Here is a 60,985-nt window from a genome sequence, read left to right on the forward strand (position 1 = left end):
AATGTGTATATTGGTTTCATATCCAGAAATATACCTGAACTCTTTTGTTGGTCCTAAAAAGTGTCTGTTGGTTTTCTTAGATTTTCTATGCAATCATATAGTCTATAATAATACTCTTTAATTTCTTTTAAAATTCTTTTACATATTCTTTCTTATCTTACTGCTAAGGCTAGAATTTCCAGCATACTGGTTGAATAAAAATAGTGATAGAGTGCATACTTCAAATAAATATTTTATTATTAAGTATAGTGCTGTTTACTCTGTGCTTTTGTAAATACACTTCATTAAGTTGAAGAAGCTTCTTTCTCTACCTAAATTATTACGTATTTTTTGCTATTGTTTTGCGAAGCAATATTATTTTATATCATTGATTTTTCTGTATCTGATCAAATGGATCAAATAGTTTCCCTTATTTGTTCTACCATCATGAATTACATTGAAAGACCTTTTTACGGTAAAATTATGCTTGCATTCCTGAGATAAATCCAATTAAAAAATAGGGGGGGATGGGGGAGAGGGGAAAATGGGTGATGAGCATTGAGGAGGGCACTTGTTGGGATGAGCACTGGGTGTTGTATGTAAGCGATGAACCACGGGAATCTACCCCCAAAGCCAAGAGCAGACTTTACACACTGTAGGTTAGCCAATTTGACAATAAATTATATTTTTAAAAATGTATACATATATGCATGTACATGTGCATGTATAACTGGCTTCCTAAATTTTGGTTTTAATATTTTTATTTTTGTAAACTTAAGTGAGGCTGAGCTTTCATTTGCTGTTTTGTTTGGTTTTGATATTAAGGTTATCTTAGCTTCAGAGAAGGAGCTGTGTGTCCCATTTGTTTCTCTTTCTGGAATAATTTGCATATTATATATGCATAATAATTACATATGGGATTATCTGTTTCTTAATTCTTTTGATAGAAACCTGTAAAATCATCTGGGCCTGATTGTTTATTGGTATGGTGGATTCAATTTCATTAATTGTCATAAGTCTACTCATAGTTGAATCAGTTTTGGTAAATCATATCTTTCCAGGAAACTGCCATTTATCTATTCCTAATTCATTGGCATAAAATTGCTCATAATATTCTTTTATTTAAATTTTTTTATTTTAATTTTATTTTTTTATATTTGTTTTTTTATAATGTTTTATTTATTTTCAAGAGAGAGAGAGAGAGACAGTGCAAATGGGGGACAGGCAGAGTGAGAGGAAGACAGAATTGGAAGCAGACTCCAGGCTCTAAGCTGTCAGCACAGAGCCCGATGCAGGGCTCGAACCCATGAACCATGAGATCATGACTTGAGCCAAATTCGGATGCTTAACAAACTGAGCCAACCAGGCTCCAGAATTTTTTTTTAATGTTTACTCATTTTTGATAGAGAGAGCGTGAGTGGGGGAGGGACAGAGAGAGGGAGACACAGAAACCGAGGCAGGCTCCAGGCTCTAAGCTGTCAGCACAGAGCCCGATGCAGAGCTGGAACTCACAAACCGTAACTTGAGCTGGAGTCGGACGCTTAACCCACTGAGCTCCCCTACATTTCCCCCTTCAAATTTCCCTAGGTTTAGGGATGTTGAGTTACTCATTTTCTAATCTTCTCTAATGTAAACATTTAAGGTTACATTTTTTTCCTTAAGGTACTGTGAAAGATGCATCCCACAAATTTTGATATATATTTCCAAGATCATTCCATTTTAAATATTTTCCACTTTCTATTTGTGCCTATCGACTTCCTTTTGCCCCTCCAGACCCACTTCCTCCTTTCTCTACCCTGCTCTCTGGCACACAGACTGTCTGTATAGACATCAGTGGGCTGCTGTGCCCTCTTGTTTTCTTGTTGGGTTCTGCCAGTCGGGATTCCTGGCAGGAGATGAGAAAGGAGGAGAGCAAGGTCAGGGTATTTATTCCCTTGGTCTCTTCCATGAGATTGCCTCAAGCTGGTTACAACCCTTGACAGGTCACTGCTTCATAAAAGGTGACCTACTTTACAAATATGATTGTCTGTCCTTTGGGATTCCAGGAAGGTCTCTCTCATCCCTTTGGACCCAGAGGTTGTGACTATCCTGCTGTTGCAAGTTGCAGATCCTCCACTGTGCCTTGATTCTAGCATATCCCACCCACACCTTCATAATTTGTTCCTTTAATCTGTTATCTGTTGGTACTCTGGATGATACACCATTTTTATTTTGTCTTTGGTTCACAAATTATTTAGAAGTTTCTTTTTAACTTTCCAAGTATATGAGCTTAAGTTATTCTTTCAAAACTAATTTTTTAAGTTTATTTATTTAAGTAATCTCTACACCCAATGTGGGGCTCGAACTCACAACCCTGAGATCAGGAGCCACATGCTGTACTGACTGAGCTGGCCAGGTGCCCTTTTTAAAACTAATTTCTAATTTAACTGATATTTATTTATTTATTTATTTATTTATTTATTTATTATTTTTTAATTGATATGTATTTAAAGAGCATGTTCTATATTATAATGGTTCTTTGACATTTGTTGAGACTTTGCGGTCAATTTTTATTTTGTGCCACATATGCTTGACTAGAAAAAGTATTTTCTGTATCTTTACTACTTTTGCCTGAGAGAAAGGGGTTGTATAATTGCATATTTGTCAAATTTCTTCTTTAAACATTAACTTTATTTGTACGCCCTTGAGATCATGTCATTAGGTGCATACAGGTTTAGAATTATTTTATCTTTCTGGTTGTTCTTTTTGTCATTATGTAGTGATCCTCTTTATCTCTAATGATACATTTTGCTTTAAAATCTACTCTGGCTTTCATTTCCTTAATACTACTTCTGAATGTCTTTTTTACATTTCCCTTCAACATTTATCCTTATGTTTTAGCTATGCCTTGTGTCAACAGTTGAATTTTTAAAAGCTATCTAATATAGTTATCTGGTTTAAAAAAATATATTTTTGTAATGTTCAGTGAGAGAGAGAGAGAGAGAGCATGCGGTGGCGGGGGGTGGGGGGTGGCGGGCAGGGTGCAGAGAGAGAGGGAGACAGAATCCAAAGTAGGATCCAGGCTCTGAGCTGTCAGCACAGAGCCCAATGCAGGGCTCGAACCCATGAACTGTGAGATCATGACCTGAGCTGAAGTTGGATGCTGAACTGACTAAGCCACCCAGATGCCCCTATAATTCTATGCTTTTTAAACAAAAGAAATATTGCCATTTAAAGTCAAAGTATAGTACATTTGTCTAGGATTCAAGAGATTTGGATTCTAGGATCCACCCTACCATTTTATAACCTTGAACAACTCAAACTCTGAATCTCAGGAGGGTCATGATAAAAGACAAGTGTTGAATCAGATTATTTTGACTGTACCTTCTAGCTCATTTACTCTGTCCAGTTTCATTAAATTACAGTAACATGTTACAGATTGTTTTGGGACAGGAAGTCTTAAACCCAGACCTAAAATTAAAAACAAATCCTAGTGTAATTTGGTGAAATAATTCAAATAGTAATTGATGTTTAGCTTTGGGATATTTACTTTGTTATCTAAAATTTTAGTTTTTCATTATTCAATATATAATATTTTTGCAGTTTATTTCCTGAGGATAGCCCATTTTTTTAAAACGTATTTTCATGATTTGAGGAATGTATTTAAAGATATTTTCTTATGATTCTAAAGATCTTTCATATGTTAGTTCAAAATGGCTTTTTAAATATAGTGTATTTGTTTTGAGAAAGAGAGTCCAAGTGCAGGAGGGTCAGTGTGAGAGGGAGAGACAGCATCCCAACCAGACTTCATGCTCAGTGCAGAGCCCAACTTGGGGCTCAATTACACAACGACTGTGAGATGGTGACCTGAGCCAAAATCAAGATTCAGATGCTTAATCACTTAACTGACTGAGCCACCCAGGTGCCCTGAAAAAGGCTTTTCAAAGTTGTATTACTAACTTCCTGCCTCATTGTCTTTTATTTTTTTAATCTCTACAAAATATTTTCTAGAATTGTGGATAGCATAATCTTTACCACTTTCTCAAGATTAACCTAAAAATCACATCACTGAATTCTAAGACCTTGGAAATAAATCTACAGATCTTGGTAGCCTCTCCACTGTCAACACAGAGCCTGATTCAGGGCTCGATCTCATGAACCGGATGATAATGACCTGAGACAAAATCAAGAGTCAGATGTTTAACTGACTGAGCCACCCAGGCACTTCAGGAGCCTGTTTCCTGATATCATAGCAGTCATAGCTTCAATCATATCAGTCATATTTCCTGCAGCTATAACTCTATAGTTATCTTGATTTGACTTGCTTATTTCTTTTTTAATGTTTATTTATTTTGGGGCACCTGGGTGGCTCAGTTGGTTAAGCATCTTACTTAAGCTCAGGTCATGATCTCACCAATGGTAGGTTCGAGCCCTGCATCAGGCTCTGTGCTGACAGCTCAGAGCCTGGAACCTGCTTCAGATTCTGTGTCTCCCTCTCTCTTTCTGTCCCTCGCCCGTGTTTTCTGTCTCTCTCTCACAAATAAACATTTAAAAAAACCTTTTTTAAAAAAAACCTTTTCTAAATGTTTATTTGTGAGAGAGAATGAGTGGGAGAGGGGTAGAGAGAGAATCCCAAGTAGGCCCCATACTCAGCGCCGAGCCCAACGTGGGGCTCACTCTCATGAGGGTGAGAGCGTGACCTGAGCCAAAACCAAGAGTTAGACACTTAGCGACCGAGCCAACCCAGGCGCCCTAGACGTGGTTATTTCTTAATTCACCCCAATAGCGCATTTAGACTCAGGGTGGGTCAATTCTCCAGACGACTCATCTTTTATAGGGCCATTTTCCTATGTAGCTGCAAAGTATGTGGGTGGGAGGTTAGAACCTAAAAATAAGTTTCCTTAATTTTATTCTCATAAAGGGAAGGATAATCAGATTTGCGTGCATATCTATAATTGTTTTAAAAATATAATATACTAATATTATCTTTGTTTAAAAACAAAGGATAAAAAGCCCTCAAAGTCTCTTTTTGCCATCCCCCCCATTGCTCCCTTCTCTAGGGGTAACCAGTAACGTTTTGTGTACAACTTTCCAGTGCCCTTTCTATACATATACACATATAGTGTATATACATATACACGTTTTATTTTACATAAATGACACCTCTTCGTTTTATAGGCCAGGAAACTAAGTGAAATCTTGAGGGGAGGCATGGATTGACGAATGTATTGAAGGAAAGTGGACTGGACAATCATTTATTATATCTACTATATGTCAGACTGTTGGGTCCAGTGCTTTATTGGCACAGAAGGGTTCTGGGATTTTACTTCTGTTGGATGGATCGTCGCACCAGGTTAGCCAAACAATTAGTTTAAAGGTTGGCGAGCAGGTGCGAAAGTCGCTTCAATGCGATGAGGTAGGATTTGTATTTTGACAGGAGCTGCAGGAAACCTAGCAGAGGGCTGTAGAGCTGCAAAAAAAAGAAGGAAAAACTGTCAACGGCAGTTGGGTCTGTCAATAAACCTTGTGAAACTGAAACGCGAAGAGCCTACTACTTGCCGAGCCCTCAGCTTATTTCGGAAACCAGGAACAGATATCGCATCTGTGACACCGGCCTTAGAGCTTGGAGAGGAAGGCACCAGAGGTTGCAAGGAAGGATGCAGCCAGCAGGCAGCAACCGGGCAGCCAACCCGGAGAGCAGAGAGCGCTCCCGGACGGGCTTGGAAGTGCGCCTGCGCTGACCGCCGCGGGGGGGGCGGGGCGGGAGGGGCGGAGTTTGGGGGCGGTCAATGAGCCTGCGCAAACCGCGCGGCGAGGTGGGGGAGGGAGGTCCGTGTGTGTCTGTGTTGTTGTTCGGCGGCAGCGGCGGCGGCGGTAAGATGGCTGCCCACGGGGGCTCCGCGGCGTCCTCGGCGCTGAAGGGGTTAATTCAGCAGTTCACCGCCATCACCGGTAAGAGACGCGGTTACCGGAAGGTGGAGAGTGGGGTCTGGAGCGGACCGCCGTTCCGCCCTGGGCTTCCCCTTACCTTCATGCATTTCTCCCTCGGGCTTTACCCATAGCTCCCGTCCTCCCTTCTGAGGAAGAGGCGACGACGGCGTCGGGTCTCCGGGTTCAGGCGGGAGACAGCCCCCCCGCGTACCCCATGCCTTGTTCTCGGTCTCTTCGCAGTGTGGAGGGAGACACCCCCACCCCCCTACCACCCCCCCTTGTCAGCTAAGACCCGGGGAATGGGCCGATCCCATCCGCCCCCGCCGGTCCGGGGACCTGGGGGCGGGAGAGGTGGGGGGCCGCACCCGGGCCACCGCCCTCCTTCTTCTTCATCATCTTCTCTTCTCTGTGCAGCCCTGGGGTGCAGTGCATCTTCTCACCTCCTTTTTCCATTCTTCCTTAGTCAGGTCATTCTCCCTTAGTCCCTGGCCTGCCCTTCCCCTTTCTGGGCCCCTCAGAGCCATCGCCGTGGCCCTGGCGTGCTCGGGCCCTCCCGCCTTAACGGCGAGGATGGTGGCTTCGACAGCGCCTTTACCGATCCTGGGGGATAGGCCGCTGTAAAGAGGGGTGCTGAGGAGTACCTTCAAGACAGAGGTTTAAAGAAAAAGAATGAGGGGGAGCCCCCCCCCCTCCAACCTTAAGAGGGAAGGCCTGGAGGAATCCTGGGTGGCGTTTCCCACCTCCCCATAATAAAATCATAAAGACTGGGACGATGGCGCCGGATCCTCCTGCTGATAAAATAGGGATGGCGGCAGAAACTTCTTGGAGAGAAAGTCAGTTTCTGGGTGTCAGTATTCCCCAAGCCCCCAGTTATTCTTTTTCTTTGGACCCCTGCGAAGGGCACACGCAGATCCTCTTACCGCCTGGAGGAAAGGCCCTAAGCCATTCTATGAATTCTCTATGCCTTGTTTCCCTCTGATGGTGCTGAACTTTTTTTGCATGAGTTATTAGAGGGCGGAGCAAATGATGAAGTTCTCTGTGGAGTGATTTGAGAGAAGAGTACTCCATGTGCCTGAGTGTAATTTTGCCGTTCTAGTTTGTCATTTTGGAAGGAGGTTAGAATGTTAGTTCCCTCCCTGAGCAGATCTATACTTTATCTGGTTATTTGTTAGGTGCAGACAATGTTTCTACTGGTCATGCACCTAGAGTTTGACGTATGAGATCTGGTTAAGTAAAATTTTACATTGTTCTAACCAGACAGATTGTATGCAAGTTGCCGTTTTACAGTTTAAAGCTAGTTTTATCTTTTGCTCTGCAATGACAACTAGATGTTTCATACATTATCTAGCTGGTGGGCATGAAACGTTTACATCAAAATCGGTAAAGTAAGATTTGTAATAAAATTGGGATGAGGAATGGAATGATCATCTTTTCTTAATGTTTTGAAACTTTTGTGATTGGACTGTTAAAGATGTAATACACTTCCCAGTGTCTAAGCAGATCACAGTTATTGGGAAAATTAGAAAATTATTGTGTATATAAGTTAATGTTGCAGCATTATGTTTTCATAGAAAAATCTTCGTAGTGAGTCAGATATGGAAGTAATTATTATTAATCTTTAGATTTTTATGGAGTTGATTTAAGATGCCACCTATTTAATTTCAGTTTTTTATGCTAATTACCACCACTTCAGGAACTCAGACTGTTTTTATAGTAACAACCACCCCTTCAGGAACTCAGAACCTCATGTTATTACTTCTCATGGAACTTTTTGGGACAAAACCTAAAGTGTGATGAGATAAAATGGCTCACTTATTTGCTTTAAATCTGTTTCTGTTTGCTAGCCCACATGGCTTATTTCTTGGTCACAGGCCTTTCTATTCCTGAATTATGTTGGAGATCCTTAGTAAACAGTGTATCTGGAAATCTGCAGAAGGGAAAATATCTTAGATTGTCCTTGATGTATTATGAATCTCTATTAATAATTTTGGGTTTTTTTTTTTTTTTACAAGAGAGTAATTAACTGTTAGAAACACATGATTGACCCCTTTAGTCTTTTTCACATTTCTATTTTACTTTACTTTACTTTACTTTACTTTATTTTATTTTATTTTAGTGAGCTCTGCCCTTAATGTGGGGCTCAAACTCATGACCCTCAGATCAAGCTCTATTGACTGAGCCAGCCAGGCGCCGCCTTTTTGATATATTTTAAAAAGATAGTTTGGGGTTCTGTTCACATATAGTTTAAATTGTAGTATTTATGACAAAAGGGTATTTGATATTTTTTCATTGCTGAATGAATTAATCTGACCTTAAGAGCTTATGCTCTGATTTCAGAAAGATTTTACTTATTTGGACGCTCAACATTCTGGTTAAAGCAATATATTTTCAAAAATGTGAGCCTTACCTTTCCTGTGGCATTTAGAAATAGAAAACTGAAAGAATTTTAAGTCTTATTTCTTACTAAGAAGAACAAATGTATATGATATATGGGTATGAAATAATGGCTCTGAATTTTTTTTTCTCTGAGTTTAGTTGACACACGTTATATTAGCGTCGTGTGTAATGACTCTGGTTTTTATTTTATTTTATTTTATTTTATTTTATTTTATTTTATTTTATTTTTTAAATATATGAAATTTATTGTCAAATTGGTTTCCATACAACACCCAGTGCTCATCCCAAAAGAAGCCCTCTTCAATACCCATCACCCACCCTCCCCTCCCTCCCACCCCCCATCAGCCCTCAGTTTGTTCTGTTTTTAGTATTTTGTTTTATTTTTAAAATTTGTATTTATTTTTAAATAGGCTCCATACCCAACTTGGGGCTTGAACTCGTGACCCTGAGATTAAGGGTCACATGCTTTACCAACTGAGCCTGCCAGGCACCCTGACTCTGATTTTTTAAAAAAAAAAATTATTAAAAAAAAATCATACACACAGGGTGCCTGGGTGGCTTAGTTGGTTAAGTGTCCGACTTCAGCTCAGGTCGAGCCCCAGGTTGGGCTCTGTGCTGACAGCATGGAGTCTGGAACCTGCTTCAGATTCTGCGTCTTCCTCTCTCTCTCTCTCTCTCTCTCTCGCTCTCGCTCTCGCTCTCGCTCTCGCTCTCGCTGCCCCTCCCCCACTCATGCTCTGTCTCTCTCTCTCAAAAATAAACACTAAAAAAAATTCAAAATCACACACACAAAAAAAATCACAACATGAAATGATTTTGAAAGAAGTTTAAGCTAATCTCTCACAGCAGCATTATTTATTTACATATTATCTTCCAAATCTTGTTTGCATACTTTTATTTTTACTTTTTCTTATTTTTATATTGTAGATCATAGTATACATAATTTAGAATTGTAAGATTTTCAATTAATATTACATCATAAACATTTTTTCTGTGATCAAACTCTGATAACCAAGTAGCCAAGGGAAGTAATAGTCTTTGAAGATAATCAACATTGAGAAACTATATACCTTTACCATTGATGATGTTGGAATCATTTGAAGCTGCATAGAAAACCAGTCCTGTTACTTTATAGTCTACTACATTTTGCAGTATTATTCAGTTTGATCTCTCTTGATATTCATCATACTTGGGTTTGAATGACTGCTGACTGCTTTCAAAAGTCACATTAGTCCTCAAAACATGAGGAAGGAATGTGCTGCTAGATCTGAACGTAAATCTAAAAGAACAATAAAAAAATTATTTAAGTAATTTCTATACCCAACATGGCCCGCCCCCCCCGCCCTCCAAAAGAACAACTTTTTTTTTTTTTTTTTAATTTTTTTTTTCAACGTTTATTTATTTTTTGGGGGGACAGAGAGAGACAGAGCATGAACGGGGGAGGGGCAGAGAGAGAGGGAGACACAGAATCGGAAACAGGCTCCAGGCTCCGAGCCATCAGCCCAGAGCCATCAGCCCAGAGCCTGACGCGGGGCTCGAACTCACGGACCGCGAGATCGTGACCTGGCTGAAGTCGGACGCTCAACCGACTGCGCCACCCAGGCGCCCCTAAAAGAACAACTTTTAAAAATGTTTTGAACCGGGGCGCCTGGCTGGCTTAGTCATAAGTGTGTGTGACTCTTGATCTCAGGGTCATGAGTTCGAGCCCCATGTTGGGTATAGAAATTACTTAAATGAATAAATAAAAACTTTTTTTAAAAAGGACTAAGATATAAATAAATAAATAAATAAATAAATAAATATTAAAAAAAATGTTTTGAACCATGGCAGTATCCCATTAACACCAGCTTAGGCTAACATTCAGGCACACATAGACAAAATGCACAGATGTAATCAGAATAATTTCATTAGATGAAAGATACATAGATGCTATAGAATTGGTGAAGAAATAAACAGGCAATAGAAGGTAAGGACAAACTGTGAGGGAGTAGAAAGTGGAGGCTGAGAGAGTACAAAAGGTTGTTAGGATAGAATTCTGTAAAGTTTTGTGCATAGTAGGCATTCACATACTTAATTAAATTTATATACTTTTTTTTTTTAGAGAGAGAGAGAGCGTGCAAGTGGGGGAGAAGAGCAGAGAGAGAGAGAGAGAGAGAGAGAGAGAGAATCTTAAGCAGGCTCCATGCTCAGCACAGAGACTGACATGGGGCATGGGGTGGGGGGAGGTGAGGGGGGCTCTATCTCACAACTCTGAGATCATGACCTGAGCTGAAATCAAGAGTTGGATGCTCAACCGGCTGAGCCACCCTTGTGCTCCACTTAATGAAACTATAGAATCTCAGTTATAGAAGAGACCTTAGTTTAATCTCTCTCTAAAATTGTTGAATGAACACATATTAGTTACAGAAATTAGAAAACTGATGGGTGTAGTATTTGGCTTTGTGGCTAATTTCTATACATACTCTTTTCTACAATTTATTTCTCTTTGGTTAACATTAAAATGTGTTTCTCTGTCAGGAATGGTGGTTGTAAGTGTTCTAGATATCAAGAGACAACTCTTGGAATTTTAAAAACTATTTCAGAAGGTGATTATGTTTGAGCAGAAGTTAGAGAGGCAATAAATTTTGAGTTGTGGGGGCACCTGGGTGGCTCAGTTGGTTAAGTGTCTGACTTTGGCTCAGGTTATGATCTTGCGGTTTGTGAGTTCAAGTCCCATGTAAGGCTCTGTGCTGACAGCTCAGAGCCTGGAGCCTGCTTTGGATTATGCGTCTCCCTCTCTCTCTTTGCCTCCCCCACTCACATTCTCTCTCTCTCTCAAAAATGAATAAACATTAAAAAAAAAAAAAAAGAAGTAGTAGTGTCTTTGGGCACCTGGCTGGCTCAGTCGGTTGAGCGTCAGACTTTGGCTCAGGTCATGGTCTCACAGTTCGGGAGTTTGAGCCCCGTGTCAGGCTCCATGCTGACAGCTCAGTGCCTGGAGCTTGATTTGGATTCTGTGTCCCTCTCCCCCTGCCCCTCCACTGCTCACACTCTGTTTCTCTGTCTCTCAAACATAAATAAAACATTAGAAAAAAAAAATTTGAGTTGTGAATGGAATCTTACTAATAAACTTAATATGATAGACTGCTGTGTGCCAGGCATGGTTCAGATCTGGGGGATACTACTGTGAGCAAGACAAGGTGTCTATGCTCAAAAAGCATAAAAGTTAATGAGAATACAGACACAAATAGGTGTTACAATACAGTTGGAGAATGGTAGGGAGCTATTATGGGAGCACAAAACATGGAGGTAAAGAAAGGCTTCCTAGAAGAAATAAGTTTTTAGCTAAACCTAGAGGAGAGATGTTTCTGACAGGAGGAACATGTACAAAAGGCCTGAAGGAGGAAGGGCAGAAAGAGAGAGGGACAGATATATACATATACAGAGACAAGAAAGGAGAGACAATAGGTTTAGGGAATTGATAATTCCAAATGAATAGGGCATAGCTAGTGGGAGATGCAGTAAATTGAGCTGAAGAGATAAGAGGGCAGGTGCCAGATTAGGAAAGGCCTGTAACCCATGTTAAGAAGTCTTGGCTGTATCCCAAGTGTAGGGGGAGTCAATGAAAAATTTAATTGGAGGAGTGACATAACCAGATTTTGGTTTTTTTTTTTTTAGAAAGAGCTACTTGCCTATAGTGGAGAAGGGGTAGGCATAGGGATGAGTAGAAGACTGTTGCATTAATCCAAGGAAGATACTGGTGTCTTGAAATAAGGTTGTGGCAGAGAAGTGGAAGATAAGGGAAGAAAGATGGGAAAAAGTCACAGGAGTCAGAATGAAGCTTAGGATTCTGTTTCAGACATCTAGGTATATAAAGGTGCTATTTGTGAATGTTACGGGATAGTAGGAGAGGTTTGGGGAGAAGATGATTAGTTCGGTTTTAGATAGACTTCCAAGTAGAGCTGTTCAATAAGCAAATGAGTATTGGTCTGGAAAGAGAAGAGACATCTGAGGAGTCATAGTGATGGCGGTTGAAGCTATTAAAAGTAGATAGCTTCTTGCAGGGGAGAGTGTACTGTGAGGAAACAGTAGGCTCCAGGACCCAAAGTTGAAGGAACACTTACTCTGACGCACTGCAAAGGAAAAAGTACAGAGAAGATTCCAAAGAAACCAAAGGTATAGGAGGAAAACCAGGAGAATGTGACGGTGCTTCCAACATTAGGAGTATGGAAGTAACTCGTATTATGTAGGCATTTGAGGAAACCAGAAATCATTTAACATTCATAGTTTTTGTTTTTGTTGTTTTTTTTTGGGGGGGGGGCAGGGCTGGAAGATATATTAAAAACCATCTTGACCCATTTCTGAGTTTATCAAATGAAAGTAAAGTGACTTGGGGTTATATGTCTAGGTCAGTGCTCCTCAAACTTACTTGGAGGAAAGGACCTTTTTTTAAAAATTTCCATTCTTTGTGTACCAGCACTTTTATAAAATACAATAAAAATTAATGGCTTCGAAAATGAAATAAAAACACATATAAAATATAAGCCCAAATTCTTTTCAAAATTAAGGTACAATTTGCATGCAGTACAATCTGCCCTTTTTAGTGTGTGGTTATAAGTTTTGATAAGTGTGTACAATTCTGTAACCACAGTGAAGATGCAAAACAATTCTGTCATCCTCAGAAAATTTCTCCTGCTCCTTTGTAGTCAACCCTTCCCCCCACCTGTAGCCTAATCTTTTTGTCTGTTGTTTTTCTTTTCTAGAATGTAACATAAAGGAATCACAGTATGTAGCCTTTTGAGTCTGGCTTCTTTTCACTTAGCATTTGAAATTCATTCATATCATTGTGGTATGCGTAGTTCCTGCCCCTTTTTTTCGGTGAATAGTATACCATTGAATGAATGTACTACAATTTGTTTATCCATTCATTAAGTAAATGGGTAGTTGTGTTGTTTCCACTTTGTGAGATTATAAATAAAGTTGCTGGGGCGCCTGGGTGGCGCAATCGGTTAAGCGTCCAACTTCAGCCAGGTCACGATCTTGCGGTCGGTGAGTTCGAGCCCCGCGTCGGGCTCTGTGCTGACGGCTCAGAGCCTGGAGCCTGTTTCCGATTCTGTGTCTCCCTCTCTCTCTGCCCCTCCCCCGTTCATGCTCTGTCTCTCTCTGTCCCAAAAATAAATAAACGTTGAAAAAAAAAATTAAAATAAATAAATAAATAAATAAAGTTGCTAAAAACATTAGTGTACAATGTGTGAATGTAAGTTTTTGTTTCTCTTGGATAAATACCTAGAGTGGGATTATTGGATTATGTGATAGGTGTATAACTTTAAGAAATTGCCAGTTTTCCAAGGTCATGATTACAATTCTGCATTCCCATCAGTAATATATGAGAGTTCAGTTACCCATTTGGTAGTTTTAATTTTTTGTAGTCATTTTAATAGGTGTATAATAGTATAGTATTGTGGGTTTAATTTGAATTTCCCTAGTGACTAATGATACTGGGCATTTTTTCATATGGTAATTTGCCATCCATAAATTTTTCAAGCTTGAACTTTTAATTCCACAGACATAAAATTACTCTATCAAATTGTCATAAAAATTTCTAAATGCTTGCACTGGAATTTCTGTTTTAATCTTGTCATGGACTAGAGATAGCTGGTGTGAAGCCCACACTTTGAGTAGCACTGGTTTTAGATAATGGCAGAACAAGGACTAGAATTCTGGTGTCTTTACTCCTAGGCCCATGCATTTTTCACCATATCACTACTACTACCTCACTCTAGTTTCCTTTTTGTTGATCCAACAAAAATTATCTTTGTTTATCTGTCCCCGAACCTAATCATTTCATTCCTCTTATACTTAGTAAATTTAGTTTTCTGGGTATAAAGGTTTTTGTAATGCTTTCTATTCCTGAATGCTTAAGAACTTCAGGATGGGATACTGATGAGACACCGTATTTCTTGTAACTATCACCCACTCCTGTTTCCTAGGTGGACAGTCTAGCTTATTTTGTTATTATTTCTGGGGGACTGTAGAACCAAAAAGGAGTCTCTTTGTGTCTCTGTCATTTCTCTTCTCTATCCTTCTGGAATAAGAAGGGCTCTATAGAGGGATTCTTTCTTTTCTTTCTTTTTATCTGTCTCTGTCTCTGTGACTGCTATACTTTGGCTCCTTGATAGTAGTGGAGAGACTGTCATTTTTTTGGCACTGGAAAGTAGTGTAGAAAAAAGGCATAAGGGACTACTATAGTTTGAAGAATCTCTTGACTCTTCCAGCTGTAGTGGAGATGTGGACTGTGTTAGGGCTATTTCCCATATCATAACAGTAATGGAGAGAGTGTGAACTAAGAGGCCACAGCAAAGAAATGGGGACTGGTAAATTGTGTACCATAGGATGGGTTAAACAATGTACTTTGGTGCTATTAGTAAGCTTAAAATAGATAGAAGGAAGAAAAGATAGGGGTATAATAAAAAGAGTGTATGTAGTGAGAAACAGTAGAGTGGGGCTCCTGCCATTGATTACAGATTGAATTTTTGTGTTCCCTCCGCCCCCCCCCCCCCAACATTTCATATGTTGATATCCTAAACCCCCAGTGTGATGGTATCAGGAGGGCGGGGCCTTTGGAAAGTGATTAGGTCATGAGGATGGAGCTCTCATGAGGAGGACTAGTATCCTTAAAAAAGATACCCCAGGAGGGGTGCCTGGGTGGCTCAGTTGGTTAAGTGTCTGACTTTGGCTCAGGTCACGATCTCATGGTTCGTGGGTTTGAACCTCTGCATCGGGCTCTGTGCTGACAGCTCAGAGTCTGGAGCCTGCTTCAGAGTCTCTGTCTCCCTCTCTCTCTGTCCCTCCCCCGCTTATGATCTGTCTCTTTCTCTCAAAATAAATAAACATTTAAAAAAAGAGAGACCTCAGGAAGCCTTCTTGCCCCTACTGTGAGGACATAGTAGGGAGACAACAGTTTTTGTTTTTGTTTTTTTATATATGTTTTCTAAAAATTTATGTATTTTAAAGTTTATTTTGAGAGAGAGAGAGAGAGAGAGAGAGAGCAAGAGCAAGCGAGTGTGTGAGTCACGGAGGGGCAAAGAGAGGAGGAGAGAGAGATCCCAAGCAGGCTCTGTGCCATCAGCACGGAGCCCGACACAGGACTCAATTCCACAAACTGAGATCATGACCCAAGCTGAAATCAGGAGTCAGATGCTTAACCAACTAAGCCACTCGAGTGCCCCCAATTTCTTTTATTTTTTAAAGTTATCTTTACACCCAGCATGGGGCTCAAACTCACAACCCTCAGATCAAGAGTTGCATGCTCTACCAACTCAGCTGGGTACCCCAAGGTAGCTGTCTTTGAACCAGGAAGCGGGCCTGTACCCCACACCAAATCTTCTGGGACCTTCATCTTGGACTTCCCGGCCTCCAGAACTGTGAGACATAAATGTTGTTTAAGCCACCCAGTCAATGGTATTTTTGTTACAGCAACCCAAACACACTAAGATGCAAGGTTAGATTAAGCTATCCTGTTGCTACCTATAATACTGAGACTTCAAAATAAGCCTATTTAAACAATTACACAGATAATTTAAATCTGCAAACTTGTGGGGTGCCTGGGTGGCTCAGTCAGTTAAATGTCTGACTCTTGATTTTGGCTCAGGTCATGATCTCATGGTTTGTGAAGTTGAACCCTGTGTTGGGCTCTGCGCTGACAGCACAGAGCCTGCTTGGGATTCATATTCTCTCTCTCTCTCTCTCTCTCTCTCTCTCTCTCTCTCTCTCTCAATAAACTTAAAAAAAAAATCTGCAAACTTGTGTTATTAGTTCCCCTTCCCTTTAAAAAAGGTATGTTTTTATTCTGAATGTAATAAGCTTCACATTTTTTATAGCTGACCCATCAAAAATAGTTATTATCTCTGAATATATGGGTAAAACTTGCAACTTGATTAAACTTGTTGACTACTGTTTCTTTCCCCTATGTATCATTTAGTCCTCCATACTTTTCCTCTGCCTTCTCAGTTAACCTTCACTTCTTCATATTCTTCTGTTTAATTCAGTGGGAGTGTTACTGGCATTTTGGCTGGGACAATTTTTTATTGTATAGGATTGTTCCATCTGTTGCAGAAGATTTGGCATTTGTATTCGTTTCCAGTGGCTGCTATAACAAATTACCACAAACTGCATGGCTTAACACACATTTATTCTCTTACAGTTCTGGAGGTGTAAGTCTGAAATGAAGGTGTGAGCAGTCTTTGGGGAAGGGGAGGCATTTTTCAATATGCTATAACATCCCTGGCTTCTCTCCACTAAATGCCAGTAGTGCTCCCCCAGCCTCCAGTCATGAAACACCAAAAATGGTCTCTCACATTACTAAATACCTCTACTACTTCCCAACATAAAGAACCACTGGAACCTTTAATTATCTCTCTGTTGTCTTCTGTTTCTAAAATGATACACTAAATGATACAAGTGATACACCAAGAATGATTATAGGAGCAAGATGACTCAGATAATTTGGCTTTATTTCAGAAAGTGAATGGTGTACTTTGTTTCTTTGGTCCCTCTCTAATACTACCTTCTTCAGTCTTGCCAGGATTTAGCGTGTACTTCCTTTAAAAAATAAATATTCATGGGTAGAGGCCCCTCTTTTTTTTTGAAACACTCTTACAGGTCGCTATCCTGACAAGCTCCAGTGATGCAGGTTGTCCTGTCAGATTGTCAGCAGAGATATGATAGGGCCATCTCTGGGATATGCTGCCTACAGCTTAGATTCTAACATCAAATGGTTAAGTAAGGATTATAAATAGGATGGCAATTCTAGGCCTCAAGTGTTGATACCATCTGCCCCTAAAATATCACAGTTATATTTCCTTTATTAGGGCTTTATTTTTGTGTCTTAAAGTCACTCCCTTTAAGAATGACTTTAAAGAATTCCCTTTAGAAGCCCTTTTCATAAAGTTCAATAAACCTATGGACCTAGGAGATTTTGGAATACTTACCTGTACTTTTATTAAGTTTTCTCTTGTTTCTATATCAGCTCCTGATGCTTCTCAGTCATACTGGAATGCTGCATAGTTATACATTTCTTTCTTTTTTTTTTTTTTAATGTTTTTATTTACTTTTGAGAGACAGAGCGTGGGGGGAGGGGCGCGGGGAGGGGCAGAGAGAGAGAGGGAGACACAGACTCCGAAGCAGGCTGCAGACTCCAGGCTCCGAGCTGTCAGCATAGAGCCCAATGTGAGGCTCGAACCCACGGGCCGTGAGATCATGACCTGAGCCAAAGTCAGGCGCTTAACCAACTGAGCCACCCAGGCGCCCCATGTTATAAATTTCTTTAAAGCAGATCTCTTTTGGTATTGTTTCATTCTTTATAACATTCACTTTTTCTAGAGTGATAGTTCTTATTTTACTCCTGCTTTAAAAAAAAATGAGTGTTTAACATGAGTGAAGTACATGTTCATACATCGGATGAATGAGGGAAAGAAAACTGTGAGATTTCTTACTCTGCCTGCCTGTTTGCCAATAAAGAACTGTGCCAAGTTCTTTAATGTGAATTTTCTTTTTTTAAAATGTTTTTATTTATTTTCTGAGAGAGAAAGAGCAGAAGCGGAGGAGGGGCAAAGAGAGAGGGGGACAGAGGATGTGAACCAGGCTTTGCACTGACAGGCTGACAGCAGCAAGCCCACCTGGGGCTCGAACTCATGAACCGTGAGATCGTGACCTGAGGTAAAAATCACATACTCAACCGACTGAACCACCCAGGTGCCCTTCTGTGAATTTTCTTAATCTACACAAGTATTTCATGAAGTTGATAATATCTTCATTTTATAACTGAGGAAACTGAGAGCTAGAGAAATTAGTAACTAGATCAAAGTCATATAACTAGTGAATGAAAGAACTAGAAGTCAAATTCAGGTTTATCTGAGTAGTATCTAGGCTCTTAATATCTATATTGTACTCCCTAGCCTGAGAACTAAAGGGAATATGAAAAATGTTATCCTCAGGGTGCCTGGGTGGCTTGGTTGGTTGGGTGGCCAACTCTTGATTTTGGCTCAGGTCACGATCTCATGGTTTGTGGGATCAAGCCCTTTATCGGGCTTCATGCTGGCAGCACAGAGCCTGCTTAGGATTCTCTCTCTCTCTGCCCTTCCCGTTTGGGTATGTGTGTGTTTCCTCTCTCTCTCTCTCTCTCTCTCTCTCTCTCTCTCAAGATAAGCAAATAAACTTAAAAAAAAAAATGTTATTCTCTAGGACTGGCCAGAGGAAAAATTTTGGTAACTTTATTACAGCTGTTTGGTGTCTTGTCTCCAGGTACCGAGTATCTTATTCCCATCCCTATGTGGCACTTCATGTAGACCTTTCTTAGCTCTCCTCCAAAAGGTACCTGGGATGCTAAAGCTACTTATATCTCTTTTTTCCTGACCCAGCTTCCTGAAGGTGTCTTAACCTTCATCTCTTAGTGAGTTTTAGGGAGAAGCAATATGATTGAATTAATTCACATTGTAAAATAATTGATACATCCTTAATTGTTGAGTAGGTGTTTATCATTTTAAAAAGCATGTTTGTAATCTCTTACTTAGGTGGTTGCATTTTAGGCAGCATAATAAAGTAAAAGAAAAATTTAGGCACCTATGAAAAGACTTTTAGGATAGGCAGACCATATTGTTGACAGGCTAGCTTACTTGAGGATTGGCTTTACAAGTTCCCAATTTTAACAGCATCTTTTATTTTACTTCAGAGCTCACAAATTCTCCAAAGGATTCCCATGTCATTGGCGTTGGAGTTGTGATAGCTGGAGGGTGGTGGAGAGGATGGCAACTATTTGTATGCAGTGGTCATTTTTAAGTTGAATTTCCTTATGAACACATTTCAGAAGGGGTGAAAGCAGCGAGCATTGGTTGGATTATGGTAGAGGGAGTTTCACTCCCCCACCAACAAGTTCTTTGTGCTTTTTATGGTGCTTTAGTTTGTTGTGAGCACCTAGAAAGACAAGAGCCAAAAATGATATGAACTCAGCCATTTCGTTCTCTGAAAAGGAAAAGATTAGTAGATAATGTAACAGTTCATGCATCTCTTTGCTAGAATAAGCAGCCAGAGGAGTCTACTTGTAGGAACCTTTTAACTTTTAGAAGTTGCTGCATAGGTAAGTAAATTAAAATGGAGTACAATAGACACTGAACTTATAGGCTAGCATTTAAGAAGTATAACTAATACAACACACTGTAACTGGACATAATGGAAAAATATAAGGAAGGCACTAAAACAAAGCCTTAGGTTTTATGAGAAATATGGAAGCACATGAGTCTTGAAATTATTCATCAATTTGCCCTGAGTTTGCTAATCTCAGGGTTTGCCCTGAGATTAGCTAATGTAAGGTTGGCTATTGGGATATTTGAACTCCTCCTTCCCCTCAAAAAGTTGCATTTGTTTGTGTTTTGAAATTTCATTTTTTAAAAGTGTGCTTATTAATTGGTGAGAAGGTAAATTTGTACATACTAGAACTGGAGAATTTTTAGTTCAGCTTGATTGGGAACTTAGGGAGAGGTAACTGGTATGAGAAAGTGAGAACTGGGCAAGTTCAGTGAGTTTTTAAAGTTTGCAAGGTAGGAAAGCTAGCAGAGACAAGGATAGAGATTGAGACTGAATGGAAAAGTGTCTATTTGTATCTACTTCAGGGTGAGGAGGGGTGGGAGGGTCCAAAACTTATCAGAAAGGTCATTATTTGGTGTGTTTCTAAGAAAAATGAAGGGACTCATTTGATGATATCACTATCCATATTATGCAAAGAAAAGTACCACCAAGGGCTCTGCTAGATAGGATATACCACCTGTGTGGCTGGAGGGAATAGTATAGGGTGAGAGAGAGTGGAGGGGTATCATTTGAAAGCAGTAATAAATAAGTGCCAAATCTTTTTTTTTGTTTTGTTTTTTTTTAGTTTATTTATTTTGAGACAGCATGAGCAGGGGAGAGGCAGAGAGAGAGGGAGACAGAGAATCCCAAGCAGGCTCCACATTGTCAGTGCAGAGCCTGATGCAGGGCTGAAAATCATGAACCATGAGATCATGACCTGAGCCAAAACCAGGAGTCGGACACTTAACCGACTGAGCCACCCAGGCATCCCAACGAGGACCAGATCTTAATGGCAGCTTGAGATGAAAACTTCCAGTCAGCAGTGCAGAACTGTTGATACAGAGGAAGACAATCAAATTTACATTATTTTGCAGTGTAGAAGGTGTATCAGAGGGAGCATGACAAAGAGCAGAGAGATGTACTAGTTCATGTAAGAGGTGAAGACTGGAACTAAGATTATAGCAATGGACATAGAGTGAACAGGATGGTTAGGAGTGGTATCAATTATATGGAACCTGTAGGGGTTTTCGGTTGACTGATGGGATGTTTGCAGTTGAAGGAGAGAGAAGGGTTGGAAGTTTCTTAAGTTTGAATAATATATGAACCCTTTTTAAAGGAAAAAGCCTCCCTGCCTCTGTGTAACTAAAATGACCATATATATATATACCCAGATATATGGCAAACCCCAAATGAAAGGCTATCCTCTATTTGTCTAATTTCAAGAGAGATTTGTTGCTGACATAAATATGTAAATTTCTGGAGCTCTAAGTGAAATGATCAGATGTTTTTTGTACTTTTTTTTTTACTGATTTAACATTAAATCCTAATATTATGTATTCATGTTTTTTTCACTTGTATTTCATGAAATTTTTTTTTTCATGTCTTACTATTACTTTTTTTTTTTTTTTTTTTAAGTAAACTCAACCCCCATCCTGGGGCTTGAACTCATGACCCTGAGTTCAAGAGTCACATGCTCTACCTGTTGAGCCACCCATGAACCCTTCATGAAATAATTTTTCACTGGCATCCTAGGTATATGTCTTTGTCAGCTATCTGACAAAGTTATATCTGCTGCATCATCTGACAGATTTTTGGAACATGTGATTTTCACCTTACATTGTTTGAGGTTGAGCACTTTTAAAATTTGTATGTAATTCTCTCACTGGAAATTTAATCTTAACACATATCTTAAGTACCCATTTGCTCTTTGTGATTTGCACAGTGTAACCATATTGCTTTATAAATGAAAGTTAAAGCATAAACATATCCACACAGTATAAACATATCCACACAGGATATGGAAGCATTGTTTTGGCTGAAGCCTGACCTTTCTTTCTCTGGTGTGTTAACTGGTGAGCTGAAGTACTGTGTGATAGTTCTAAGTTTATTAGCCATTGATCTTATGGAAGCAAACACAATGCTAGGTGCTGGGGATACCAAGAGAGAAGCCAGTCCCTGTGTGGAAGAAGCTTCTACTCTTTCTGAGGAGCCAGAAAGTAAACCAGTAAAGGAATACTCTGAGGCTTAGTAGTATATTCATGTACATACATAATAGAAGAGTGTCATAGAGATGGGAGTGGGGAGGTAGTGTAAAGAATGCTTAGCACACAAATTGGCAAAGTAACATTTAGGGTAATTCTTGAACATCGATGCTAGATGAAGGTGAGATGAGGAGGATAAGGACATTCCAAGCATGTAATTCAGTATGACTGTATTGAATTGTGTAGGATAGGGAAGAGGAGAGGCAAAACCAGAGAGATGAGCTGAGGTTTGATCAGAATGGACTTTCCAGATCATGAGGGCTTTGGAATTTATACTGTATACTGTGGTGTCAGAGAGCCGTTAAAGAGTTTTAAATGGGTGTGTGTGTGAGAGAAAGAGGGGAGGTGGGGGATGAGGGAGAGGGAGAGGAAGAATAAGAATCAGACTTGTATTTTGGAGCATAACCTCAGCAGCAAGGTGGAAGATAAGATGATGATCAATTAGGAGTCTATTGTAGTAATCCAGGTAAGAAATGTTATGGGCTTGATTTAAAGCCTTAGAAAGAAGAGTGGAGAAGAGAAAACAAATGAAAGATATTAAGAAGTAGAATCAGTACTTCTATTGCCGGGCAGTAAGGGTAAACTAGAGAGATAACATGAATAGCCCTCTTGCTGAGAAAAATCCTAAATGAAATGAGTATTTAAAATTTTTTTCCAAATACGTCATTGGGTTGGTGAGAAAATAAGGAATACTCTGAGGCTACAAATGAAATGAAATTGGGAATGCAGATGTTAGCTAGATTTAAAGCAAGCCTTCACCCTAGTGGAATCTGCCCAAATTGAATGGCTTTAAACTTCTCTTTTGATAGCCTCATAGGCCACAGGAAATGGGAAACAAAGCCTGTGACCTTCCTAAGGGAAGGAGTCTGAAAGGAGACCCTTCCCCTTAATGAAGCTGAAACTTTGTTTCAACCTTGGCAGTTGGAGAGTGGCAGGAGATATTATCACTGAGAATTTATAATAAGGGTCTTTTATAGGGTCACATTTTCCATGTGGTCTTACCCAACTTAAGAATATATTTAGGGGCACCCAGGTGGCTGTCAAACATCTGATTTCAGCTCAGGTCATGATGTCACCATTTGTGGGTTCAAGCCCCATGTCGGGCTCTGTGCTGACAGCTCAGAACCTGAAGCCTGCTTCTGTTTCTGTGTCTCCCTCTCTCTCTGCCCCTCCCCGCTTATGCTGTCTCACTCTCAGAAATAATAAACATTAACAAAAAGTAAAAAGAATGTAGTTAAAGGGGCAATGCACCCCAATGTTTATAGCAGCACTATCAACAATAGCCAAAGTATGGAAAGAGCCCAAATGTCCATCAACTGATGAATGGATAAAGAAGATGTGATACACACACACACACACACACACACACACCATGGAATATTACTCAGCAATGAAAAAGAATGAAATCTTGCCATTTGTAGCAACATGGATGAAACTGGAGAGTATTACACTAAGTGAAATAAGTCAGTCGGAGAAAGTTACATGATTTCACTCACATGTGGAATTTGAGAAACTTAACAGATGACTATAGAGGAAGGGAAGGAAAAATAAGATACAGAGAGGGAAGCAAACCTTAAGAGGCTCTTAAATATAGAGAACAAACTGAGGGTTGATGGGGGTGGGGAAAATGGGTGATGGGCATTGAGGAGCGCACTTGTTGGGATGAGCATTGGGTGTGTATGTAAGTGATGAATCATGGGACTCTACTTCTGAAGCCAAGACTACACTGTAAGCTAACTTGACAAAAACAAAACAAAACAAAACAAAAAAACTCACTCTCAAATCACATCCTCTTAGGAGGAATTTATCTTCAACTACTACTTTAAAAATCCAAGGCACAAGAGATCACAGGGAAAAAAACCACAGAATGCACAAAAACCATGGCACAAGACAAGAACCACCAGAAACAAACAAGAACCAGCCAAAATGAGATGATGACCTCTATAGACTGTAGAAAGTTTGTTTTTTCTTAGTAATTCCAATAAGTTTGATCAATGTGTTTGAAGAAATAAAAAGATTGAAATGTGAATATGAAGGGTCTCTGAAACATGGTAAGGCATATTAGGAAAAAAACAAAAACAGAGCTCTAATTATAAAAAAGTAACTGAAATTAAAAAAAAAACAAAAAAAAAAAACCAGACTTGCACACCATAGAGTGAAGAATTCTAACATATATCTTATTGGAGTTTCAGAAAGAAATAAGTGTGAATGAAGGAGTATGGTAATTGTTAAATAGAAATAGCTGAGAATTTTTCAAAATTGATCAAAGATAACATTCCTTACATGGTAGAAGTGCAGTGAATCCCAAGGAGAAAAACAAAATCAGCCATGAAACTGCAGAAGACCAAAGACAGAAAAAAATCTTAAAAGCAACTAGAGAGGAACAACAGATTGCCATAAAAATGATTTTCTCTGGTCTAGCAACTGATTTCCCAGCAGCAACAACAGAAGCCGGAGGACATTGGAATGCTGTCTTTACTGAGAGAAAATAGCTATCAGCCTGAAAATAGAATATCCAAATAGAACTGTCTTTTAGGAATGACAGCAAAATAAAGATGTTTTCAGACCCAACACACACATACACACCCCCCAGAAGGAAATTATAAGGGACATGATTCTGGTAGAAGGAAAGTCATCCCAGATGGAAAACGTGAGATACCTTTTTTTTTTTAAATGTTTATTTAATTTGAGAGAGAGAGAGAACAGGGGAGGTGCAGAGAGAGACAGAGAGGGAGAATCCTAAGCAGGCAACATGCTGTCAGCCCACAGCACAATGCAGGGCTTGATCTCATGAACTGTGAGATAAGGACCTGAGCCGAAATCAAGAGTCAGATGCTTAACCAACTGAGAAACCTAGTTACCCCCTGATATGCTTTTTAATGGTCACGAAATGTTCCAGCAAATAAATTCTACAGTTTAGACTCTAGTACTATTGTATATTTATGTTTCCAAGTTTTCAATACTGAAACAATACTAGACATGTATATGGACGTGTTTATACATGTAGTATTTGATGTGGAATAAATAAAAGAATAGGTATTTTTTTTTACTAGAAAGCCCAAATTACTGGGTCAAAAAGGAAGGAGTACTTTTTGATACATGTTGTAAAATTGTGTAAAAATTTTTGTAAAGGGCTTTACCAGTTTATATCGCATCTAAGAGACTATGCTGGCTTTACTTTTACCAATAAATAAATGTGTGATAGGGCCAGTTTTAAATGATGAAGATTGACATTTCTTACCAGATTTTGACTTGGTTATATTATTGACAAAAATGTCCCATCTCACTTCTCTCCGTTGTTACTAAAAAAAATGCTTTCTTTTCAATGGAAACAGAAATGCTAACTGACTGAAATGCATTCTAACAAAATATTTCTCGTTTTCTAGAATGTAGTCTTTCATTTTTCTTTCTTTTTTTTCAGTTTATTAATAAATATGTAGTTGGTCCATTTAAAGACATGCTTTATTTAGTATGGTTTTATTGTAAAGGAAGACCACTATTTTAATGCTGTTAGTTTCTTTTCTAGCTTTGTATATTTACTAATCAGCCAACATTGTAAAAGTAAACAAGGTGGGTTTTTTTGTTTGTTTGTTTGTTTTTTAAGTCATTCATTCTAAAAGGGAAAAAGTACTGTTAGTTTGCTTGGGAATTCTGTATTCTAACATGAACTGAATATAATAAGAAGGTGTCTTTTCTTTTTTTAACTTTTTCCCTCTCTTTTTGCTATTTCAGGTGCAAGTGAAAGTGTAGGGAAACATATGCTCGAAGCCTGCAACAATAATCTGGAGATGGCAGTTACTATGTTTTTGGATGGTGGAGGAATTGCTGAAGAGCCCAGTACCAGTTCAGCAAGTGTCTCCACAGTCAGACCTCACACAGAGTATGAATTTATTATTTATTGTTAGGAGCTACCCCTTGCCTAAATTGCGCAGTTGCATTTTTATCAGTTAGGTTAATTCTGTGGTTTTGAAAAAATTAAAAGTTGAAAGCATCTGAAAAAGTGTCATGTGGAAATTTTTATACTTATATACCTTAAATTCTCTAGAGCACAGTCATGCCTATTATTTAATCTTCAAAATAACCCTATAGGATGTCATTTATTTATTTTATTATTATTTTTTTAACATTTATTCATCTTTGAGAGACAGAGAGAGACAGAGCGTGAGTGGGGGAGGGGCAGAGAGAGAGGCAGACACAGAATCTGAAGCAGGCTCCAGGATCTGAGCTCTCAGTACAGAGCCCGATGCGGGGCCCAAACCCACAGACCGAGGGATGATGACCTGAGCCGAAGTTGGACGCTCAACCAGCTGAGCCACCCAGGCACCCCCGTAATCTTCAAAAGAACCCTATAGGATGACATTATTATCCACATTTTACAGATGAGAAAGCAGAGGCATAGCCAATTTCCTAAGCTACACAGTAATTACTTCGCAGATATGGATGGAACTAAAGCCCAGTACAGCTCAGATTTCCCAATTCTAGATTTACTTACATTGTTCCAGGAGAGTTTTGCATTGCCATGAAAATTTTTTGAAAAATAATTACAATCCTTTATACCTTAAAGACAGTTACATGTAGTTAATCATTAGAAGCACCTTTTTTTTTTTTTAACGTTTATTTATTTTTGAGACAGACAGAGCATGAACAGGGGAGGGGCAGAGAGAGAGGGAGACACAGAATCGGAAACAGGCTCCAGGCTCCGAGCCATCAGCCCAGAGCGCGACACGGGGCTCGAACTCATGGACCGCGAGATCGTGACCTGAGTCGAAGTCGGACGCTTAACCGACTGAGCCACCCAGGCGCCCCAAATTAGAAGCACCTTTAACATATGGAACTGTAGTCTGTAGAGACTGAGAATTAATGGTGAACAGATTTGGATGTTTTTTGCCCTTTACATTTGATACCAATGAGCATTTGAAATGAATACCTTATAGGCAAAATTCCAAGTCTTTGGAAGATACTAGGGATGAATGCTACTCAAGGAAAACCATTGATTTTTGAAACAAAATTATGCAGATCCTTAAATAAGACTTTAATACTTAGATTTCTTTATAACTCTTGGTGTTTACAACATGAGATACTAGACAAGAGGAATCCTCTAGGGATTCGTAGAGGGAATTCCCAAGGGAATAGACTAAAGCCATGGATGGATATTATTTTTAAATTAGAGATAGATTTAAAAATCTAAATAACATTCAAGACAGAGTTGCCTCTAGCTCCAGATTCTAGAGTAATAATTGTTACCACATGAAGAGTGAACTTTAGGGATCATTATTAATACTTAATAAAGTTTTTTCCTAGCAGTGTTGGCCATGTATTTCAGATGTTGATATCCCATTCTCCCCCAACATAGCTCAAATTTTTCATGGAAATCAATATGAAAACATGATTAGTTTACAGAAACTTGAGTAACAGGTATTCACAGCTCATTTGGGGGAATATAACTTCTCATTATACAAAACATGTTTTCTTAAATGTGTTTAAAAATAGTTTTGATATGGGGCGCTTGGCTGGCTCAGTCAATAGAGCATGCAGCTCTTGATCTCAAGGCCATGAGTTCAGGCCCCACAGTGGGCATGGAGCCTACCTAAAAAAAATTAATTTATTAATTAAAAATAAAAATAAAACTAGTTTTGATAGATGAATGTCTTTTCCTACTGAATTACATTATAATTTGACTTAGATTATTTGTATTGCTAATTGATTAACACTTGATAATGGCTTCTAATTCCTAAACTATAATTTTCACTCTTTACAGTTTACCTTTTTCTGTTCCATTCTTTCATTTTGTTAGGTAGCTAACAATCTTGGAACAGATACCCTCAAACATGTAGTAACCAAGTTTTCTTGTATAGGGACTACTACTTAATCCATCCCCTAATTGATGTATTTCATCAGATTTAAGGTTTGTTTTCTGAGTAATTGTTTTCTCTCTTAGATTGAGATAATTTTATTTATGCTGTAAAATGATAGCAATCATGGAAAGATTTATTTAGGTAAAAGAGGTCTTCTAAATTCTTAATTTTCTTAAGATAATAGATTAATTCTCTTTGATGAAAGAGGGTTAATAGAGCTTCCTCTTCCTCTTATAGATGCATTGTCTATTACTTCAGATGATTTAAATTTTTTGTGTGAGCAGTGACTGATACACGTAACATAATTTTGAATTGCCCTTTATCCATCATTTGGCTTATTGTATTTGTCCAGCCAGTTGTTCTTTTTGTTGTTGTTGGATGTTTTTGTTGACAAATGAGTATTCATAGTTTATTTCATAAAGTATGTTTTAGAGTTCCAGTTCTTTGATATCAAAAGCAGGGCCTTAAGCTCAGTTACTTCTATTAGAAACACCTGAATGAAAAACATAGGCCTAACTTAAATTAACATCGTAAACAGGACAGTAATAAATTGGGAATTCACTTTTCCTTGCTGTGAAAATAATAAGTAGAGATTAATATTTGAGTTTAGGGGCGCCTGGGTGGCTCAGTCAGTTGAGCATCCGACTTCGGCTCAGGTCACGATCTCACTGTGAGTTCGAGCCCCGCGTTGGGCTCTGTGCTGACAGCTCAGAGCCTGGAGCCTGTTTCAGATTCTGTGTCTCCCTCTCTCTCTGCCCTTCACCCATTCATGCTGGCTCTCTGTCTCTCTCTGTTTCTCTCTCTCTGTCAAGAATAAGTAAACATTAAAAAAAAATAAAAAAATTTTGAGTTTAAACTATAAAATAGTTAAATATATTTAAAGGAGTATACACCATTTTTACAGTATTTCTAAATGAGTAGTTTTTACTGGAAGAGATAGGTTATTAGTAAACTCTTTGGAGATAAACGTTGAAGAGTTTATAGGCCTTTAAAAGATTAATAATTTTTCTGTGCTCTATGTATTGGAGTCTACTTAAATAATCCAAGGTAATACCTATGTTAACCATCTTTATAGCTAGCATAAAATTCACTGCTTGTTTATATAGCTTATTTTAATATATCTGTGTGATGTATTGTTTGATGCAGTAGTAATGTAATACTGCTTTTATTATGCCTATATTTTTCCATTAGTTTAAAAAAAATGTTTATTTATTTTGAGAGCATGTGTATTCAATTGGGCAGGGGAAGGGCAGAGAGAGGAGGGAGAAAGAATCCCAAGCAGGCTCTGTACTGTCAGTGCAGAGCCCAGTGTGGGCTTGGTGTCATGAACCATGAGATCATTACCTGAACTAAAACCAAGAGTTGTATGCTTAATCAACTCAGCCACCCAGGTGCCCCTCCATTAATTTTTTTGTCTGATTTTCTGTTTTCTTTTTGGTAAACTCCCTTTTTTTTTTTTTCTGAAAAGAATTTAGGGTAAAGACCTTGGGAGGAAAGGGGAAAATTTTTTTTTTCTGTTTGTTCTCTTCTTTTTTATTTTTACATTTATTTTTTAAGTTTATTATTTATTTTTTGGGGGGGGGAGGGAGAGAGAGAGGGCGCATGACCGAGAGAGGGGGCAGAGAGAGAGGGAGAGAGAGAATCCCGAGTAGGCCCTGCGCTGCCAGCACAGAGCCCGATGCGGGGCTCGAACTCACAAATCGTGAGATCGTGACCTGAGCCAAAATCAAGAGTCAGACACTTAACTGACTGAGCCACCTGGACACCCTTGTTCTTTTTTTTTAGAAATCATTTGAGCCATCTATGCCAGGTACTTTATTCTAGTTGACCTCTGTATGGAAACCATCTAGCAGTCATTTAACACCATGGTTCCTAAAAGTCACTAAGTTTGATGTTCATGTTACTTGTTAATTTGAATGCATTCACAATAGTTATAGAGAGAATATGTAGCAGAAAACAGTTTTCCTTTTGATATTTTCCTACTTCTTTTAATAGAGAAGAAGTTCGTGCCCCAATTCCTCAAAAACAGGAAATACTGGTGGAACCAGAACCTTTGTTTGGTGGTAAGTTCACCTTTTTTCCCTTAGTTTTGTTGGACTCTGTTGTTATCTTTAGAGTTTTAATAAAGCTATCAAAAGATATGAAGGCTCACTCAGAGATTATTACTTCAAGTGTAGAGTCAGTTCTTATCTTATAATTCTGTACTCCCTCCAGGAAAATTGCATAGTTGTCTCCAAGGAGAGAACCAGATTAAAAAGTTGATATTTGTTGTGGAAGGCCAAAAAGAGGAAAATTAGCAAAAAGAACTACTACCTTGTAATGGAACAAATCTATCATTTAAAGACTCCGAGTATTTTTTGTTTTGGGGGGCACTTACTTGACTGCCATATCCATCTTTACTCTTTCTTAATTTCCAGAAGCGCTTTTCCTGTTTTGAAAGGAGAAAGTAATACCTTATCCATGCAAAAAATTGTGATATCAGTCTGGGTGCATATAGAGACTATAGAAAATGGTACATTTAATTAGAATTAAAGAAAATTTATAGTTTTAGATTAATAAACACTTACCTTTTGCATGCCAAATATTTTACGCATTAATAGGTATATTAAAAAATAGAAAACAAAGTTATAATCTGGGCAGGCAAAGTCATAGAAATGTATATTGTACATATTGAGAACAGTGATGCAGAGAAATAGACCTATATAAAGTTTTGTAGGTAAACTAGAATAAAGGAGAAGAAATAAATAAGAAAGGGATGAACAAAATGATATAAACCATATGTTTTGATTTGAAAAAACACCTTAGTTGGAGTTTTTTTTTAAAGTAATCTTTGACTTGGCAGCTTTGGAGTTTACTGTAGTAAGAAATAACAGAATGTACTGTCTAGATTCAGAAATAAAGATGGGAGGAAGAAAACTGTAAGAACTGAATATTGAAGTATAATATGGGCTTTCTGGACTTTGATTCAGCCAGTCATTGTGCTGTTAATATACCAGAAGTAATAAAATATTGTTCATGATTTTTTTCATATAAATGTTATGAATGGATTTTGGAATTGAGGGGGTGATGCCCTTGGAAGCTTTATCGTTTCTTTATTGCAAGGAATAAGGCAGGATTTCTGAGTGGGGTAGACTAGAGGAAATAAATTTCTGTGCTGTTTTACCATTGTAGAGAGGCCAAAGAGTTCCCATTTGGAACCATTTCCTTCTTTTCCCTCAGGTTTGATACACAGCAAACAGGGGGATGAGAATGACTAGTTAGGAAGTTAGTCCTAACTTTCATATTAGACCTTATTAACTTGATAAAGGTCTTTGGAGTACTGTTTTCTTCTTATGACAGTATTGATTTCAAGTGTGGTCTGGGTGTGTGTGAGGTCAAAATTATTTTCATAAGTTATTTGCCTTTTTTACATTATTGACATTTGGACTGATGGTTCAAAAGCAATGATGAACCAAACTGCTGCATCTTAATTGAAACAGGACAGTGGCACCAAACTGTAAAGTCTTCACTGCTATACACTCACAATAAAAATTAAAAAGAACTCCTATTTTATTTAATAATAAATAAAGCAGTACTGCTTGATGAAGCAGTATAAATTAATTTCATTAAATCTTGACCCCTGAGTATACATTTTTTAAACCACTCTGTTTTATGAAATAGGGTATGAATAAAGCACTTCTGCATACTGAAAAGTACTGTGATTACTTTAAGGAAAAGCACTTGTACAGTTGTTTGAGTTGTGAGCTAAACTAGCTGCTTCTGTCATGGAACATTATTTTTACTTGAAAATTCCTGACAAACTATGGTGATTTAGACTTCGGCATTTGGCAGACATTTTCTTGAATGTGAATAAAAGCCTATTACTGCTTTAAGACCAACAACTGACATTATTTGTTACCAGTTATTTAAAAAAAAAAAAAAAGCTTTCAGGCAGAAATTAGGATTTTAGCAAGTTGATATCCATAATTATGAGCTTGATAGCTTCCCAATACTTACAAGCTTTCTGATAAGATTAGTGGTGGCCTTAACAGATGGTGATTTTTAAATTATTATTGTATAATGAAATGCTTGGTGTTTGGAATGTTTGCATAACTCAGTAAACAAATGTTTTCTTTTTCTTTTTCTTTTTTTGGTGCAAAAAGGATGGTTTTAATAAAGCACAGGGACAGGACCCATGGGCAGAAAGAGCTGTGACGAATATATTCAAATGACCAGTATACCATATTACAAAATTGTGCATGGGTAAAAGATCTATTCAGACAGTAAGATGGATTGCATAAAAGTTATCTATTGATGTATAACAAATTGCTCCAAAATTTAGCTTCCTGAAACAACAAACATTTGTTATCTCACAGTTTCTATGGTCCAGGAATCCAAAAGTGACTTAGCTGGGTGTCTTTGGTTAGACTTTCTCACAGGGTGTAATCAAGGTGTCAGCCAGAGCTATAATCATCTCAAAGCTTGAATAGAGGAGGATCTCCTAAGCTTACTCATGTGGCTGTTGGTTGGCTGGAGACATCAGTTCCTTACCACAGAGCAAATGAGAGAGCAATAAAAGGCAGCCCATTATAGAAGCCACCATCTTTTTGTAATCTAATCTTAGAAGTGACCTCCCATCACGTCACCTCTGCCACATTCTATTTCATCCTGCCCATATTCAAGATATTCACACACAGGTTATGAATATCGAAGATTGGGAAAATTGGGGGCCATCCTAGAGACTGCTTACCACATAGACCAGTGGATTTTATTGGAACAGATAATGAAAAGTTCATTGATAAGATTTTAGATTCCATGCTGCAACTAACCTTTAAGAAGCTACCACTAGTTGAGTATCAAAGGAGAATATTCACAATGATCTTAAAACACTATTAAAATACTCCTCCCCTTACAACTATGTATCTGTGTTAGGTTGAATTTTAATTTTTTTCATTTATTTGAACTTTGAAAATAACAACATAGAATGCAGAAGTGGATCTGAAAATCCAGATATCTTCTCTTAAGTCAGTTATTAATAAGGATTTGTGAAATGTGTGCAGTGCCACTCTTCTTACTAAATATTTATTCTCTACCTGTCCCACTCCCCTATTCTATGAAGCTCTTCTTGAATCTTTTATTAGCTTTTTATAGCTTAGCCTCTTTGACCTCAGTGACCAGCACTCCTGGTATGTGGGCAGTAGAGTGAGAATACAAAGGACTGATGTTTGCTGTATAGCAGATGGTTTGGAAGAGTCAGGAAACCACATATGGAAGAGGCAAGTGGGAGTATGGGCATGCCTTTTTTATTGTGCTTTGCAGATACTGTCTTTTTTTTTTTTTTTTAAATAAATGAATGGTTTGTGGTAACCCTGTGTTGAACAAGTCTATCAGTGCCATTTTACCAATAGCATTTGCTCACTTCGTGTGTCTGTGTTATATATTGGTAATTCTTGCAATATTTCAAACATTTTCATTGTTATATTTGTCATGGTGATCTTTGTACTATTGTAATTGTTTTGGGGCACCACAAACCATACCCTTATGAGTTGGTGGACTTGGTTGATACAATGATTCACCAACCAGCCATTCCCTTGTCTCTCCCTCTTCTTGGGCCTTTCTATTCCCTGAAACATAGCAATATTGGAATTAGGCCAATTAATAACCCTACAATGTCCTTCCTCTAAGTGTTCAAGTGAAAGGAAAAGTCATATATCTCTTACTTTAAATCGGAAGTCAGAAATGATTAAGCTGCGTGAGGAAGGCATATTGAAAGCTGAGATAGGCCGAAAGCTAAGCCTCCTGTTCCAATTAGCCTAGCTGCGAATGGAAAGGAAAAAAAAATTGTTTTAAGTTTGTTTATTTCTTTTGAGAGAGAGCGTGTGTGGGGGGTGGTGGGACAGGGGGCAGAGAGAGAGGGGGGGAGAGAGAATCCCAAGAGGCTCCACGCTGTCAATTCAGAGCCAGATGCAGGGCTCAAACTTACAAACAGATCATGACCTGAGCTGAAATCAAGAGTCAGAATCTTAACCAAGTGAGCCACCCAGGCACCCTGCAATGGAAAAAATTTTGAAAGAAATGAGAAGTGCTACTCCATTGAACACACAAATTATACAAAAGGGAAATAACTTATTGCTGATATGGAGAAAGTTTTAGTGTCAGGATCAAAGATCAAACGAGTTACAACATTCCCTTAAGCCAAAGTGTAATCCAGAGCAAGCCCTAACTCTATAGTTCTATGAAGGCCGAGAGGTAAAGAAACTACAGAAGAAAAATATGAAGCTAGCGGAGGTTGGTTCATGACATTTAAGGGAAAAAGCCATCTCCATAACATAAAAATGCAAAGGGAAACAGCAAGTGCTGATGTTGAAGCTATAGCAAGTTATCCAGAAGATCTAGTTTGAATAATTAGTGAAGGTGGCTACACTAAGCAACAGGTTTTCAGTGTTGACAAAACAGCCTTCTGTTGGAAGAAGACGCTATCTAGGGCTTCCATAGCTAGAGAGGAGAAGTCAGTGCTTCAGATCTTCAAAGGAGAGTCTGGCTCTGTTGTTTGGGGCTATTGTAGCTGGTGACTTGTTGAAACCAGTGCTCCTTTACCATTCTGAAAATCCTAAGGCCCTTAAGCATTATGCTAAATCTGCTCTGCCTGAGCTCTGTAAATGGAACAACAAAGCCTAGATGACAGCACATCTGTTTGCAACGTGGTTTACCAAATATTTAACCGCACTGTTGAGACCTGCTCAGAAGAAAAGATTCTTTTCAAAATATGACTGCTCAGTGACAACACACCTGGTCATCTAAGAGCTCTGATGGTAATGTCCAACAAGATTAATATTGTCTTCTTGCTTGCTAACACACATCCATTCTGCGGCCCATGGATTAAGGAGTGATTTTTACTTTCAAGTCTTACTATTAAAAAAATGAATCCCATAAGGCCATAGACAGTGATTCTTCTGATAGATCTGGGCAATGTAAATTGAAAACCTTGTAGGAAGGATTTACCATTCTAGATGCCATTAAGAACATTCGTGATTCATAGAAAGTGGTCACAATAACATTAACAAGAATTTGGAAGCAGTAATTCCAACCCCTCGTGGATGACTTTGGGACTTCAAGACTTGAATGGAGGAAGTAACTGCGGATGCGGTAGAAATAGCAAGAGAACTAGAATTAGAAGTAGAGCCTGAAGATGTAACTGAATTGCTGCAATCTCTTGATAAAACTTGAATGGATGAGGAGTTGCTTCTTAGGGATAAGCAAAGGAAATGGTTTCTTGAGATGGAAGCTACTCCTGGTGAAGATGCTGTGAAGATTGTTGAGATGATAACAAAGGATTTAGGATATTACATAAACTTAGTTGATAAAGCAGTAGCAGGGTTTGAGAGGATTGACTCCAGTTCTTAAAATTTTATTTATTTATTTAAAGAATCTCTGCACCCAATGTGGAGTTGAAACGCACAACCTCAATCAGGATCAAGAGTTGCACACTCCACTGACTGAGCCAGCCAGGTGCCCCTTGATTGAGTCCCAATTTTGAAAGAAGTTCATCTCAAATGTTGTCAAACAAAATTGTATGCTGCAGAGAAATCATTTGTGAAAATAAGAGTCAATTTATGCAGCAGACTTTATTATCTTAAGAAGTTGCCACAGCCACCCCAACTTCAGCAACCACTGTAATCACTCACAGCCATCAACATAGATTCAAGACCCTTCACTAGCAAAAAAAAATTACAACTTGCTGTAAGCTCCAACAATGGTTAACAGTTTTTAGCAATGTATTTTTTAAAATTTTATTTTAGAGAGGGTGCCATTGAGGTAGAGGGGCAGAGGGAAAGAGAGAGAATCCTAAGCAGTCTCCATGCCTAGCACAGAGCCCAATGTAGGGCTAGATCCCATGGCCCTGGGACAGTGACCTGAGCTGAAATCAAGAGTTGAACACCCAACTGACTGAGTCACCCAGGTGCCCCAACAAGAAAAATGTTTTAAATTAATGTGTACATTTTTTAAAGACATAGTGCTATTGCACACGTAATGGACTACAATATACAGTTGTTCCTTAAACAGCTCGAGGGTTAAGGGAGCAGACTCCCAAGCAGTTGAAAATATGCATATAACTGTTGATTCTCCCCAAAATTTCACTAATAGCCTGCGGTTGACCAGAAGCCTTACCAATAACATAAACAGTTGATTAACACATATTTTGTATGTTATATATATCATATACTGTATTCTTAACAAAAAAGTAAGCTGGAGAAAAAATGTTATTAAAAAATCATAAGAGAAAAACTTTACTGTATTTGTTGAAAAATATCCGCATATAAGAAGAGCCTTGCAGTTCAATTCTGTATTATTCTATGGTCCACTTTAGTGTAAACATAAATTTTGTATGTACTGGGAAACTCAAAAATTCATTTGACTCGTTTTAATGTGATATTTGCTTTATTGTGGTAGTCTGAAACCAAACTTACATTATCTCTGAGGTATGCCTATAATAATGATCCTAGTACTAGATGTGTGTCGTGTGTGGACTGAGGAGAGGTTCTTCGGTTTTTGGGTTTTGTTTTGTTTTTTTAGAGAGAGAGAGGGTGACCAGAGGAGAGGGCAGGAGAGGGAGGAGAGAGAGAATCGTAACTAGGCGCCACGTTCAGTGCAGAGCCCAATGCAGGGCTCAATCTCGTAACATTGAGATCATGACTTGAGCCGAAACCCAGAATTTGACACTTAACTGACTGAGCCACCCAGGCGCCCCTTTTATTTTTTTTTCTGGGGACAGATTCTAGGTTAGACTTAGCATAAATGAGGAGGAAACAAATAGGAGCAGATAATGAGCACAAGAAATCTAAGGGGTTGGGTTCAAGGCTAGCAAAAGAGGAAGTAGGAGACATCAGGTGCCTAATAGGAAAGGGCTAAAATGGGAAGAGAGTGGGTATGTGTGTGTGAAATAGTGTAGAATATTGGGTGGCCTGCCTTTGGCAGTTTTAAAAGTAGAAGAAAACTATCTTTTATATGCTACCTCCCCAATCATAATATGCTCTTTTTAGGCAGCTATTCTATGCCTTATCCTTTGATACCCTTACTTTCTTAATTTATGGTTAAAAAATATCTGATAATGAGTTTTAAGAAGGCATTATTTGACAGGCCATATTATTCTTGCCAGAAACATACATTTGAAATAGGAACTCTTGATTAAAAATAGTTCCAGGATTGAAAAGAGTAACATTCCTTGCTGCTTGAAGGGAGGAGAAAATACTGCAGTATTTAAATTTTAAAATTTTCGGTTAAAACAAATTCAATATAAATAAAATCCAACACAGAACTAAAACATGGAAGTTTCTTTCTCATTTTCTTTTTTTTAAAAAATTTTTTTTTTTCAACGTTTATTTATTTTTGGGACAGAGAGAGACAGAGCATGAACGGGCGAGGGGCAGAGAGAGAGGGAGACACAGAATCGGAAACAGGCTCCAGGCTCCGAGCCATCAGCCCAGAGCCTGACGCGGGGCTCGAACTCACGGACCGCGAGATCGTGACTTGGCTGAAGTCGGACGCTTAACCGACTGCGCCACCCAGGCGCCCCTTTCTCCTTTTCTTAATCACATCTCTTTTCCTAGAAATAATATTGTGATTCTTTAACATAAATACACAAAAGTACATAAATTATATACAGACAAATAATACTTTAAACAAAAATGAGTTTTTAAAATATATGGTTCTGCATTTTGCTTTTTTATTCCATTGCTCTTAGAAAGAATTATATAATGACATACACAGACTTTTGGGAAAGATGCTTTGACATGGGTGGAGGACTTTTATACTTTGTATCTAACCTTACTGCTCAATTTATCATTTATTAACGCAAAGCATTGTTCTGTTTACATGCTGGCCAAGCATGCCATAAGCCAATTTAATAATTGTTACCCATATTTTAAGAATTGTTAAGTGTCCTTGTTTACTATATATAAATGATCTGGTTTATTGTAATGCACATACATGATCTGGCAAATGATTTGAACATATGCATATAGGAAGATAACATTTTTATTATTGCTTTCTAAACTTCATCTATAAAATACTTAAGGATTGGGTAATAGACACTAGACTGAGTATCAGAAGACCTTGGTTCTGTTCACTTTCCTCTCATTAAACCATTGTGTAACTGGAAAAAAACTTTTTCCAAAATTAAAAATGTTTTTGGTGTTTATAATTCTGTGAATCCACTCACTAAGAATATATAATATTAGGGATTAGAAGTTAGGTACTTAAGTGTCAACTAAAGGGTAGTCCGATTCCTTAGGCTAACCTAAATTAGATATTTGCAGCACGTATATAGCTTCATCACCAGGGGGAGTCCTCCTCAAAATCTTCTTTCTTCCTGTCTTTTACATAAGTTTGGTTAAGTCTCTTAACTGGGCCTTAATTTTCTTATTTGTAAAACAAAATGGTTGGGCTGAAGATGGTTGAGTTTTTGTATATGAATGACTTAAAGGTTTTAAAATATTTTAGTTTTTGAAGAGGACACCTTTATAAATCTATGAGTGTTTTAAAGCAAGATGTGCAGATAAGGAAGTTTTTAGAGTTGTTTCAAAATTAAGATTTAAATTTCTGTATCAATTCTATTTTTTTCCCCTAAAGCTCCTAAAAGACGACGGCCTGCACGTTCAATATTTGATGGTTTCCGAGATTTTCAAACTGAAACTAGTAGGTATCTTGGGCCAGTTTATTATCTCTCTCTTCCTCCTTCTTCTCTCTTCTGTCCTCTCCCCTCACTCTCCCACATAGAAAACCACAAGTTGGAAAAGCACCCATACACTCTGCTACAAGTCAAGATCCTGGTTTGTTTTATATAGGTTGTTTTTTTTTTTTTTTTAAAGGAAAAAGATGATTAAGGAGTCACCTTATTTTATTATTTATTTTTAAAATTATTTTAGAGTGTGTGTGAATTGGGGAGGGGGCGGGGGAGGGCAGAGAGAGAGAGGGAGGGAGGGAGGGAGGGAGGGAGGGAGAGGGGGAGAGAGAATATCTTAAGCAGCCTCCATGCTTAGCACAGAGCCCAACATGGGCCTTGATCTCATGACCCTGGATCATGACCTGAGCTGAAATCAAGAGCTGGACACTTAACTGACTGAGCCACCCAGGCACCCCACGAATCACCTTAAATTTTTAAAAAATATTTTTATTGTATCTTATTATTACTATTTTATTTTATTTATTTTTATTTATTTTTTTATTATTACTCTTTTAGAGAGAGAGAGCATGGGAGGGGCAGAGAAGGAGAGCATCCCAAGCATGTTTTGCATTGAGCACAGAGCCTGACTTGGGGCTCAATTTCATGACTGTGAGATCATGACCTCAGCTGAAATCAAGAGTTGGATGCTCAACTGACTAAGCCACCCAGATATCCCAGGAATCACCTTAATTTATTTTATTTTATTTTATTTTATTTTATTTTATTTTATTTTATTTTATTTATTTTATTTTATTATTTCATTTCAGTTTTATTTATTATATATGTATTTATTATGTTTATTTTTTATTTATTTTGAGAGAGAGATAGCAAGTAGGGGAGGGGCAGAGAAAGCAAGAGACAGAATTCCAAGCAGGCTCTGTGCTGGCAGCACAGAGCCCAACATGGGGCTTGAACTCACAAACTGTGAGAACATGACCTGAGACAAAATCGGGAGTCGGACTCCCAACTGACTGAGCCACCCAGGCACCCCTGAAATACCTTATTTTAAAAGGAAATTGTGAGTTCAGTCTGTGATTGTTACTAACTTCCCCTTGAGCTGAATTGTTCCAAATGCTAACCTAACTGATGATAGAATAATAAGAGTGATGGAGAAATGTAAGAAATCTGGTAATTTACAAAGTTAATCACCTTTGAACGAGCACTTAAATGTTGACTATAATAAAAGAAAAAGGTGGTTTCCCCCAAGGTCTTGATATCTCACCTCACATCAGTCATAATGGATAGTACCAAATAGGCAAGAAATAAGAAGTGTTGGCAAAGATGTGGAGAATAGGGAACCCTTGTGCACTGTTGATCGGATTGTAGATTGGTGCAGCATATGGAAAACAATATGGAGGTTCTCAAAAAATTAAAAATAGCAATACCGTATGACTCAGTAATTACAATTCTTGGTATTTATCCTAAGAAAACAAGAAATATGCACCCCTGTGTTTATCGCAACATTATTTTCAGTAGCCAAGATATGGAAGCAACCTAAGTGCCCATCAATAGATGAATGAGTAGAGAAGATACGGTATTACACAATGGAATATTACTCAGGCACAAAAAAAAATGAAACTGGGGCACCTGGGTGGCTCAATTGGGCATCCAACTTCGACTCAGATCATGATCTCACGGTTTGTGAGTTGCAGCCCTGTGGTGGGCTCTGTGCTGACAGCTCGGAGCCTGGAGCCTGCTTCAGATTCTGTGTCTCCCTCTCTCTCTGCCCCTCCCCCACTCATGCTCCTCTCTCTCTCCTTCAAAAATAAATGAACATTAAAAAAAAAGAAACCTTGCCATTCATAGCAACATGTATGGACCTTGAGGATATTATGCTAAGTGAAATAAGTCAAAGAAAGACAAATACCATATGATTTCACTTACGTGTGGAATCTAAAAAAAAAACATGAACAAACAAGCAAAAAGAGACTCCTGCATGCAGAGAATAAATTGGTAGTTGCCAAAGGGGAGTGAGAGGATAGGTGAAATAAATGAAGAGGATTAAGAGATACAGGGGCGCCTGGGTGGCTTAGTCCATTAAGTGTCTGACTCTTGATTTCGGCTCAGGCCATGATCCCAGGGTCGTGAGATCAAGCCTTATGTCAGGCTGTGCTGGGCGTGGAGCCTACTTAAGATTCTCCATCTCCCTCTTCTTCCTTCCTCCCCAACCCACTGCTTGCATTCATGCATATGGGTGTGCTCTCTCGCTTGTTCGCTCTCTCTCAGAAGAAGAAAAGTCACGGTGATGAAAACTACAACATTGAGAATATAGTCAGTTAATACTGTAATAATTTGTATGGTGACAAAGGTAACTACACTTACAGTGGTAAGCATTTTGTAATGTATATACTTGTTGAATCACTGTGTTACACACCTTAAAGTAAAAGAATATTATGTGTCAACTATATTTCAACTTAAAACAATAATTGAATAATTGGCCAAAAAAAAAAAAAAATCCCGATAGCTGTCAGTTTAAAGGAATGACCATAATGAAAATGGATTATTGTAGTGTATTGAAAAACAGAACAGGAAAAAGCCACACCACCCAAAGCAGCCACTATTAACATTTTGGCTATAATTTTTTGGAATAGGTTTATATCTTTCTGTGGAGTTAAGTCAGAATGAGATTCTTGGCCTTATTCTTTTAGAGGATTTAGTACTGATTTAGCAATGGAATCTTAAAAGGAAAGTTGTTTAGAGAATATGTGAAAAACTATTAGACCATGCTTGATTTTGTAGTTGATTTATAATGAGCTCACTGAAGCACAGATAGGCCTTGTAACTTTGGAGAGAGTTGAAAGGGAACCCAGACTAACTCTGGTCATTCAGGGAAGCCTGTGCACTTCCAGGAGAAGGTGACAACAGGTGGTGGTGTTCTCTTACTGTCAGAATCTTTGAAGATTGGGAATGTAGCTAGAAACGGCAGATACATTAGGATCATTGAACTGGATAAATGGAGATGGAGTTTTCTCCTCTGCTAAACTTGGTTTGGAATATGAAAAGGAAATATTTTCATTGTGTGACTCTACTATAATTTTCAGCTTTTATCCTTCCTTACATTTGGATTGAGAGCACCAGCTAAGTCTTGAGACTCCCTCCCCACCTTGCTTTGTTTTGGGGTTTGTTTTTAGAATCAGCATTAGATATTTGCATTTGCATTTGGGGTCAGGCATGTTGTTCAGAAATTCTTGCAGTTGATGCATGTTTTTTATATTTCTAGATGCACGGCTTTTATTTTCTGGCTAACTGAAATTTCCTTATCCTCCTGTGCTGCAGTTCGGCAAGAACAGGAATTAAGAAATGGAGGAGCAATAGATAAGAAACTGACTACCCTTGCAGATCTTTTCCGGCCACCCATTGATTTGATGCATAAAGGCAGCTTTGAAACAGTAAGTTGTTGGAAATTTTAAGCGTTAGGTATGAATCCTTTTGCATTTTCAATGTCATTTTTTTTCTTTCTAAGAACAAAAAAGTTTCCAGCATATAGAGAATCGGCATCTTAATAAGTGTGACACAAGTGTGAGATACCTAAAAGTTTACATGATTTATATTTATGCCAGCAGTAAATGAGATGATTTGATAAAAATCCTTTTATTACCCTTGTGTGGTATCACTTTAGAATCTTTGCCATTTTGGTAGCTTTTGAAAAAAATCTTAATGTGTTTTAGTTTGTGTGTATCTTTGATTAGTACTGAGACTAGTGTGCCTGTGTTTATTGGCCATTTGTGAATTTTAGGTATCTTTTGCCCATATTTCTATGGGAATCTTACTGTATTTTATATTTTTTATTTTTATTTTTTTAAATTTTTTTTTTAAAATTTTTTTTTCAACGTTTATTTATTTTTGGGACAGAGAGAGACAGAGCATGAACGGGCGAGGGGCAGAGAGAGAGGGAGACACAGAATCGGAAACAGGCTCCAGGCTCTGAGCCATCAGCCCAGAGCCTGACGCGGGGCTCGAACTCACGGACCGCGAGATCGTGACCTGGCTGAAGTCGGACGCTTAACCGACTGCGCCACCCAGGCGCCCCTCTTACTGTATTTTAAAAGAGTATCTATGTAGTTGCAGAATATATTCTCCCTCAGTTCTTGGTTTTAATTTGGCTAACGCCAAAGAAAAACTTTCCAGAGCAGGTTTATTTGATTGTCTGCTAAATTATAAGCTTAATGAGGGCAGGGGTAGCATGTTTCTTTTTATTTTGGTAATCATTGAGACCCAGTTTATGGTATTTTATAGAAACATAGTATTTGTTAAACAAATGAGTTTAGTTAGGATTTTAAATATCCTTCTCTTGAAGTGTTCAAACAGCTGCTTTTGTGGGTTGACTAGCATGTTAATGCTCTTTTGAATCAGAATATCATTTCCATAGATGTAAATCACTTAAATTTTAGGTAAGTCTTATCTGTTAGGATAAAGTGGGTCAAACAATCACAAAAATGAAGTTTGTAGCTACATATTTGGAAGTGAGTTATGCTTGATTTTTTAAAAAGATTTTGTACTTTGACATATTCATATAGTGGCCTAAATGAAATACTCAGGATTAAAAATTTAACTGTAAACCCATTCTTCAGTTTTAATTTTCTGAATTGTAAAATCTCAGAGTGTTTGGCTGCAAGTAACAGAAAATCCAAATGATGGTGATTTGACCAAACAAGCATTTCTTTTTGTCATGTAAAGAAGACTAGAGTTGATTGAGGGAGTTTTTGGTGTTCATTAGTCAGCCCAAAGATGTTTTCTTTCTTTGCCTTGTGATCTTAATATGGTAGCTGTGTATCCTCTCTACTGTTCTGGTGATAATTCAGCCATTGAGAGAATAGCAGCAATATAAAAGGCAAAAAGGACTTGAGTTTGTTTTGCCATGTTTCCCATTTTTAGTAGCTTCTGAGTTGCTCAGGGCTGAATGAAATAACTCTGAGTTTGATTTCGTTTGATCCCTTTGGGCTCATAATAGCAGTTACTTTGATGCTTGTTCGTTGAGGGAAAATGTGAATCTTGTTTGATCTTGTCCTTTGAAGTTTGATTCACTTTAAGTTATTATATGACCTGTTTTTCTTTGTATTTCATGACCTATATTATTCGCAGCAGTCTGTCTTTTATTTACTGATAATATTAAGCTTTATTGTTTACAAGTCTTTAAATGACATAAACACTCCCACAAAAGGTAGGCATTTAATTATGGCTAGTGGTAAATCCATTAGTTTTATAAAAATTAGGGAGGTAGTATACAAAATTAAGTCACTGAAGATTAAGGAGGTGAATGTTAAAAATTAGAGGGACACTCTGGCTGCTCAGGCAAAAGCCATAGGTTTGGGCACCATTTTAGATGTAGATTTGAGCTACAGTTTTACTGGTTTAGGAACTGGACTTTCTTAGTGTAACTAGAGGTAGAGTATGTTCAGGTGTTCTGGTTCATGCTAACCAAATGAGAAACTGATTAATTCACTTCTTCACTCAGTAACTATTTATCAAAGCCTTCTATTATAAGGCCTTGTTCTAGGTAATGGGGATTATATTTGTTGGGATAAAGATTTGACGGCATATGAGAGACCAGGAAGAAAAAAAACAGCTTAAAACTAGATAGAAGTCCAGATTGTTAGTGGTTCTGCTATATAAAGTTATTAGGAGTGGAGTTTTTTTCTGTATTTCACTGTTGTTTCCTAGGTCTTGCTTGCTTCTGTTCATATGATTCAAGATGGCTCACCACCTTGTTTGCTTTCCAGCCAGCATCAAGGGGGGGAAGGGGCACACTTTTTCCCTTGAAAGGCACAACCTAAAAGTTGTACATATCACTTCTGTTCACATCCCATTAAGCAGAACGCAACAACATAGCCACACATAGCTGTAAGAGACACTAGAAAATCCAGATGCTTAGCAAAAATTGGAGGCTCTGTTACTAAGAGGGAGAAGGGGAAAATGGGTATTTGGTACCTATACGCAGTTTCTGCCATAGGGAGATAGTGATAAACAAGCTCAACAGAGTTCTTGCCATCAAAGAGTTTATAATCTAGGGGGAGAAACAGACTATAAACAAATAACATAATATGTAACGTATATTTAGTGTATATATATTTTTTATATGTATGTTTGGTATGTATATGTATATATATAGAGAGAGAGAGAGGCAGAAGGGGAGGGAGAGAGGAAGAAAAATTTCAGGTTATAATAGTTGCTGGGAGAAAGAAAAATAGAATAAGGGAAGGAGAGAGGGCTGTTTTTTTTTTTTTTTTAATGTTTATTTTTGAGGGAGCACGCGTGCATGTGTGCACAGAAGCAAGAGAGGGGCAGGGAGAGAGAATCCCGAGCAGGCTCTGCACTGTCAGTGCCTGGGTGGCTCAATTGATTAAGTGTCTTAACTCCTGATTTTGGCTCAGGCCCTGATCTGACAATTCATGGGATCAAGCCCTGCATTGGGCCCTGCTCTGACCATGCATGCGGAGCCTGCTTGGGATTCATTCTCTCTCTCTCTCTCTCTCTCCAAATAAATAAGTAAACTTTTTTTTTTTTTTAAAGGTACAAGTGTTCTTAATGGAAATTAAAAGCAAGGTTGATTTCATAAGTTTCACATATGTCTATAATTGTGATAGAACAGAACTGTTTTAGATAGTAAGATCAGGGAAGGTTATGAAAGGATGAGATTTGATAGAAATCTGAATAGAGTGAAGGACTATGAATCATAGGAATGTCCAAGGGAAGAGCAGACAAAATAGTTAAGTGTAAAGGTACTGATATTGGAAATATCTAGGCCTATTTCTGATACAGCCAAGAAAACCCGTGTAGCTGGAACTGAGTGAGCATAGCACTTAGGATGAATGATCTGACCTGGGCAACAGAACATTTCTTAGGTTTTCTTATTTCTCCACTAGCCCATAAGTTCCATGAACACAGGGACTTTGTTTTATTTACTGTTCCACAGTGCCTGGGAGAATTTCTGTACATGGTTGGCCCTCATTAAATCTGTGTTAAATGATTGAATGGCATAATCTGGAGTACATCGTACAGAAAGAGTCAGAACAATTTCCCTGATATTCCTTAATGCATATTTGTTAAAGTTTCCATTCAGTTACACATGCACCTAGTCCTAATTACTAAGAGTAATTTCAAAAGTACTTGCTATAAATGTGAATAAAAATAATTAACATTTCCATAAAAAAGTACTGTGTATATTCCTTCTTAGTGTTATATATATTATATATATATATATATATATATATATTTCCTCTATATCCTTGTTTTTCATACTTTCCTGATCTGTCTGGGACTGAGAGAGAGGTTAGTCTTTACTGTTTCCCCCTTGTCATGATAAATCCCATCACATACCTATTTGGTGTAGCCATATTTACCCTTGCATCTCCCTGTAATGGCTTTTAAATATTGACTCAGACAGCCTAATAGATTCCAAGAGGGAAGATTCATCATTGTCCCATGGTCCACTTACACCTCTAGCCCTTGACTCATATAATTTGTATACTAAGTGAGATTGTGTTAAGACTCTCTTATAGTTAGTCCAGATGTTGCTTTGCGTGAAATTTGTATCTTCTGTGGTTCCTTCCTTCTAGCAGTAGTTTCTTAATAGATCTTCAGATGTTTTTGCTGGTATAAGGTTTTGCCCCATGTAAGCTTCAAGAAGGCAGGGGTTTTTGTGTTTTGGTAACTACTATAACCCACCATCCATAACTGTACCTGAAACATAGTAGATACTCAAATACTTGGTGGATGAATGAATCTGAACTAATGAAAGCATGAATATGAATGAATGAATTTTTAAAAAATAGAAATCAAATGAATGCATCATTTTTAAACTCTGAGCTTTTTAAAATTTATTTTTGAGAGAGAGCGCATGAGCTGGGGAGGGACAGAGAGAGAGAGAGGGAGGCAGAGGATCCAAAGCGGGCTCTGCACTGACAGCAGAGAGCCTGACGTGGGCTCAAACCCATGAACCATGCTGTGATGACCTGACCTGAGATCGGATGCTTAACCGACTGAGCCACCCAGGCTCCCCTGGACTTTTATTATTTTTGACGTTACACATTTTTTTCCTTGTCAAGTGCTGTAGTCGAGGCAGATGTAAATTTACCTTGTGTGTTAATTTTTTCTTTATTCTCAAATAGTTTTTCTTCCATTAAAACAGTATAATTACTTACTACTCATTTATGAAATCTGTATGCATGCTATAGGTAAGGAAGTAAGTGGGGCACTACTACGTCCTAGGAGCAAGGAGTTATTATATTTATATACTTTAAGCCTTTGAATACAGCTTCCTGACTCAAATACATGGATAATTCTTTTTAGAACTTGGGTTTTCACTTGTGGAATCAGTAGTGAATATTAGAAAATGATTTTCTCTGGGGGATTCATACAAAACAATAGGATAATAGTATTTTCAAGATTGTATAAACCTTAAAACAGAAGATATTCTTAGTTTTGCATTTTATGATACTTTCAAAATGTTATGTTTTTCAATTGTTATTAATCTGAGTTAATTGATTCTTAAGATTTTCCCATGTCAAATTGATTAGGAAAAGAATATTGTTCCAGGACAAAATTATTCAAAACTATGGCTTTGATTTCACTTCCTGTGCAGAGGTTTGAGGTAGCATTTGCTCATTTGCTTTTGTGCCATTCTTTTCCTGTTCATCAACATTTCTTAGGTCTTTGTGATAATGAGGAACTATGAGGCAAAAAGTACATACTCATGATTGATATTTGTGTTATACATTGGGGAGTCTTGGAGATCATTCTGAAATAGTCTGTGATCCTGTGATCTCATTTTTGAAACCCATTCTTAGGAATAATAACCCCAAGAGAAGAAACCCTCAACAGCTTTTACTGAAATGTCTAGGGTAGTTCTGTAAAATAGCAATAGACACATACTGCTTACATTTGTTTAAAAGGAGAGATATTTGTGGATAGGGATTGGAAGAGACGATATGATAGAATTACATGATTTTTTGACCTAGTTTGTGGAATCTTTATTAGGTAAAGATGTTTAATGTACAAAAAAATCTAGCCATTAGAATAATAACAGTGTGTAAATGAAAAGCAGTTCATTTAAATTTGAAAAATGCTTGAAAATGAACCTTATAATTACATACATATACTCAAATTAATGTATAGATACTGAAAACTCTAGATGTCATATTTGAGAAAAAATTTTGTATTTATATGAGGACAGCTTCTGAATTCTGAAACATATCAGTTACCAAATAGAAAGTGTTTCTGACAAATGTTATATAACTTTACTCTACAGGCCAAAGAGTGCGGCCAGATGCAAAATAAGTGGCTGATGATAAACATTCAAAATGTACAAGACTTTGCATGCCAGTGCCTCAACCGTGATGTGTGGAGCAATGAAGCTGTGAAGAATATTATCCGGGAACATTTCATTTTCTGGCAGGTGAGGAGAATTAATCAAAATTTTTGTAGTATTTTACTATTGTAGTATGAGATGTTGGGGAGGAGGCAGTAGGTTATAAAATGGGAAAAAAATTAACAGTTAAATTGTGATATATGAAAAAGTAAAACTACCCATAATGGCTGAAGTAGTAAGGACAAGTGAAAATAAGGTCAGCAATGAAGAACTCCTAAGGGGAGGAGGAAAAAGAACCAACCTATGTAAGCCATGTAGTATTTATATCTCAGAAGAGTTGATATATTTCAATAGAATGTACAACTATACTATTCAACAGAAATATAATGTGAGCTACATAAGTAATTTTTCCAGTAGCCACATTTAAAAAGGTCAAAAGAAATAAGTAGAATTAATTTTAATATATTTTTATAAAGTCACATTCTCTCATATAAAACTAATATTAAAATATGAAGTGGTGTTGTTTGTTTGTTTTTTGGTGTTAAGTCTTTAAGATCTGGAGTGTATTTTATATTTAACCAGTATCTGACTAGCCACATTTCAAGTGCTTCAATACCACATGTTCTAGTGGCTACTATAATTGACAGTACTGATATAGAAGTTCTTGAAGTAATGGAAAAACATTTGACTAAGGCCTAGATTTTAGCTTGAGTTTGATACTCCCATCTGTGTGTCCTTACATTTATCACTTAGGGTCTTACTGGTTCTAGTTTCTTTTTATATAAATGATCCAAGCTAAGGTTAGATGATCTTGCTCTGGTTTTTTATTTTATGAAAAATAAATTGAAAATAAAAACTTCTGAATGAACTTAATTCTTTTCCCAATGCAAGATATGCTATTGATTTGCCTGTTCTCATGTGTTATAGGCCCCTAAATTCAACATGATTTTTCTGAATGGTAACCTTTTATTCAGCACCTGTTGATTATCTCTTTGCCTAGCATTATGCCAGGCACTTGAACCATATAATATATAGTACATTGTGAGTTATTAAGATGTATATGGTTGAAAGTCAGGAATGACATAGATGGACAGATAACAACAGGAAGGGCAATACCTCTTCTGAACTGGGAAGAGAGAAAGAACAGAGTGATATGTTTATACAAGTTTCCAGAGGCATTGAAGGCAGGAAGTTGAGGGAGTTCACATCAGATGGCTTTAATTATCTAAGACAGGAGTGAAAATCTAACATATACCAAAGGTGTATTTGGATAATTAATTGCTGTTGGTATATTTAACAAAGATATAGTTGACACTTTTTTTTAATATCAATGACTTAACAGGTTTATCACGACAGTGAAGAAGGTCAGAGATACATACAGTTTTATAAGCTAGGGGATTTCCCCTATGTTTCTATCTTGGATCCACGGACAGGTAAGATTTATGTCAGCTTACAGCCTTTAACTTATTTCTCTTTCACTTATCTAAATAATTGACCTTTAATATTTGACTTGGATCCAGTTTCAGAATTATTTGGTTTTTTTTATGTTTATTTATTTATTTTGAGAGAGAGAGAGAGAGAGAGAGAGAGAGAGCATGAACAGGGGAGGGGCAGAGAGAGAGAGAATCCCAAGTGGGCTCTGCACTGTAGTGCAGAGCTCTACACAGGGCTCTATCCCTGGACTGTGAGATTGTGGCCTGAGCCGAAATCAGGAGTCGATGCTTAACCGACTGAGCCACCCACCCATCCCGAGAATTATTGGTAATACTTTAGATGAAGGGTTTTTGTTCATGTCCGTGAGAAATATTTAAATATCTATGAAGTATATATTTAGGAGTCTGTTTCTGGTAACTTTGGGAGATGGTAGTATTTTTATATTTTTGTATAGTTTTGTCCTTTGAAAGAATAACTTTTTCTTTCTTGTTATTTTATAAGGAATCTCCTTTGGTTTTCTATCATTAAAATATTAAGATTGTTCAGTGGCTGTTGTAATCCCATCAGAGAAGCAGAGGGTAGAGTTAGTTTTATTATTAATTTGAGTTTCATACGGATACTGCTTTGTCTGAACCTTTTCCTAAATGGCAGTTAATGATATCAGCAGGTAAAGTAGCTGCTCTGTCATGATGGCCAGGAATCTCTTAGGTTGATTATAATTAACGTATCCTCTAGTTTATGAACATACTATGTAACTTAGGCTGGTGAGGGGTGGAGTGTGTTCCCGGTAATTTAATTATGCATATACCAAAAGAAATATTTAATGAGAATATTCAGAAAGAGTATTGATTTTATTATATACCCTGGTTTTTAATTTTTAGGTCAGAAGCTAGTAGAGTGGCACCAGTTAGATGTATCTTCTTTCTTGGACCAAGTGACAGGATTTCTGGGTGAACATGGGCAACTGGATGGACTTTCTAGCAGTCCCCCCAAAAAATGTGCCCGTTCAGTAAGTATGACTGAGAAGTGGTGATGGGCAATTAAGTGTAATTGCATATAAATATCTTGTGTAAAATGTTTGAGTAAAGGTAATAATGTAAAAGTTAAAGTTTGTGGCTGCACATCTTAGACACCCTCCTTATATTTTGATAATTTCCCACATAGGTGTTCTATCTTCTCAGTGAGATTATAAGATTCATATTCCTAGTCTCCTTTGCAGTTAGGGTAAGGGCATGTGACCGGAGACCTGGATTTAGAAATAAACAGTGTGAATGTGTACCGGTAGGTAGGAGAACTGATAACGGCAATCCTGGTGACAGAGGAATCTACTTCTTCAGGGGAAGCATGTCAGGCCTTTTGGTATCCAAGTCTAAGCAGCAGTAGAAATGGTATTTTTCCTAGACAGCTTTCATAGTGTAGCTGGACATTAGTACTGGTTATATAGCTTTGGGGTCTGGCTCCCTGGCCCACCCAGAGATTATTTCTGTACTTAATTTCTATAATACGCTATTATGAGGCAGACCTGTTTGATAATTGAAGTCAAGATTGGTGGTGAGTAAGAGACCTTCAGAGATAATGGGACTCTTATTTGGTGGTAGGAGCTATTTGGGTTTGATGGCAGTGAGAATAAAGTTAGTTTTAGAGGATATGACTTTAGCAGTCCATATAATGCAGTTATGAAACTGTTCCTTAAGTTTATCACCTAGAATAAAGTACACAGGCACAGAATGGTATGCATGCTTGCCAAGGGGTGGTATAGAATTCCTTCCCCCCCCCCCTAGAGAATTTTTATTGAGGTAGATATAGTAGTACAAAACTAAAACATTGTTTCAACTTTTTTTGTTTGTTTTTTTTCATTATTCTGAGAAGTTTTGCTTAGGTAGAATTCTTTTTTAAGGCAAAAAAACCCCAAAGAGTCTTTATAATTGCCCTGAGAGAGTTTCTTATCTTTTGCAGTCATACCTAAGGCTGATATTTTCAAAAACCAGAGCCTGAGCTTGTGAGTTGCTGAATTACAACAACATAAATTAAGTTAACAACTTCACCAGGTCTCTTATGAAAAGTAAGACGTTTAGTGGGAAAGAATGGGACCATAACATTGGACAAATACATAGGGTTGATTTGGGTGACCAGTACCTCAGACCCCACTTCTGATACAATTCGATGAATGTTACAAATATTGATCAACTGTGTGCAAGAGAAACACCAACAGATAATGACTTAAACAAAGAAGACATCTACTTTGTTCAACAAGAAGTCGAGGCAGGCAGTCTAGAATGTGACTTCTGTGGATGTCAAGAAACCAGATTTCTCCTCTTCCTCCCTCCCATCCCCCCATCCTTACTGTTGGCTTGTTCGTACAATCACAATATAGATGCTCTGCTCCCAGGCATTATATCCAAGCATGGACAAGGAAGATGGGGGTAGTGCCTCTGTACAAAAGTAAACAGATACAGATAAGAGTTCTGCTTATTTTAGCTGGACATATTTTCTTGCACAAATACAATTAAGGTCCTGTTAAGAAAGCAAAGAAGACTGGATGTGAGATAGGAAACTAGTAGTGTCTGATATAGTGCCATTCTTTAAAATCAACATACATGGTACAGAGTGTTATTATCTGCAGTCAAAGCCATGCATGTCATGTGGGCATATCTATTTGCTTTTATGTTTGTAATAAGTTAGCCTTTATTTTATTTTTGAAAAGTTATAGCTATTTAAAAAAAAAAAGATTTTATTTTTAATCTCTATACCAAATGTGGGGCTCAAACTCTCAGCCCTGAGATCAAGAGTCGCATGCTCTACCAACTGAGCCAGCCAGTTATAAAAAAAGTTACAGCTTTTTAAAAAAATTTTTTAATGTTTTTATTTATTTTTGAGGGAGAGAGACAGAGCATGAGTGGGGGAGGGGCAGAGAGAGAGGGAGACCCAGAACCTGAAGCAGACTCCAGGCTCTGAGCTGTCAGCACAGAGCCCAATGTGGGTCTCAAATCCATGAACCGCGACATCATAACCGGAGCCGAAGTCAGATGCTTAACCGACTGAGCCACCCAGGCGCCCCTTGAAGAGCAAATTTTAAATTGTTCATGAAATCCAGTTTATCAGCGTTTATACTTTGTGCTTTTTGTCTCTTATCTAAGAAATCTTACCTAACCCAAGATTTTATCCCATGTTTTTTTTATTTTTAGCTCTTAAGTCAGTGATCCATTTTGAATGAATTTTTGTATATGGTGTCAGGATAGGGTTGAGTTGGGGCTTTTTGTCTGTCTGCATATGGCTGTACACTTGTTCCAGCACCATTTGTTGAAAATATTATCCTTTCTCCATTGAATTGCCCTTTGCACCTTTGTCAAAAAATGATCGTATATATGTGTGGGTTTATGGACTCTTCCTTCCAGTGATTATGTTATGTCTTCTCTACACCACTTTTCCCTGTCTTAGTGATAGTAGCTTGGTAAATCTCGAAATTGCATGGTGTAAGTTCTCCAACTTTATTCTTCTTTATAGTTTCGTTATTTCAGATCCTTCGTGTTCCCACATAAGTTTTAGAATCAGTTTGTCACTTTCTTTTTTTAAATTTTTTGAGGAACCTCCATACTATTCCAGAGTGGGCTGCACCAGTTTGCATTCCCACCAACAGTGTAAAAGTGTTCCCCTTTCTCCGCATCCTCACCAATTTCTGTTGTTCCCTGAGTTGTTAATTTTAGCCACTCTGACAGGTATAAGGTTGTATCTCATTGTGATTTTGATTTATATTTCCCTGATGATGAGTGATATTGAGCATCTTTTCATGTGTCTGTTAGCCATCCAGATGTCTTCTTTGGAAGAGTGTCTATTTCATGTCCTCTGCCCATTTCTTCACTAGATTATTTGTTTTTTTGGGTGTTGAGTTTGTTAAGTTCTTTATAGACTTTGAATACCCTTTATCCAGTATGTCATTTGCAATATCTTCTCCCATTCTATTGGTTGCCTTTTAGCAAGGGAAGCTGCTGGGATTTTGATTGGATTTGCATTGCTTTATGGAACATTTTGGAGAGAATTGACATCCTGACAATATTGAGTATTCAGGTCCATGAACATGTATCTCTCCATTTATTTAAGTCTTAAATTTCTCTGAACAATATTTTACAGTTTTTGTATATTGACCTTGTAGGCTGCAGCCTTCCTAAATTTACTTACTAGTTCTAGTAGCTTTTTTGTAGATCTCTTAGAATTTTTTTTTTTAATGTTTATTCGTTTTTGAAAGACAGAGACAGAGCACAAGCAGGGGTGGGGCGGAGAGAGAGGAGGACACAGAATCTGAAGCAGGCTCCAGGCTCTGAGCTGTCAGCACAGAGCCCGACGTGAACTGCGAGATCATGACCTGAGCCGAAGTCGGACACTCAACTGACTGAGCCACCCAGGCGCCCCTAGAATTTTTTATATATATATATAGATGGTCATGTCGTCAACAAATAAAGACTTATTTTACTTCCTCCTTTCCAATCTCTATGCCTTTTTCTTTTTAACTAGGACCTCCAATACAAAGATAGATAGAAGTAGTGAGATTAGACATCCTTAACTTGCTTCTGGTGTAGGGGTGAAAGTATTCACTCTTTTACCATTAACTTTGATGTTAGCTATATGTTTCTTATGGATACAGTTGATTTGCTAAAATTCTGTCAAGAATTCTTGGGTCTATATGTTCACGAGGAATATTGGTTTATAGTTTCTTTGTCATTTGTTTTGTCTTCCTTGTAATGCCTGCTTTTGGTTTTGGTATTAGGTTAATGCTGGCCTTTTGATGAATTGGGAAGTGTTTTTTCCTGCTTCTGTTTTCAGGAAGAATTTGTGTAAAATTGATTTTATTTCTTCCTTATTGTTTGATGACATTCACCAATAAAGCCACCTGGGTCTGGAGTCTTTGTGGGAAGTTTTAAACTACAGATTCAACTTATTAATAGATATAGGACTACTCAAGTATCTACTACTTCTTTAATGAGCTTTTTAGTAGGTTTTGTCTTTCCAGGGCTTTGTCCATTTTATCTGAGGTGTTGAATATATTGACATAAAGCTGTCCATTATATTTCCTTGTTATTCTCTTTAATGCCTGTAGCATCTATAGTGATTGTTATTAATCCCCTGTTACTGATAATTTGTGGTTTCTTTTTCCTGACAATCTGATTAGAGACATCAGTTTTACTGATTTTAAACAACCAGCTTTTGGTTTTAATAATTTTTCTTTTGTTTTCTAGGTTGTTGATTTTTGTTCTTTCTCTTTCCTTCTCTGCTGTTTGGATTTAATTTCATTTTCTTTTTCTGTGTGGGTACTTTTTTTATTTAAGATGGAAACTTAGTCATTAACTTCAGACTTCTATTATGTGTGTTGAGTTCTGTAATTTCTCTGTAAGTGCTTCTCTAGCTCCATATCACAATTTTTTTTCTAGCTGGAAGGGAAATTGATAAATGGAATTTTTTAGCTGGGTGTGCTTTCTTTTGTAGACATGATTAGGATTCTGTAAGTAAAGAAAGAAAGGAGAATGGATATTGGATAGGAAGTCTGTAGTGTCTGCCATGTTAGACAGTCTTTAAAATCAAACTGCATGCTGTGTACTGTTATTATTATGAACCTGCAATCCACTTCAAAGCCATTGCAGGTCATGTACTTACCCTTTTTTTGGTGGTAGCTTAGCCTTAAGTTTATTCAACATTTTTTCCTTTTTTTTTTTTTTGCTATATGATTTAATTTTTTTTGTTATATGATACAAAAGCCAAAATGAGGTTCCTTTAGTTTTTTGTTATTGACCCATATATTTTTTGCCTTTTTATTGTGGAAAATTTTAAGCATATTCATAAGTAGGAGTTTATTGAGCCTGTATGTATCCATTAACTAATTTCAGTAATTATTGCATGTGGCCAGTCTTGTTTCATTTATATTCTATCCTATTCACATTATTTTGAAATAAATCTAAGAATTCATTTTTTATTCATTAATGCTTTGGCATGTATCTTTAAAAGATAAAGACTCTTAAAAAAAAGAAACAAAAAAATTAAAAAAAAAACACAAAAAAAATAAAGGCTCTTTATTTTTTTGAAACACAATCACAATGCCAGTAACGCGTCCTTAATTAACAGCAATTCTTTAATATCAGGAGATGTCTACTGTTCAGCTTACAAAATTTACAAAATTTTGTTAACTTATAAAATTTTTTTTAATGATTTGAGTTAGGATCTAAATAAGTTCCATTCAAAAAAGCCCATATTTTGTAACTTAATCAGTTTAGTGATACTTGTGACAGAACTTTACCTAGTGGAAAACTGTTGGAATTTGCTTTTCTCATGATCACAATGAAAACCTTCATTGTAATTAAGCTTGGGAAGATATAATTGTTGTTTTTCCCTATTTATTATATGCTGTTTTATTTTGGTTTGAATGTTACAGATCTGTTAGATTTTTTGCAAAATGATGATTACCGAGTTGTTGTTATCCTCTCTGTGTCAGAGCAGTGCTAGCTGAAGAATATAATAAGGAGCAAGGTAGACATCCTTTTCTGTATTGAGTATTTTAAAAACTAGTGTTTGGCTTTATATTTAAAACCTTAATTCTTGTATTTTTCTGGGCCAGGAATAAACCGTTTTCTTGATTTTATTAATTTTGATGTAAAGAAAACTTGGGCTTGCAGCACCGTTGTGGCAGGTCGTAGCACAGTTTTATTTTTGTTTTTAAAATATACATTCCATCTTGGCTGTGTAAGACAAAGTTGTTGCACTTAAATAGCTTAAAATTTAGTAAAGAGTAACATTCAGCAGGAAATAATATTGGCAAGCTGTTATATTTCTCATGTCCTGTTTGACTTTATCTATTTTTGGGTTTAACTGTTTTCTTTTTCTTTCCACCCATGTTTTATGACTGCAACTTGCAGGAGAGCCTTATAGATGCAAGTGAAGACAGCCAGCTAGAAGCTGCCATCAGAGCCTCCTTGCAAGAGACACACTTTGATTCAACACAGACAAAACAGGATAGCCGCTCAGATGAAGAATCTGAATCTGAACTTTTTTCTGGCAGTGAGGAGTTCATATCCGTTTGTGGCTCTGATGAAGAAGAGGAGATAGAGAATCTTGCCAAGTCCAGAAAATCTCCCCATAAAGATTTGGGGCATAGAAAAGAGGAGAATAGAAGGCCACTGACTGAGCCCCCAGCCAGAACTGAGCCTGGAACAGCCACAAACCACCAAGGATTGCCAGCCGTGGATTCAGAAATACTAGAGATGTCACCTGAAAAATCAGATGGAATAGTGGAGGGCATAGATGTAAATGGTGAGTTACATTCTAGACCTGCTTTACTTAAAACTTGAATGTTACTGGAGGGGTTTATATATTTGTTTACATTAGTCTTCTGTCTTAAGCTGTTGTATCTTTTTTTTTTTTTTTTTAAACCCTTTCTTTAGGACCAAAAGCACAGTTGATGTTGCGGTATCCAGATGGAAAAAGGGAACAGATCACTCTTCCAGAGCAAGCTAAACTGCTGGTAAGTATATCTAATTGGAAGTGTTTACTTGAAGCAGAGAAACGAATTAATTGGCATAATTGGCTCTATGAGTCTTTGAAATAGATGGTATTTAGTTTGGCCCCTAACTGAAAACTTACTGTGGTGAATCTTAATTCTAAGTATTTTATTACCTTCTTGAATTATCTTAGGCGAGTTACATAGGGTCTGTCCAGTCAAGGATTTTCTGTTCGTGGCTGCATGGGATAGAAACCCAGCTGAAGTTATTACCTAGCAAAGGGGAGTGGGGTGGTTATTTTGAACATTATAGTGGGGCTCTTGGGTTTCCTAGTAGCTGAAACTGCAAAGGGGTTGGTTAAGAACCAAGATTGTTTTCCTATGTCTCTCTCATGGGGCTTGTTTTGTTTCCCTCTTGTGATTTTCTGCTTCACACCATTCTTCTCTCTATACTGGTGGTTTTTATTTACCTCTCAGCTTGTACATGGTTCATCATAGTGATGCTTGAGGGCCTTTTCCTCTGAAGTCCACAGCTAATGGGCCTTTCCTCTGTGTTTTCTAACCCCTGGAAAAGAGAATGGGTCTGACTGGCTTAGCCTAGTGTGTGAGTGAATCGCCCTTAGATCAAGTGTCCATACCTTGCTGTGGCAGGAGATAGTTAATCTGATTCTTCAAGACTATGAGTACAGTAGGCTGTGGCCACTGGTGCTGATACCCAGAGCTATCTCCCTGGTCTAGCATTTGGAAGGGAATGGGAGATGAGACAATGAACAGAGCAAGTATAGATCACTGTTTTGAGAGGTTTGGTTTTGAAGCTAGTGGGAGAATGGGCAATAACCAGAGGGAAAAAAATGATTGAAGGAAAGACTGAACATGCGTAAGTCTGATGGGAAGCATCTGTAGAGAGGGAGATGTTGAAGATACATACAAAGGAATATTCTGTAGTGGCACAGTTTCTAAGAAGGCAAGAAGGGATTCAGTGCACTGGAGGCAAGATTGTCTGTAGGTAGACTGAAGGACATATCTTCTCTGATGAAAAGAAAAGAAATTGATAAAATGTTTAAGAAGAGGACAGTAATGTTACAAATAGAAATTGGGTTTATTGGAGAAACAAACATAATCCTGTATATTTCAGTATCACTTAATGATCCTAAATTATTGGATACAGGTTTATTATCTCCCCATCAAAAGAGTTATATTGGCCCTTCCACAAGGTAAGCTTTGGCTATGTGAAAGAATAACTTAAACTTCAGATATCTCATCTGACATGATAAAAATGAACATAGGATATTTAATACCTTAATATATTCTTTCTTTTTATTTCCATCTAACAGCTTTGTCTTTTCTCTTGTTTTTCATAGGCTTTGGTGAAGCATGTCCAGTCTAAAGGATATCCAAATGAACGTTTTGAACTTCTCACCAACTTCCCTCGAAGGAAACTCTCTCATCTGGACTATGACATTACATTACAAGAGGCAGGCCTTTGTCCTCAAGAGACTGTCTTTGTACAGGAAAGAAATTAACATCATGGCCTGACCTCTCTCAGCTTACCCCTTTTATCCCTTTTCCTGTGAGATACCATGTCACTAAGTATGCATTTTGGCTCATAGGACCATAGAGCCAAAGTCGGGCAAGCAAGTCACCTGCCTTCTGTTTTATTTCTTGCTCTCTCCTATATTCAGTCTCTTCCCTCGACCCCCTTTTTCACTCCTCTTCTGTTTTCTTCATTTTCCTACTATTCTTTCTTACCTAATCTGGTGACCAAATGGAAGTGAAAGAACTAGACCTCCTAGTACTGGCTGCAGGAAATGTATGTTCCAATAAGTGGTCTCTTGCACAGCACTTTTTTGGGATCAAGTGATAATGTTACTCCTCAGGCTCCTTTGGTAAAAGAATGGCTAGATTCAGAATAAGAACAACCTCCTTTTTTTTGTAAGCCCCATTTTTGGTAGAGAAAAGAAATTCTATAACACTTTGTTGTTCATGTAAGAAATATCACGTAACAAAATATTCAGGCTTTTGTTTACATGGAAAAAGCATCCCTTATAATCATTGTTCATTATATTTAAAAATTTTTTTCAAAGGATTCCCATGTTCCCACCTAAAATTATTTTCCATGATATGTGTTATTGGCAGATTGAGTGTTACATATAGGGTGAGTAGCATGGAGTGGCTTTCAATATCCTAGCCTGAAACAGCTTTCTTCATTATTACTTTATAAATTGTATTGATCCTGCTAGTCCTGGAACGGACGTTTAGTGAGGCGATTTTGGTGACTGGGATAGGAAGGTGCTTGCTGTTTTTGCCAGTACAGCATATTAGTTCCTTTGGCCCTTCCATTGTTTGGGTCCACAAGTGATCTGTAGGAGAACAACTGTTCAATTAATCATGCAGTACAGTGGCTTGTGGTTGTAACCACTATGGTAATTGATTGTCCTATGTGCTTTAAGGCATACTTATGTATGTCCCGGGGGGGTGGGGGGGAAGAAAAAGATGCAGCTGAGAGTTGCTAACCATGTTCCTACGGTTAGAAAGAATGATTCATTTTTTTACCCCTGGTTGGAACAATTCCTAAAAGGTTCTGGTGACTGAATGAGCATAATTCCTCTACCGTTTTCTTGCAAAAGGTATCAAAACTGAAAGCCTCTCTAAGGCAAAGACCTTTAAATTCAGTTTATAAGACAACATTTAGTAAGGGAGGTGGAGAAGGTTACTGGTAATCTTCAGATGTGGAGTTCTTCTGCCGACAAAAGCCACATTCAGACTTAGCTGGTGAAAGCTTTTTTCAGTATTATTTAGAAGAGGCCATCTTGAATCTATGTAATACTGTCTGACTTATCACCTTCACCATATGCTCAATTCTTACTTTGAGCTTTAAATAGAGTCCTCTGAAGGGGTAGTAGTGATTCTGGTGGCAAAATCAGAACTTTAACTTGTTCTATAGAATGGACCTATTTTGTCAGTTGGGGATTTGGATTGATTGATTCTTCTACTTGAGGAACATAAATTGCTATTGCTCAGAGACCTTTAGGTTTCCATCTACTTTAAGATCACTCTTTCGGCAACATGGGGATTAAAAAAAAGATGCTTATTGTGTTGCTAGTACACAATTAGAGAATATGGTTTCTAATGGTTGGATTTTGAGGGACCCTTCCTAAAGAATGAGTATGTATCTCCTCAAGGAAATCATGGAAAATTCTGTTTATTCTTCAGTGAGTCCTTTTGAATTAATGTTCTTACATTTTTTTCTAAGTCTGTGTAAGTGCTTATGTATAAGTATATAATTGTATAAATATTTATAAATATATTTATATAATTACAATTTCATTTATACCTTGAGTCAAAGTTCTCTCTTTAGATTGGTGACTGAGTAATACCATTTCGGTGTTTTTCTCATAGGCTCTCGAGGCTAACTAGCAGCTTCTCATTTATTGAGGAAACATGGTTTTCATGTTAATTCCTCAATTGTATCTCTGAACTTGGATAATATACTTGCTATCTGAGGAATAGAGCTATATACTAGCAAAGGTGCAGTAGAAGGTTTAAAAATTATTGGTAGTAGACAAAGTCAGAAATTAAAAATTCAGGGAGGCACAGGGTAAGAACTGAGGGTATGCCCAGCTTTGGTGCTGTGTTGGCACCCATCTCCACTCTCAGCAAAGTCACAGCTAAAGTCCAAATCTGTCAAAAATGTGAAGTCAAGAATTTTCCCTGTGGGACTCTGTTTCATTCTTTTACCTACTAACTTCTCTATAAAACGTATCTCAAGAATCCGAGACATGCTCATTAATGATAGGATGTAGTTCTTTTTGATGAGGTCAGCCGTGGCATATCCATTTATGAGAAACCAAAGTGACTTTTTCAACTTGGATAACTGTGAGATGACCGAGTAAATATAAAGTGATTTAAGTAAGCATATCAAAGACTTAGGGCATGAGATACTGATCCAACTTAGATACAGTTGGTGTTTTTAGAGTACAAGATGTAGAGGATTTTATTTTATTTTGAGGCAGAAGTGTAATTATCCTGGGCTTGATATAGAAGCCCATGGGGGAGGGATTATGGATTATACATGGGAAGAGTAAGTATAAAAAGGAGTACTGCTTCGCTCATGAACTCAATTCACTAAAGGAGTATGCTTCCTCCAGTTTGTCTTCTTTGCTCTGCAAATTCCTTTGCTCTTTGGAGGAAAGATTTTACTGAATAGATTAAATGAGGCTAGTAAGATTAGTTAAAAATAGTCATTCCTTATAGGTATTGGAAACAGCTCAAAAGAAAAGATGGGGAGGAAAAGGACGAGATAGACTTTGAGAGGGACAAGAAACAAAGATGGGGAGATGGAATGAAAATTAGTGGGGAAAAAAGTGACAGGAAACATCTTTTGAATTTGATTTAGAAAGGAACCAGAGAAGAGAAAGAACAGCCAAAGAAAGAACAGAGGGAAGAATGCGGAACTAATTCTGAGTAACTAGCATGTGCTAGGTACTTTATGTGCATTTTCTCCTTTAATCTTCTTAAGAACTCTACAAAATACACACTTTCCCCATTTTGTAGGCAGGA

The 60,985-nt window shown here is 37.7% G+C and overlaps 1 protein-coding gene across 1 annotated transcript; it reads left to right on the forward strand.

The window, feature by feature from the left end:
* The first annotated feature begins 5,806 nt into the window (after positions 1–5,806).
* UBXN7 (UBX domain protein 7) lies at positions 5,807–60,689 on the forward strand. Its single transcript, XM_047098652.1, has 11 exons — positions 5,807–5,910; positions 25,380–25,527; positions 29,498–29,565; positions 38,111–38,176; positions 41,481–41,593; positions 47,452–47,598; positions 48,854–48,944; positions 49,827–49,954; positions 55,845–56,238; positions 56,370–56,449; positions 57,787–60,689. Exons 1-11 carry the CDS (start codon positions 5,838–5,840, stop codon positions 57,946–57,948), a joined length of 1,470 nt encoding a protein of 489 aa, XP_046954608.1. The 5' UTR covers positions 5,807–5,837; the 3' UTR covers positions 57,949–60,689.
* The last annotated feature ends 296 nt before the right edge of the window (positions 60,690–60,985 follow it).

This window comes from Lynx rufus, unplaced genomic scaffold (assembly GCF_022079265.1).
Source record: "Lynx rufus isolate CCGP_SWC_20201006 ecotype Redwood Valley unplaced genomic scaffold, mLynRuf1.p SCAF_5, whole genome shotgun sequence".
In the NCBI taxonomy this organism is placed as follows: domain Eukaryota; kingdom Metazoa; phylum Chordata; class Mammalia; order Carnivora; family Felidae; genus Lynx; species Lynx rufus.

Coding starts and splice junctions, on each gene's coding strand:
- UBXN7 (XM_047098652.1), top strand. CDS start 5,838: ATGGCTGCCCACGGGGGCTCCGCGGCGTCCTCGGCGCTGAAGGGGTTA. Junction 29,566..38,110: donor ACCAGAACCTTTGTTTGGTG/GTAAGTTCACCT, acceptor TTTCCCCTAAAG/CTCCTAAAAGACGACGGCCT. Junction 47,599..48,853: donor AACATTTCATTTTCTGGCAG/GTGAGGAGAATT, acceptor ATGACTTAACAG/GTTTATCACGACAGTGAAGA.